Here is a 72,089-nt window from a genome sequence, read left to right on the forward strand (position 1 = left end):
ACTTTTTGAGTGGAAGTGCAAGGGAGGTACCATCTAAGCGCCGAAGTGTGTGCTTTTAAAAGAAAGTTATGAAACAAAATTGTACTATGTGCAGTCTGATATTACTAAAATCTACATTTTGAAAGCACTTTTTTATCTTAAAACTTTTTGCGCATTTTGTAGCAGTGTATCCTATACTGTGAGTAATGCAAGTTTAAATAAAAATAATGACATCCATGTTCACAGTGCTTCCTGTCACAGACTGGATCCTTGTAGCACTAAACATATATAAAATCACTATTCCTCACTGCACAATCCAGGATTCAATTCTCTGGCTCTCTGGTACAGCGCATTAACTAATAGATTTTCATAATCTCTGATAGCGCATTTCCTACTGAAAAACATAACTTGCATTTAAAAGCTGTATTGATTGTCAGAAAGTACCCTGACGGGGATGATGCAGTCACTAGACAATAGGTTACTAGGTTCCTCATTCTTGGTGACAACTTTCCGGCTATGTGTGGCATCTATCAATCCCAGAACGCACTAATCTGTTACCTTTCAAGATGCCAGCACCCTTCCTCAGATGTCCAGAGCTTGATAACCCCTCCTACATTTGTGGCTACCTGAGGGCGACACGCACATAGGAAAACCGGTTTGGACATTGGGTTTCCCTCTATGTTCCTGTCTCCGGCCTGTCTACCTAAACAAAGGGCAGTCTCTCAGGACTGCAAACTCCATCTCCCCACCAAAGGCGGCATCACCTTTGAAGCTTATCTTTTGAGCTAACACTCTATGTGGCTTCCCGCGAAGGGGAGGTAACACCTCGCCCTGTAGTAGGCTGCTATTGTTCCTAATCCTGAGAGTACTCCCCATGTGGGTAGAATTGCTGTCTGGAGGCCAGTGCCTTTGTGAGGCCACTGGACAACTGGGTCACCGAGTGGCAGCTTTCTAAAATTTGCATTTCTTTAATAGTGCCATTACATTTGACCTGGGAATCAGGTTTCGTTTAATATCACAATAATTTGATACTTTACAGTACCCAGCTAGGTAGCCTCATTCATTAGTTTGTCAGGATGAGGGGTCAGTCGGTAACCCTGTGTTAGCCGATGGGGATACTACCATAGAAAAACGACAATTTAGAAGCGTTGCTGTTAAGACATATATAAAAATACACGTCCTACCTAATAATATACAACTCCCTGCCTTAGAGCTCTATAGGCCTTCCTTAGGGGACACTTACATATATTGATAACACCTTAGCTGCGTGTAAACATCCCTCCCCAGTGCTGCGCTGTCCATTGGAACCAGTGCTGAATGGACGTCCAATGGTCGTGCGCAGCACTGGGGAGATAGCGCTGCTGACGACCGTTGGCCGTCAGCAGCACTTAAGGGGTTAAGGGAAGGGGGTAGGGTTTCCATTAGTTTATATGGCAAAGTCGAATTAGCTGTGGTACCACTGTCCTTCCAGTTTGCAGGGACAGGCTGGGAGCCATTTTTTACTTTGTCACACACAGGTTGGCACAACCAGTACTGTAGCCCTGGTGGATATTCTGCCTTACATGCTCTAAGCACCCTGGGCACCATACACTAGGAACTTATAAGTAAGACAGTCCTTGTCAATTGGGGATAGCCAATTCAAAATATACTTTGTAATGGGTTAGAACACTGGCCCTAATGTCTGATTAGCAGTCCTCAGTGCACTCTCAGAGTCGATAAACCAGCAGCATCAGTCCAAAAATGTGGGGGTGAACACGAAAAAAGAGGCATTTCCTTACAGACAAAGATGGTGGAATTCCATGTTTTCGTTCTGTCTCAGCACCACAATGTGGAAAGACAACAGCACTGTTAAAACATGCCAAACGGTACCTCGGGGTAAATAAGAGTAGGGGTGCAACACAAACCTCTGCAGTCCCTGCGACACAGGGGACAACATCCTTTCCGCTCCCGCAAACCCTTCAGGGGTCCCAATCCAAGCTAAGGTCAACGAATATTTGAGAAATAAGGTAGACTCTTGGTCTCTCACTACATTCTGCATGTAGGCCCCATCCTTTTGCTCTAAGTCACTGGATAAGAAGATCTCTTCAGTACAATGTGGGCTAGTTGTCTATACACACAATGGCTCACATGACCCTATACTGCTACACTTGAAATGCAGGAAAAAGGTCAGCCTTTTTTAAAGCAACTGAGGAGATGCCATACCCCAGCACTTTTTATTCAGTTTCCCACATGTACCGATTAGCCCACCTATAAGGTGAACACTGTGTTTAATTCAGATCTGGTTTACATTCCCTTTCTCTTTCCAGATGCCAGCAGATGATCAGATCATTGCCAACAAAATGTTCAAGAGTGAGAAGGCTCTTGTCATCAGAAGGTTCTCATTATTTCCTAAGCTGCTTATGGCAACTTACATTTGGTATGCAATGGTTGATCTTACGACACTGCAAAATATTTTGGTCCCAATTCACAAAGGTAAAAGTAGACATCTGGTCTAAACTTAGACCAAATGTCTAAGTTTACAGCTTTGGCAATTCACAAAGAACATTTACGAGTATTACCTTTATGTCCGCATTCTAGCCGGATCTCCACCCGAGTGTGGACGTAAAGAGAGTACTCGTAAATGCCCTATGTAAATTCCCAAAGTCGTAAACTTAGACGCTTGTCTAAGTTTAGACCAACCATCTGAGTTTATGTTTGTGAATCAGGCCCCTATAGTTTATCAGCATCGATTAGTGGCATCGAGCTTGCTTATACCAACTTTTAATTCTTGCACCTGTTATTTAATTTCTTTCTCCTGTATCTAAGGCAAGCATCATTAACCCAACTAAGTAAGAGCCAGTAAGATCAAAGTAATACAGATCACCATCACACTGCCAGGCTGAGTTAGCTCTCAGTCCAGATTTTATCCATGTAGCATCCATGTGCCAATACAGCCAAATAACCAATATGGTACAAGTCTCTGACTGACTCTTCTACGGGAGCCGATTAGAATGTTCCATCATGAGGAGTTGCTTGTATCAGGAATGTGCCTTTGACACATAAGCCTTTGTCAAATCGACGGTCAACTTTGAACTACTGCTGAACATCAGTAGGTATTCATCTTTACTTTGGCAATCAACATCAAGCTCACATGCATTCGCTTTATTTTTGCTCCTACTATTTCATTTTTTTATTGTCCGTATTTTGGGTGATCATATTTGACATACCTGAGCAGGACTCAGTGACCAAGAGGCAGAGTTCTCCCTTACCATCCAGGCTCATCCAAGGATAGACATCCGCCTAGAAAGGAACCATCGAATATTCATTGTCACCGGCCAGATAACAAAGATGGAGCTTCAAGACTCTCACTAACTCCTTAACAACTCAAATCAACAGGTTTAAAACACTTGAAACCCAGAAAAAGCTCCTCAGGAGAATCAAAGTTCTTATTACAGCCAGAGTCCCTCTCATAGGGCTGAACTCAATCACCAGTGCTTGAAAGACACTTGATATAGAATTTTTTATGCTTGCTTTGAACTAAGTGGAGTGCCTGAAGAACTAGATAAGGATCCCTTTGGGTTTGCCCACAGTCGAAAAGGAGGCGAAATGGAGTGGAAGAACTAAAGCATACACCAAATGTTCTGTGTGGCATAAAATATCCTGTACCAGAAACTTGAAAGATAACATATGTTCAGTGGTGAGACGGGAACTGAACCTCAGTTTTGGTGAGAAGTAAAACCTGCTGGAAATTACTCAACAAGAGGATCCTAAATAAGCTGGCAGTATATCTTCCTATGGCATGTAGTCAAATTTGACTATCATTTGGCAGCAGACTCCAGAGAGAACAAACTCCATGCCTGTTTTTTGGAATGAAGTTAACTTGTCTTAAGCCTTGAAAAAGGTGATGTAAATCAATATATCCATGAAACGTGCACTAGCTATGATCATGTTTTGTGTCCCCCAGCCGTGACGCAACAGCCACAGAAGAAAGAATAACTGTTTCTGGGTTGGATTCCAAAGGAATATATTTGGGGACTGAGTATGTGGCTCTTTAAGAGTGAATAAATGTGTGTGTGTTATTGTGGCAGGTGGACGAGGTTTAAGATGTAGAAATAATGTTTGAAAAGGTTTTTTTTGAATGCTGCAAAGAACATAGGCTGAACTCAGTGTTAGTATGCAACCATGTACTTTATATGTAGAATTTGATGATATTATGTGATGAGGTACTTGGCACTTGGCACTTTGTATTGGGATTTGCTAAAAAGATAAAATATTATATAAGCTGAATAAATATATTTAGAAAATGTTGGGTCAGTAATTACTTGTCTGATTGATTCAGGGTCTGAAGAAATACAGGTTGAGCGGGAATACTTTTGTGTTGACTGCTAAGGATCCATCACATCCAGTTAGACTTTATATTATTCTATCCTTGACTTAAGTATAAAGCTCCAGTTCTTTAAAGTTACTGCAAGGAGAAACTATGTTGCGTCACAAAACTCGTTAACTCAGACAAATCCACAAAGGTTGCCAGAATTCCCAATGATGTATCTAGCGAATCACTTTCCAAATGGACATAGTTACGCTGATGTTGAGATCTTACATAGCATGGATGATAGCCTCTCTCTTAATTTTTTTTATGTACTTGGCTATGATCACTTGACCAGATCTGGTGGAAACCCACTATTTCCAGATAAAGAACCTGCTGTATCAATTATTGTTTCTCCTTGCAGAGGCCTCTTACCTTGAATGCATTTTCATCGCCCACAAAAGCCAAGGAACCTTCTGTTGCATTCAATATTGATTGCCCATTAGCCAGATCTGCAGTGCACCTACATGGGCTACCCCACATGCATTCGGAAGGCCCTACTCTCGTCAACCTTCTTAATGTGGTAGCACACACTCTGGATACGAAAACTTAATACTTTTTTTATGTAAGTCCTTGGTTGTCTTCTGCTAGCTATTCCCCTCCTTGTATTATTCTTTCTTGCAGGTGAATCTACCCACTGCCTGGACCAAGAGAGAGCCAGGATGTAGGAGTTTAATAACAGCAGCCAGACACAGTGTTTGTTACAAAATAACCATGAACTCTTTCCTAATCCTATTACCCATGCATTCCTAACCTCTCTGCCATTGGCCAAACCAGCCTCACTAACAGGCTCCTTGTTCATGAAGAAATTGTCAAGGACACGCTCCTTTGTGGCAAAAAGGGCTGTTGCCATGTACTGGAAGACCATGCATGCATAGAACTGTCAGCCTATGGATTTGAAACAACAGCTTGGTAAAGCAGTGTTAGGAGTCAATTGGTGACATTGAAGCCAAGGATTTGATATGAGAGAATAACTACTGGTTAGGAAGAACAGTATAAAAAAGACAACTTTATTCTATTTACATCAAACAGGGTGTACATTTGTCGATATGTGTGTCCTTGAATCCTGTGGAAGAAGTTCTTGCATAAACTGGAGGCAATTTGGATTTTGAGGTGCTGGAGCCAAAAGTCAAAACATTTGCTAATTCTTTTTTTGTGCCTTATAATATTTTTGACACAAGGGCTCCTTTTTCAAATCAAACTATAGCTGTTTATCAGATTATGTTATCAAAATGCAAAAAAGACCACCTGTAAAAATCTATGGTTGGTTCCACTAGATGTAAACTTGCTACTTCATCCCTATTTAAGAGTGAGCCAGAGGAGGAAACTTCAGTTAGAAATGCAGTGAAGAAAGCCCTGATGAAGAATTACTGTTATACTTAAGAATGATTTCAGGTTCATTTGTCTCTGAATGGATGAACATTTACATATGACTCAGTGATACTGCTGTTCTTGTGTGTTCACATGCCAAAGCCCAATGGCCTCATTGTATATTAAAATACAGTTAGCAAAAATGTTGTCTGACATGAATACTGTGCCCTAAATACAGGAGCGGCCCGTGGAGGTAAGAGCGGTGAGGTGGGGAGTTGACAGACGACGACGAGGGAAAATAAAATAATATTTAATTTTCCCTCATCGTCGTCTGTCGACTCTCGCCCGCCCACCACTCTTACCTGCACAGGCCACTCCTGCCTAAATATCGTTTACAAGTATATCAACTCGTTGGGTGTACCCCAACAGCCCAATGTATATCCAAATACCGTCAGCAAAAATAGCATATGGTAGCAATATTGAGTCTTTACAAAAATATCATCTCATTGGGTGTAGATCTCCTCGTAATAATTTCAGTTGGGTAATATTATTGTAGGTGATACTTGGGACACAGTACTTCTGTCATGATATTTTAGTTATAATAGCCTGGTACCATACCCCAACAGCTGGAGTCTCCTCCTCCTTAGTTCCATCCTGTCCCTGGGAGTTTCCTGTCCTGTGCTACCAACTTCCTCCACTGTCTGCATTCCTGCCCTACAGTCGGCAGTACTCTTCCCTCTACTTGAGTTCCTGTAGCCATGACTCTCCACAAGTGGAAAGGAGATGCAGAAACAGGAGTTGGGGCTTGATCATGGGTCCTGATACACGCTTACAAGGTGAATCTGAAAGAAGACCTGGTGGACCCAATGTTACCAGAGCTAGCGGGCATTTCAGTACCCCCACAGGACAGGGCACAACCACAGTGTTCTGTAAACTGATCACTGAACGAAATCATTTATTATCTTTATTATTAGAACATTATTTTTTAGTTTTGTTTTATATAGTGCTAGCTAGATACGAAGGTATCAGAGAGCTTTAGATGTTATGTGATAACGTTTACAAGAAGTACATGAGGGGATTCATAAGAGTCATTGTTGTATGTGCTAGTTTACAGTCTATTATACCAATAAACCAAAATACAGCGTATTTATTTTATATTTAATAGTTTATACTCAACATTTATCAGAGAAAAGGGAAAATAACAGTCTGCAGCATAAGGAGAATGTACAGTTAGCATAACTATTTTGTTACTAAATGTAAAACATTACTAATTGGTTAAAATTATCAGCAGCATGAGAAAAGTGCAAAGAATATTCATACGTTTACAAACATAGCACATAGGAGAAGAGAGGTCATAGGAATACAGTAAGCACAATTGCCAGACGGAATAATGTAACTTTCTGATTACTGTTGTATTAGACGAATCCAGTCAAAGTCCCCCAAGGTTCAGTTACTCACGCACAAATAAATGAAACCGTCATTGGGAGGGAGGAGGAGGCAAGCCAGACTGACAACCGTTTTGTGTGTGTAAAAGGCCACTTTCTTGAAACTGGTGCACATCACACCTTTATTAGAAACTGGCACTTCGCCTTACAAAACTAAAACCTCTCTAAACATCGAGTTACCTGACCCCTTGCCTTTCCTCCCCACACCCCTACGATCCCCACATGATAAAACATCCCCCCACCCTGCACAATACAATACATAAAATTCAAATACATTAAATAATACACCATAATACACAATCTTATCCCATAACCTTTGAACTTCCTAACCACCAAACACCTAACCTACTATCTGTCTTCCTGCAACTGTAACTAACGAGCTCCAACGTAAAACCTCCAACCTGTTTAACCTTTCCCTGTTCTTGTACAGCAACTCCCCAACGTAACACTAAACTACCAAACTCCAGCCAAACTTGGCCAACTTCCAAAACAACAATGCCAGCACCTGTTCCAAGCTACAACATACAAAACTTAAAACCCCTGCGCACCTGTTCCAAACCGGGCCAAAAACTGAAAACCTAACCAAAAGCCTCCCCAAAACCACCAAGCCCAGGGAGGGTGGGCGGGGACCAAAAAAACCTAACTAACTGCGCTCCCAGCCACCAGGTCACCAAAACCTAAAATGGTGGCTGGGCAAGTGCAGGGCCCCTGAAGTAACCTTGGGCTGGCATTTGAAATTGGGCTGCCTTTGGGCTACTCCCAAGGCAGCTCAAACCTACAAAATGGCTGCGCCATCTCGCCCCCTCCCCCTCCCAATCTGCCCGGGGACAGACCTCGAGGTTCGGCTGCCTCCCAAACCCCCTTTGGAAGGGAGGAGGGGGCAAGCCAGACTGACAACCGTTTTGTGTGTGTAAAAGGCCGCTTTATTGAACAGGTCTACATCACAACTTTATTAAAAACTGGCACTTCACCTTACAAAACTAAAACCTCTCTAAACATCGCCTTTCCTCCCCCACCCCTACGATCCCCACATGACAAAACATCCCCCCACCCTGCAAAATACAATACATAAAATTCAAATACATTAAATAATACACCATAATACACAATCTTTTCCCATAACATTTGAATTTCCAAACCACCCAAAACCTAATCACCTATATTTCTTCCTGCAACTGTAACTAACAAGCTCCAATGTAAAACTTCCAACCTGTTTAACCTTTTCCCGTTCCTGTACACCAACTCCCCAACTTAACGCTAAACTACCAAACTCCAGCCAAACTTGGCCAACTTCCAAAACAACACCGCCACCCAGGAAAAGACGGGAGGATAGGTGATTACACCACCTCCCTCCTTTCCTGCCCCCCCCCCCATTGCCCCGTCAATCTTCCCAGGCACAACCACTCTCTAACGAACTCCCAACAACCGGGACAACACCTCCCACAATTCCAACAGGTTAAAGGTCCATGCAAAGGTGAGACAAATGAACCCCATCACCCCGAAACAGCTCCGGTGCATACATATGTCCTTATGCCAAATACTAGAAAAACCCAGGTGCCTGCAAAACATCATCATCTCCACATTAACCTTCCTCCGAGCCTTATAAATTGCCTGAGGATGCACTGTGCCCCTCCACACCCAGCGCGGCACAAACTCCGTCCAAACCACTACGCAACCAGCCCACTGCCTCTTGATCTCCCCCAAATCCCGCTTCATGGCCCTCATGCGCACCAAACCAGTCTCCGGCACCATGTCATTTTCCCCTAAATGCAGCACTAAAACGTCAGGACACCTGCCCACCTCAACCATGCCATTGAGTATTGACACCAATTCTCGCCACAACATGCCTCCCTTTCCCTTCCAACGAATATTAAACACATTATGGTTGAAACCCAGATTTTCACTAAAGTAGCTGGACCGTGCCTGCACCTGGGCCCTCCTAACAAACGAATGCCCCAGGATCCAAACTGCCATATCCCTGGCGAGGGCACGCGCCACTGAACCTAAAATGGGAAACAACAGTAAATACAGGAATAGCCTACCCACCGCGCTCGTTCATAGGCTCGACGCGCACTGCACGTAGCAGCGGTAGCATTCCGATGACCATCTACCCAACCACATGATGTCCCCCCGCACCCACCCTTGCCGGTGCGCCTCCGATGCCGCGCCAATCCTAAAAGAGTGGGTGCCAAAGCGCTTCCCGTCCAGGCCCAGCCTCTGCAAAGCCCTGCGTAAAACCGCCAGCAGTTGCGAACCCGACACCCGATGGCCATCCGCATGCTGAAAAACAGCCCCATTCATCCGTGCCGCAGCCCGTAGTCTCAACCCCCATCTCACGGGGCACCTCCCACCTGACGCAACCGCCTGCACAGAAACCCAGCGAAAATTACCCCCCTCTGATCAATCTTTGCTTTCCGCAGCCACAAGCACACTTCGGACTCCAGGAAAGAGACCTCAGAGCACAGTTCTACCGCTTCCCCCGTCACTCCCAGCAACTCAGATACCCGAAAGGCTCCCGCAAACATCCAAACCATCAGGGTGGAAAACAAACAGGCTTCCCCTTCATTAAAAACACACCCCCGGCAAAACATCCAGGACCTGACCCAGCAACTCCAGCGACAAAGGCTGTCGAGCCCTTCACCCCTTCCCGCACCCTCGTGCCCACCCCTCCAACATGCGAGAACCGAGCTCCCCTGCCGATGGCGCGTAACCCCACAGGAGTTTCCCCATAAACGCGATCCCGGCCAATTTGCCCGCTATCGTCATCCGCATAAGTCCCTTGTTGATTAAACCCAGAATGAACTGAATTACGTCCTCTTGTCTCTCCCCCCCCCCCCCCGGGGCCCGCCACCGCGCCCCAGAAGCCAAGAAGTCCTATCAAGCTGTCATGTACGTCACATTAGTCGACACCGCCAATGACCCTAGAACCAGCTTCAACATCCTGTGTTGCCTACGTACCACATCTGGGGTGGGATGCTGGTCAGGTCCCGATCCGCGTCCTTGGCCAAGCCCTGCAATCTCCCCCATTGTGAACGAGACAAAGCATCCGCTATTTTATTATCGACCCCAGGTACATGCACCGCGCGAAAGGCAATATCATAGCGCAAGCAGCCTAACACAAAAAATCGCAGCAGCTTCAGCACCTGCTCATCCCTGGCTGACTTTCGATTGACCACCTCCCCCACCGCCATGTTGTCCACATGAAACGTCACTCTCCCGTGTGCCAGAAGCTCCCCCTAGAGTGAGACTGCCACCACTAAAGGGAAAAGCTCGAGAAAAGCAATACTCCTGCCACCTCCCACCCATTCTGGGGGCCACTTCTTTGCACACCACTTTCACTGCCAGTACAACCCAAATCCGTCGCTCCCCGCCGCATCCGAGAAGATCTGAACATCCCAGACCAGGGCTTCCCCCGCTGCATGGGGATCCAGTTGAAATGCTGAAGGAAGAAACGCCACCTCCGCAAATCCTCCTTCACTTCCCCGGGCATCCATACGTGGTGATGCGGCGGTTGTCGCCCCGCCAAAGCCTCCTGCAAAAAGTCCTCCCCACACGCGCCACTCTGCAAGCAAAATTGATGTGGCTCAACAGTACCTGTATATCCAAGACTGTAACCTTGGGTCGTGCCAACATCACCTCCAGCAGCTCCAACAAATGCTGCTTTTTCTCCACTGGTAAACGGGCCTCCATAGCCACTGAGTCCAGTTCCATCCCCAAAAATGACAGTGCAGTGCCCGGTCCCACTGTCTTCTACGGTGCCAGTGACACCCACAACTCCCCCATGAGCTTCTGAAACCTGTCCAGTGCATCCTGGCAGTCTCCAGAGCTTGGGGAGCCGACCAAAAAGAAGTCATCCAGGTAGTGCTTGACACCTTGGTGACCCACCCGTTCCGTGAACAACCATTGCAGGAACGTACTAAAACACTCAAATAGTGCGCATGACATCGAGCAGCCCATCGGCAATGCCTTGTCCACGTACCAGCAGCCATCAAACTGAATCCCCAGTAGGCCCCAATCGACTGAATGGACGGGGAGCAGGCGGAAACCCGACTTGATGTCGCACTTTGCCATCCTTGCCGTTGCGCCAGCCGCCACTACCAAGGCCATGGCCGCATCAACGGAGGAATAAGACACAGTGGTGTCCCGTTCATCAATGAAATCATGTACGGCAGCCGCTTGATCTTCAGTTCCGTACTCTCCGGCTTCGCAACGTCCTCCCCTGACGCACCCATACCTGCCGGTCCCACCCTGCCTGCAGCCCCAGCCGCCACACTCCCCTTAGCACTGTCCAACGTCTGCCCTGGGGGCCCTTCCTTCCCCGCTACCCCCAGTTCCTTCCCCACCGGTTCCACCAATACCATGTCTGGCCCACCCCTTTGTCGGCCACATACTTTCCCTTCCACAGCCAATCCCCCCGTGCCCCCACCCCAATTGACACCAGGCGCGCCGCCGCGGCCGCTTCTCGTGCACCTGACATGAAGGAGTCCACACTCCGCTCTCCACTGCGCCAATCCAGAGACGCCGTCCTTGGCTCCCAACTAGATGAACAGGCCAGCACGGCCACCGCTACCCCCGCGGACCTGCTCCACACCGGGCGCGCCCCCCCTGGGGGCCCACAAGCAAGTCCATCCGTCCTGCCTCACTGAGCAGGCGGATGGCCTTCAACACCCGGACATCATCGGCCGCCATATTCACCACTGCAATAAACCACCGCAAATCTTCAGCAGCTGCCAGAAAAGTGCCAGACCAAAAAATCCTAACTAACTGCGCTCCCAGCCACCAGGTCACCAAAACCTAAAATGGTGGCTGGACAAGCGCAGGGCCCCTAAAGTAACCTTGGGCTGGCATTTGAAATTGGGCTGTCTTTGGGCGACTCCGAAGGCAGCCCAAACCTACAAAATGGCTGCCGCCATCTCGCCCCCCTCCCCATCCCTATCTGCCCGGGGGGCAGACCTCGAGGTTCGGCTGCCCCCCATACCCGCCTCTGGACACATGAATCAGTCAGATTTCTTCTACAACACAGACTTTTGAGATTTTGCTTTTATCAATACTTCAAATGCAAATACAGTTAAATAATCGATAATTTTGGCTCTCATATTCAGTTCTCTCCGATTCTCGTCAGTGCCCTGCACAAACTATTCTGCACAGTTACCTGCGTCTGTCTCCAAAGGCGTGAAAGTCAGCGGCCTCATCTGGTGTGGTGCGCCATCACACCATATGAGGCTGATCGGTCGCCTCTTTCGACTTCTCATTATGGACACCTTCGATTTTATGTACTTTCTTGCAAAAAATTGACTACTTCTGGATTTCAATCTGAACTGTGTGCAGGGTGTTTCTACGGTAAAGTCATGCCTGCTTTAATTGTTCATGATTTTTATTTTTATTTTGCTGCATTTTTCTGCCTTTCTTTTCGCCCATTATATTAGCATTTACTGCAGCCAGGAAGTGGACTTGTGCATTCTACCTCTGTGTTACACCCGGACTTATTTCTGCTTGCCTGAAACCGGTTGCACCAAAACTCAGCAATCAGTCAGGATTAAGATTCCTTGCAAGGCTGAAGATTTATTTGCAGACAGAGAGGAGTGGCCAATTGCTCTCCAAGTATTAGGACATCATTTTGAGGAAAGCGGCTGATGTCCTGTTCGACCTCCCCTCGGTTTACCAACCACATTTAGAGCGAAGCGGGAGATGGGTTTCCTGATGGGGAAGTCACTGCTAGTTCCGCCTTTGGGATCTCACTTAGGGCGTACTCACCATTCACACTGGTACTCTGTGACTGGGACCACCATGCAAACCATGGCAACGCTAGGCAAAAACAGCCATGGAAGGTCCCCCTTGAATTGGTAAAAAACTTCCAGCTCAAGGCGGACATTACTGCTTATTTTATTTTTGGAGATTGAAGTCTACCTAAAGAAAGAAGACACATGGCCACAGATCTGGGTAGCCATCATGGCATGGCAGACCGACTGTCGTCTTAACCCACCTCCACAGCAGCTCCAGCCAGGTATGTGAGAGCAGTTGCAGAGAAAATATCTGCAAGAAAAATGGGCAGCCTATATTTGGCAGTGCAACCATGCCTAATGTGGCAGAGGTGTGACACACATGCTGGACCTGGGCCAGACTGCCTAATGCTATTTCAGCACAGCATGACTTTCAGGAGACCATACCAGGTTTTTTTTTTGGTTTTGGTCACAGTCACTTTCAACACTGATGTAATTATGGTTCTACCACTATCTTTCAAAGAAAGCAGCACATATACTTCAGGATTGTTTCCTATTGGCCTGCATCCAACGCCCAATCGATGGACACAGAAATGTGTTGCTTGGCAGTTCAATGTAGAGTGTTCCTATTGGAGCAGGGTCAAGATTGATTTGCAGTTCCCCTCCTGGAGTGATGTACCAGGCAAAAAATAATGAACAGGAACATGGGCCATGAGGTTCCCGCTGGCTGAGACTTTGACAATCATTCATCCAGCACCGCTTGTTGTTTCACAGAATTTCAACATAATTACTACTACTCATTCCATAAACAAAGATACCACTTCTGGTCCTGCTGATGATAAATTCCAGTTTGTCTCTCCTTTCAAGCATTACACCAAACGTTCAGGGTTGAAATTGCCTATAGGGCAATCATGTAGTGCCTTAAAGTCTGATCTAACAAAACAGTTTCTGGGCCAGTTTTTGGCTGTTTGTGGGCCTGCTTTATGGTCTGGTATTACCACAAACATAGCAAACACAAGGATACAATGGACAGAGTGCTGAACCTTTCAGACATTCATCCCCAGTCACAGATCTGGGTTCAATCCATCATCATTCTTTAGCTCAATATGCCACCCCTGTTCGACCCAGCCATATGCAAATCAGTCTTGACCCTGTGCCTCATGGAAACAGTCCAGCCTGATATGCCAAGCAAAGTCTCCCCTGGGCCAGAAACAAGCATCCTGAGAGCACTTTCGGGCTGGACAAACATTGCCTGCAGCAAGCACAAATGCATGCAGTCGCCCCTATCTTGCCAAACACATGTGAAGCTTATCTTTATAAGTCCGAAACTGCCTAAATTTGCAATTGTGGGGCACTTTTTTAGCTACCTGATTCGCTAATAGGGGCCACTTTTATTTCGGTGCCCGGGGCCTATCTTCTGTCCCAGTCTGACCCTGCAAAAAGTTCATTCAAGGAGATTTAGAAGTGTAGACCAGTAGGCCGGTCGTTTCATTCCATATGTACCGCTCGTCAGAGGGTCGCGGAGCAGTGTAATGCCACGGTCACTCAGCGCGCGCCCACTCACGCAGCCTCTGCGCGCGCCTACTCACGCAGACTCTCTTATTGTTATTTGTACTGCGCAGTCCCTCCCCGCCGCCTCCTCAGGTCGCTTTACGGAGCTCATCTGCGGAAGGCGCTCCCTGACTGGGAACGGACAGCTGGTTGTGTTTAGGGAATGAAACGAGCCACGGTCCGTGTCCGGGGCAGGGCTGGTCTGCAAGGGAGAACGCAGGAGTGTGCACGTCTTTCTGCCAGAGGCTGCGCCTTTCTTTCAGACGTCAGCACCGCACCTTCAGGGTTATTTTATTTTTATTTATTTTATTTATGCAGTTTTATATAGCGCGGACTTTACCCGAAGGCGTCAGAGCGCTTTACAATAGGAACAGAAATGATACAAACTGAGAACATTACACGAACAGCAGATTGCAAAAGCATACGTTACGTTACATACGGTAAAGTGATCATTGTGAGCAAACAAAAATACATGAGGTAGTAAAAATTGTGAGCAACCAAAAATACATGAGGTAGACAAGGTAATAGTGACACTTCTGAGCAAACAAAATACATGAGGTAGTAAAAATGTGAGCTACCAAAAATACATGAGGTAGTAAAAAGTGCACAGGAGGAAAAAGTGACAAGTGTGCAGGCTACAAGAGAAAATAGAGTATAATTTGAGGTATAATACTGCAATATATGCTAGACACTCAAGCACAAGAACAAACGTTACGTAGGCGAAGGTGGCACTTGTGCAAGTATCCAAGGTAAAAAACGTGAGAGGAAGCAAACCGTGTGTTACAGGGGCAAAGTGGTGAGTGCAAGTTGCAAGAGGGTACCAAACACAAGTACATGGATAATACTGCAATAAAAGGCAAACACTCAAACCACAAGAATACACTGGGAAGGCACTTCCATGGACATGAAAAGTAGAAATTTTCCGTAGTGGGAGGTCTTCCTTTATATAAAAGAGAGGACGTGAATTACTTTTGGAGGTGTCTCTGGAGGAGGAGAACTTTGAGGTCCCTTTTAAAGGCCTGTGAGGAGGCGGTGGTCCGGAGCTGAGGCGGGAATGAGTTCCAGATTCTCACTGCATTGCCTGAAAAGGATTGGGCCATCGTTCTTTCCTTCTTGAAAGTGGGAGGTTCAAGCAGTAGATTCTCCGCATTGCGTGAAGGTCTAGAGCCTCCAGAGAGTTTCAGTTTATTCGCCAGGTAGCGAGGAGAAGAGGAGTGCAGGGCTTTGTGGGTGATACAAGCGGTCTTGTAGATAGCTCTAGCCTCAAAGGGAAGCCAGCGGAGGGTGGATAACATCGGTGTGATGTGATCGCTTCTTTTGGCCCCATAAATGAAACGAGCTGCTGAGTGGAAAACAGACTTAAGTGGGGACAAGTGGGATTTGGGGAGGCCAGTAAGAAGAGAATTGCAGTAGTCGAGTCTGGAGAGGACCAGTGATTGCACCAGGGTTATAAGGTCTCGCTCCGGGAAGAAGCGACGGATGCCCCAAAGAAGGCGCAGTTGGTATCGAGCAGATTTTGCAATGGAATTGATGTGGGGAATTAGATTGAGTTTTTTGTCTAGTATGATACCAAGGGATTTGGCGCTGTCGACAATGATGGGTTTATTGTTTAGTAGATTCATCTGATCCATCCATGATTGAACCGGGGGAGGAGAGAGTGAGGAGGAGAAGAGGAGGAATTCAGTTTTGGAGGGATTCAGAATCAGTTGATGGGTTGACATCCAGTTTTGAATGGAGTCGAGAGTGGAGCTTAGGATGGAGAGATCGTGAGTAGAGGCAATCTTGAGGTAGAGTTGAGTGTCGTCAGCATAGAGATGATAGTGAATCCCGGATTTACTTAGGAGATTTCCCAGTGGTTCTAGATAGAGATTGAACAGTGTGGGAGCAAGTATCGAGCCTTGGGGAACACCTTGACCTACCGCCACAGGAGGTGAAAGACTATTCGCTATTTTGATCATTTGGGATCTGCCAGAAAGGAAGGATGCAAACCATTAAGCACCGTGCCCTCCATGCCCATTCTCTGTTGAAGAATATTGAGGAGGGTGTTGTGATTGACAGTGTCAAAGGCTGCGGAGAGGTCAAGGAGAATTAGAAGACAGGACCCCCCTGAATCGAGTATCCTCAACGCGTCATCAACCACTTGCAGTAGAGCTGTTTCAGTGCTGCAGTTTTGGATGAAGCCGGACTGACAGTTGTCAAGAAGAATATTGTCCTTGATATGATGGGAGAGTTGTTTTGCTACACATCTTTCAGTGATCTTCGCCAGAAAGGGAAGGTTAGTGATGGGGCGGAAGTTGTTGAGGTCATTCGCATCAGCAGTGGATTTTTAAGAAGAGGGGTGACCTGCCCAGTTTTGAAGGAGGCAGGAAGGGAGCCTTGCCAGAGGGAGAGATTGATCAGAGTGGTCCAATAGGAGAGGGAGTGGGTATAGAAGTCAATGGCAATGGCACTGGGGATAGGGTCAAGAGAATGGTTGGATGGCTTTGTTTCTCGTATGCACTTGAGAAGGGCATCTTCAGATATGGGGTCAAAGCTCTGCCAAATGGCTAAGGATTTGCGCTCCTCTGGAGGGGTAGGATGAGCGACCTGATCCACAAGTGATTTCACTTTTTCATCGAAGAAAGTAGCAAAGTCCGCTGCTCTCTTTGTAGAATCATCCACCTTGGAGGTTGGGGGAGAGCAGTTAGGCATTTTGATGAGATCGAATAGTTTTTTGGGTCTATTTTTGGCGGAGTCAAGGAGGGTTTTGAAGTGTGTCGCTTTCCCAAGGAAGATGTGCTTGTGGTACTTGGATCTTGCTGAGCGAAGCATGGCCAAATTGTCGGAGGAGGGCACTTGCCTCCAATGTTTCTCCAGGCATCTTAGCTGCTTCCTTTCCTCATAAAGGGATTTGTTGAACCAAGGTGCTGAGGGAGTGGGCCTTAACCTTTTGCTTTTGAGTGGAGCGACGTTATTAATTTCAGCTGTTAGTGTAGAAACTCATAAAGAGTCCCGTTCGTCAGTTGTGCAGCAAGTGCCGTTGCACCAGAGCCCAGGGGGCCGCGTGGGGCTCATAGCGCCCCATTTATGGCTTTTTTGACTGCCCAATGTATGTCACGCCGGGGCCATTTTTGGTGCTTTCTGTAGAGCCCAGAGGGACTTTACTGTGCCCACTGTGCGTACATACACAGCCTCCATTGTACAGAGCAATGCAAACACCACTAAGCAAAATCCTTTGATTCTTACATTTCCAACAGTCACCTGGAAAGACATAGCAGATCTCTGATAGATTGCTTAAATCCTCCCCAATAGAAGTACGTGGCCTCTCGGACCTGTGGTAGGCCTCAATGACTTAATGCAGTAAAGGTAGGGTGACCAGGCGTCCCGGACTTGCCCGGACGGTCCCTGTTTTTCACCTGCCCTAGCAGATTTCAGGAAATGTGGCTTCTGTCCCGGTTTTTAGAGAGGGGCTACTGAAAATTGTAGGAGGTGCTTTTTTATGTTTTACAAAACAGCGATAGTTAGCAGTTGTTTCATGCAAGCAATTTAATTACATCCTGCAGCAGCGGGCATTCATGTACATTTTCTTCTTGCCTGCTTACAGCGCAGACTTTTATAGATTATTTCAGCGCGCAACAACTTGTACAGAACCGATACGTGAGAGCATGGCGAACACGTTTCTAGCTAGATACAGACCTGTTCCCCCGAGCATACAGTCAAGAGTTAGCATACGAGCTTTACAGGAAGAAAGGGCCAGGCGTGCAAGCTGCTAGAGCGACTAAGTGCGAGTGTGGGGTGCTTTGCGAGGGAAGTTAAGTGCGCAGTTTCAGTAGAGGACTGCGTGTTGTTTAGGCAGACTCTCAAACCACAAGAACACCGAGAGGACCCATCAGAGCCAAGGAGAATATAATTTTCTATCTTTCGAGGCTCCCCCCAGACTATAGCGAGGGCATGACAATTCAGGCGGAGGTGGTCATGGGAGGTGAAGTAACAAGTGCAGTTTTTCTGACTTACCATTTGGATAAGTAATATAGTCTCAACCCCCGTGAATGTATGGGGTCGACCTGCTTCTTGTTCAGTTATCAGGCCGGCCCTTGGTGTGTGCGGCAGTGAGGGCCTTGCCCCTTTACAGTGAATTCATATTGTTTTTGAGGGGACAGGGCTTTTTTTAGGGAGGTCTGTTCCATTTGCAGGAACTATCGGGAGTACCGCCCTACCCTCTTGGTGGGTCTCCTGAGTTGTCATCAGGTTAGGCACCATAGCAAACTGTCATTGGTGTGGGTCTATGGGCGCAGCAGGGCGGTGCGAAGTTAACTGAATGGGTGTTGCATGTTCCCCCTCAAGTCGCTATACAAGGGGCAGTTTCCTCGTATAGGCTCCTGCTTTTGCAGTGCGCAGAGAATTTTCATGCATAGTCAGTGCTTGGTCCATGTCATTACCTGACCATTCATACGTTCACCAGCACCCACTAGTTTCATGCATGCCCATTTCTCTTCAAGGGGCAGTTCCTTGCGCAGGGTCCTGCTTCATTCAGCGCGCAAATATTGGCATGCACAGTTCAGGGCTTGATCTATCCCTTAAAACGCCCTTTACATACGCTTTCCAGCTCCTATCAGTTCTAGCATGCTCATTTCTCCGCAACAGTGGAGGGCTAGTACCCCCGGGGGCGAACAAGCAAACTAGGTTAGGTGCCTTGTACCCCAAGGGCACCTTGGACAACAGGTAGGGCTACCCGGGATAGGACTTATGCCTTAGTGCGAGGGGACTCATTTGGGTCACCCAACTGGGACTCGGTTCATCGTCGATACAGGACGACTATTCCTTCTGGGTAGCAACACATGGGTCCTTGTTTTCTATATAAGTGCATGGGGGCAGGGCGGAGACCCATTCATTAGGTTCTCTGGCCTTTCAAGACCCAGAATTACATGTGTGGGTCTTGAAACATGCTGGTTTATTCTGCCTCCGAATAGCATATGTTCCATGGCTTGGGCCGGATGTCCTGGGAGCCGCTCAGCGTTGGCGGGATCCGAGCTGCTCGCATGACAGTATTGGTGGCATCCTCCTCTGTCACGCACTTGGGTAGGTATGTATACAAGCGGCTATTTACCACAAGCTCAGGTCCAGCGGGCGATGCTTTACTTCCTACAGATAGGGCCAGTAGGAGGCTGCACAGCATCTCGTGTGGCGAGTAGTTTGGGTAAATAAGCTATGGGATCGCTCCTATCAGCTATTATGTAACTCTTGAATGGCTGTGTGGAAATTCATCTTGGCACCTTAATATTATACATATTACAGATTTGCTGCTGGGCTTACTCCTGTGGCGCTCAATTGGGAGGGGCCCTCACTTCTTTCCCCGCTTAGTGCACGGGGGCTCACATGATCTATCTGGTATCCTAAACCACCTCTCGCTCGTTTTCACTTATATGGGTGGTGGCTTTGCTCGATGGGCTCCTATCAGGAATTGCACACACGGCTTCACGATCACGTTTACGTGTGGTTGGGCTCCGCTGGCTTGCGTTGGAACAGCCTCGTGAATGAACCAGAGTAATCCTATAGATTCCTTTGGAGCCCCCCCCCCGAGGTGAGTAGTTGGCCTGAGATATTGATGTCTCCAATTCTGGGGGCCCCTTGGATCAGTCTAAAAAATCTCTTATGGCGGGGGTTGTAAGTCAACCTTATAGACAAGCTATCCTTGAGGTAGCATCGACTAAGCAGCCTCCAGACTAAACTATGGGACATGTGATGCCGGCTGTTTTACCTTTGCAATCCTGTATTTCAAATGTAAGGCCACCACACAAGTTATATACTATAAATGTATGTATTTCGCACTAGAATATCCCCCTGTACTCTCCTTGAGCATAGATGCACAAGCGTTGAAACAAAGCACAGTTTACAGTTGAATTTTGGAGAACTGCGTTTCGGCAGAAGTTGTAAATTAACTGGGTGTAGTCTGCTGATGCTTTGTGTGAAGGTGTGTGGTGGGTCTCAGTGGCATGCGCTGGATCTCCTATGGTATAGATTATAGGAAGCGATATCAGCAGGGGAGGCCCCCTCACCACATGGTCTTTTACCTAGGGGTATGACCTCACGAACCTGGGATGGTTACACTAATGTTGTAAAGGATAAGGACCCGGGGGTATCTGCAGATTTGTGCCAGAGGGGCCTTTGTTTCATCAGGCATGTAATGTTCATGTAAGGTCACTTTGAGGTGGAAAGGGTCCACCTCTCACCTGTCGTTTTGGTCTTGTTCCTATTGGACTGACGAGAAGCTCTGCAGAGCAATGGTTGCAGGTTCCCTAAGAAGCGAAGTGGTGGAGGGCCCGGACGGCGACGGTGGCCGCCGGCCGGGCTGTGGCGGAGTTACAGGGCGATCCGGAAGCAGAGAGTTGCAACACTGTACCTCAGCGGGCACATAGGGGTGCCAGAGACTAACCTAGAACCTCATGGGAGTTCCAGGAACCCTTGTCGGCGCCCCAGTAGTCCTTCGGGCGGTTGTGGGCCTGTGCAACCGTGGGTTTGCCTAGATACGCCCCTCAAGGGGCGTGAGTAGTGTGATTACCATAATGGTGCAGCAGTTGGGTGGTTCGCCACTGTGCTGATTGTCTCATCAGGCGGGCAGGTGGCGAGAATGCGGCCTGCCCTTGGATCGCCCGTAAGATAACCCACCGTGATTACATAATGTTGTATGTAGTAATAAACCTGCAGCAACTTTTCCCAATCTTAAAACTTGTGTCTGTGTGTTATTTGCGGGATGTTGGATATGTTGGGGCGGGGGGTTCCTGTTGCCCTTATGTGACTATGTGGCTGCCCGAGTCCACCCGGTGGCCATCAGGATGGCGGGCCCTTAGTCTAACAGGGCTGCCCCCGCCCCTTGCTGTGGTCAGCCACTCCTCCCCAGGGCAGGCGTTGCCCGGCTGGAGGTGGGCGGGACGGTGACGCATGTCCGGGGCGGCAGGCAGGGAGAGGGAGGGGGTATATCTCTCCCCCTCGCCATTGTTTAGGCACCTTTGCTGCTCCGGACGTCGCACGTTCTCCTTCGGGACACTCTTTTCCCTCCCTACCTCTAACCCAGAGTGTCAGCTAGGAGGGGGGGCTCCTGCGGGAGCTTTAATGTGTTCCTTTTTTCGTTGCAGGCGGAGTTACAGGGCGATCGGGAAGCAGAAAGGTGCAACACTGTTCTTCAGCGGGCACATAGGGGTGCCGGAGCCTAACCTAGAACCTCATGGGAGGTCCAGGAACCCGTGTCGGTGCCCCAGTAGCCCTTCGGGCGGTTGTGGGCCTGTGCAACCGGGTGTTTGCCTTGATACGCCCCGCAAGGGGCGTGAGTAGTGTGATTACCATAATGGTGCAGCAGTTGGGTGGTCGCCACTGTGCTGATTGGCTCATCAGGTGGGCAGGTGGTATCTTACGGGCCTGCCCTTGGATGGCCCGTAAGATAACCCACCGTGATTACATATTGTTGTATGTAGTAATAAACCTGCAGCAACTTTTCCCAATCTTAACACTTGTGTCTGTGTGTTATTTGCGGGATGCTGGATATGTTGGGGCAGGGGGTTCCTGTTGCCCTGATGTGACTATGGCTTCTGTCCCGGTTTTTAGAGAGGGGCTACTGAAAATTGTGGGAGGTGCTTTTTTATGTTTTACAAAACAGCGATAGTTAGCAGTTGTTTCATGAAAGCAATTTAATTAACAGGCAAGTTACTGGGTTTAAAAATTGCATTTTATGTATGTTCTTACTGCCTGTTCTGTAGTTCTCTGCTGAGGAGCGATGTCATTCTGTGGCTCGCTTGTAGTAAAACTGTAGTCCTTCTTCTATTCTTGTGAAATGTCCCTGTTTTTGGCTTTAAAATTCTGGTCACCCTAAGTAAAGGAGGAAGCAATTGTGTGCCTATTCATCTTTCAATCAGATGCAACGGAAACATTTAAGCATTTCAGACATTAGACCACGTTTGATACGTAACCTCATCTGAGGTGCAGCGCTCAGTTGGATCCACTCCCTCCTCTCCTGCTGCCCCGTTAATGGCTCCTCGTACCTCTCCCCAGGTGTTGTGGGGATGTCTGGAATGATGTAAACATGTGTAAGTGTGAATGTTCTATCGCTGTCGCAGTATAATGTGTTAGTGATGCTCCCCCCCCCAGCCTGCGGCTGAAGCTGACATCGCCAGCAACTCTCCAATCTTACATGCCGCCAAGCGGGCGAGCCGTGGTCTAGCTTCACCACTGAGCATGACTGGCCTGGATGGATTCCTCACCGTTTTTTTTCCAGTAACTGATTTGAGGCCCTCCTCTCCCAGCTTGTAAATTCTTCGGGGGAGATTTACTAAGATTTTACGCCATATTTGAGTTGCAAAAGTGACACAAATTGGCGCGTAGGGGCAGATCTACAAGAAAGTGACTCAGTGCATTCCGCAAGCCATTTGGCTGTGCTGCACTAAGGCACTTTCAAAGCACAGAGATGCATCATATTTACAACAATATGTTGCATCCCTGTGCTTTCCCCGCACTGGCGCACAAAAAGCTGCCATGCGCCGGCGCAGGCATCCAATGCATGGGGAGATTGTTTTTGTTCAGGAAGGGTTCCCTTCCTGCACAAAAATAATCTGGAAAATGCTGTTTTTCAACTTCTATGTGTACTGCATTAGCACATGACGGAGATTAAAAACGTCATTGTTTCAATAATTGTTTACGTGCAGGAAGGGAACCCTTCTTGAACAGAAACAATCATTAGAGGTGATTTCCACATTCTATGTGTGCTGCAGAATGCAGCACGCATAGGAAGAGGAACAGAAAATGAGGAGAAATGAATACATTTCTCCTCGTTGGGAGGCATAGTATTCACTCATATTTTCCAGATTTATGATTCCTGCAGCAACACCCATGGAACGCCCCTTTCACGCAAAGTGCTGCGTGTAAAGGGGGCAAATTTACAAGGACAGGAAAAGCCACTCATGTTGGTTTTTCCTGTCCTTGTAAATATGGAGCAGTAAAAGCGTACGACACAAAAAGTGATGTACTGGTGGCGCGGGGAGTTTGTAAATCTGCCCCAAAATCATTTTTCCCCAATTTACTTTCCAGCGCTAAACTTGTTTACCGCTGGAAATAACGGAAAAGTAATGCGAAACAGCGCATGGTGCTGCTTCACATTACTTTGCTCGACGGGGCCGTACCAAGGGTGGTGCATGGGCATTCCCATGCAACCACCCAAGGCTTCTCACGCTAAACCCAATTTACTAACTAATAGTGGATTGGGTTTAGCCTCAGAAATCTGCGCCCTTTGCAAGTAGGCGTAAAGAAGGAGCAATGCTTTCATTTCTCCTTCCTTTTCTGACTTTGCTTGTGTGCTGCACTTTACAGCACACATACAAAGTAGGATAAGGCTTCAAGTGAGTCTGTGCATAGTATTTTGTACTGGAAGGGTTCTTTCCAGTACAAAAGCTATGCTAGACTCTTGGAGACACCCTTGCACCATGGCACAAAGGTGTCTCCGTGGTGCACAGCAGCTGATTTCAGCACCGGCGCTTGTGAGAGTGGAGTAGAGTGCCTCACACTAGTAAATAGGGTGCTCTCCTCCTCTCTCCTTTACACATAGCGCAGCGCAGATTTTGCGGCTGCTGCAGTGCGCTATGCGAAACAATAGTAAATCTGCCCCTTCATGTTGTATTCTTATGGGGCACAGAAGTTATGCATATGAGTACTCCACATGTATGTAAAAACACCAGCACCACTGTCAGTGGATGTTCCTAAAAGTTCACGCCCCTTCACTTCTATTTCCTCGCCACCTCACTTAGCAATGTTACCTTCTCATATGGCTTCTACTGTTACCTATTACCTGGGGGCATTCAAAAGTTTTACTCCTTTTCCATCCTCTTTGACCTCCAAACCATGGTCCATGACCACCTCATAGTCTTGAGATAGTAAAGGACCGTTACTTCTGATCCTCACCTCTGTTAAAACAGAATTATTCTGCTTCCTGACAGCCTCTGCCCCGCATCCCTGTTTACCCAGATTACTTTGACTACCAACAAATTATCATTCTCTCCCTCTGCAGGAAATCTGGGCTTCCATTTTGAAAAAAGTGCGCCTCAGGTACCAAATGGTTTCCTTCATCACATCCACGGCTGATGCATCGAGGTTCCAGCCATTGAATATGCAACGGAATTGGCCACAGGCCTCTAATATTCTATGAAATCCAATATTATCACCATGTTGAAAGGAAAATCAATGGCTGCTCAGTCTTCTGCAGTAGCTGTTTGCTTCACTCCGCTTGCTTAAATCATCATCAAACTTGACGTACTCGCCCTGAACACAAACACCTACCGACTGCCAAGGATGGTTGCAAATCTCCTAAATTCCTTTTCAAAATTGTAATGCTTGCTTCCTGAAAGTAGACACAACTTCAAGTCTCTACATTTTCCAGAACATTTTACGTAACCAATCAGCACCTTTCTGTGCCTTAGCTACACTGTGCTCCATCTGTAGACCACTTGCACCCATCCAATAGAATGCCCTTCTTGGTGAACTTAGAGTCATAGCCTCCATTCCTGCATTCAAATCCAGCCTTGAAAACATGCACATCAAAACCATTCTAAATCCGAGTACAAGCTATAATGCCTCATACCTGACTTGAATTCCTGAAACCATTCTAAATCTGAGTACCGGCACTGACAGCTCAGATCTATCCCCAACTCCTGGCTCCTTTCCTGCCTTCTAGTCAACTACATAATATTTTATATTAATGTACTTTGTAATAATTACTGTTCTATATCACATGCCATCCTTCATGTTCACCATTAATATATACAAATATTATGTACCATTTTAATGCTGGTAGAAACGATGGATGGATGGTCTGCCATGTGATGACAGAGCTGACTTATCGGAAACAAAGTGGTACCACAACCTATTAATGAGTCAGTAGAAAAATTGGTGGATGGACAGGGCATCTGCCAATTTTTGAAAGATGCCCCCTCATCAGCAACCTTTTAATGCTCTCTTAGGGCCCAATCACGAATTTTAGCGGTTCAAGAGCGGGTGGTACGCCACTGCCATGCCACCTCACCGCCAAGACTCGCCGCCGCTTGCACGCCAGATTATGACTCAAAAGTGGTCTGGTGGGCGGACGGCTTGGCAGTCCAGCAGTGGTGCTTCCTTCAAAGGCGGCAGTGCCTTTGAAAAGGGCATTGCATTGGGACGCACAGCAAGGTTCCTGCATGGCATGGACTCGAAAGTCAATGCTGTGCAGGAACTGATGTGCATGCACACAGTGGGATACATGTTATGCCCCCTGTGTGCATCCACATGCAGAGGAGACACAAGGGGCTCTATAGGGGCCCCTCTGTTCCTTCCCTGCATCGTGTTTAAGGAGGAGGAACCTTCATGACACCGCCACAGAGAGGAAACTCGTAATATGCTTGATGGGACCACAGTGGTCCTGCCAAGCATATTGCGGTCTCTGACCACCGCAAAACTGTTGGGGAACAGCGGTTCCCTGGCAGTGGTGGTCCCAGGGCAGTCCCACTGCCCAACTCAAAATGGGGCGGTCGAACCGCTGGTGCATCGGTGGCTGGAACGCCACCGCCTTGCCCCGCAAGTCTGGCAGTACTCGAACTGCCAGACCCGTAATCAGGCCTTTAGTGTTCTGGACATTGCCATTGAGCATAGGAGGGTAACATAATTTACAGAAAAGATAGTGCATAGGTTTACCGTTCTGCTTAAAAAGCTCAGCCAAAGTTTTATTTTTTGAGTAAAAGTCTGTAATCCTTCACAAAGGAATACAAATATCTAAATGAAAGCTAGTCATTAGACATGCAGCTGCCCGTTTAGTCCTTGGCTGGCCGAGCAAGTCGTCCGCCTCGGCTGCGCTTAACGCCCTTCATTGGTTGCCAATACACAAGCGCATCCTGTTTAAAATATTGGTCATCACATTCAGGGCCTTCCATCTGCGAGGACCCAAATACCTTTCGAATGGTTTCAGACGGTATCTGCCATCACGGAATCTTAGGTCCTCAAATATGAATCTATTGGCGATCCCTAAATATAAGCTTGTCACCAAGGGAGGGAAATCCCTTGCAGTGATTGGATCTAGGGCGTGGAACCAGCTCCCATTTCATCTCCGGCAAATCCCAGCGGAGAGCCAGTTTAGGAAATCTCTGAAAACTTGGATTTACAATCTTACGGACACCGCCTATAAAGCTTTAGTGTAAGTGTGCAGGCCTTCTGATTTTTGAGCATTCTGCCGGCCAAGTCCATCTGGCTACGGTCCACAGCGCCAAGATGCTCCTTGGAGTGATAGCCGCGCTATAGAAATGTGCCCTTACATTACATTAGGGGCTAGACCAGTATTTTTGCGATCAGAGTAGTAGTTTGCGAACCGACCTATAAACTAATAGGTAAGTTAGCAAATTAACAATTCCTAGTGGGCCACAATTTGACCTACTTCTTGAATATTCATGTGATAGGTCACACATTGTGACCCACTAGGAATCACAGCTATCACAAGGACAATGGCCTGCTGGGTTCAGAAGACCACCATGTCTGTGATGACATTTAAATCATGCTTATTTTGTTAATATGCAATCCATTTTCCCTAAAGGAAAATGGGATACATAAAAAACAAGCATTTGCAATGCAATAGGTCTCGCATTGTGAAAGTTTGAGCTATTGGTCTTGTAAAAGACAATTTTTTTAATGTATGTGTTGGTTTTGAAAATAGCTAAATTAATAGCTTTGTCATTTAAATGCCAATAGTTAAAACCTTCGCAAATGTGACACCCATAGCATTTGTAATGCAACATGTTTTGTATTTACGCGACTTAGATGTATTGATATTACAAATAACAATGGCTTTTAATTTTTTTAAATAATTAATACTTAAATAAAAGTGATTGTAATTTATAATGGCAATAGCCTTAACTTTTGTAAATAACTTTTGTGAAGATTATGTTCAGTGTATTTTATTGTGACGAAAATCCAAGAACAGAAGTGAAATATTAACATCTTTTTTGTGGCATTTGTAATAAGGCTTGAAACATTGAGAGAACATATTTGAACCAGTTGTTGTTGAATGGTTGCACAGATTGATGATGTGATGGCGCGGAGTGATGTTGTGGTGGCAACGAGTGATGCTGTGGCGTTCAGTGATGCTGTGATAGCGCATAGTGATGTTGTGGTGCCCCTGAGTGATGCTGTGGTGGCCCGGGGTGATGCTGTGGAAGCCGTGAGTGATGCTGTGGAGGCCATGAGTGATGCTGTGGAGGCCGTGAGTAATGCTGTGGAGGCCGTGAGTGATGCTGTGGAGGCCCTGAGTGATGCTATGGTGGTGCTGAGTGATGCTATGGTGGTGCTGAGTGATGCTGGGGTGGCACTGAGTGGTGCTATGGTGGTGCTGAGTGATGCTATGGTGGTGCTGACTGGTGCTGTGGTGGTTCTGAGTGATGCTGTGATGGTGCTGAGTGGTGCTGTGGTGGTGCTGAATGATGCTGTGGTGGTGCTGAGTGGTGCTGTGGTGGTGCTGAGTGATAATGTTGTGGTGCTGAGTGATAATGTGGTGGTGCTGAGTGATGCTGGGGTAGTGCTGAGTGATGCTGGGGTAGCGCTGAATGATGATGTGGTGATGCTGAGTGATGCTGTGGTGGTGCTGAGTGATGCTGGGGTGGCGCTGAGTGATGCTGTGGTGGTGCTGAGTGCTGCTGTGGTGGTGCTGAGTGGTGCTGTGGTGGTGCTGAGTGATGCTGGGGTGGCGCTGACTGATGCTGTGGTGGTGCTGCGTGGTGCTGTGGTGGTGCTTAGTGATGCTGTGGTGCTGCTGGGTGATGCAGGGTGGTGCTGAGTGAGGCTGTGGTGGTGCTGAGTGATAATGTGGTGATGCTGAGTGATGCTGTGGTGGTGCTGAGTGATGCTGGGGTGGCGCTGAGTGATGCTGGGGTGGCGCTGAGGTGGCGCTGAGTGATGCTGGGGTGGCGCTGAGTGATGATGTGGTGGCGCTGAGTGATGCTGTGGTGGTGCTGAGTGATGCTGGGGTGGCACTGAGTGATGCTGTGGTGTTGATGATGGGTGCTGTGGTGGTGCTGAGTGGTGCTGTGGTGGTGCTGAGTGATAATGTGGTGGTGCTGAGTGATAATGTGGTGTTGCTGAGTGGTGCTGTGGTGGTGCTGAGTGGTGCTGTGGTGGTGCTGAGTGATGCTGTGGTGGTGCTGAGTGGTGCTGTGGTGGTGCTGAGTGATAATGTGGTGATGCTGGGTGATGCTGGGGTAGCGCTGAGTGAGGCTGGGGTAGCGCTGAGTGATGATGTGGTGATGCTGAGTGATGCTGTGGTGGTGCTGAGTGATGCTGGGGTGGTGCTGAGTGATGCTGTGGTGGTGCTGAGTGGTGCTGTGGTGGTGCTGAGTGGTGCTTAGGTGGTGCTGAGTGATGCTGGGGTGGCGCTGACTGATGCTGTGGTGATGCTGAGTGGTGCTTTGGTGGTGCTGAGTGATGCTGTGGTGGTGCTGAGTGATGCTGTGGTGGTGCTGAGTGGTGCTGTGGTGGTGCTGAGTGATAATGTGGTGGTGCTGAGTGATAATGGGGTGGTGCTGAGTGATGCTGGGGTGGCACTGAGTGATGCTGTGGTGGTGCTGAGTGATGCTGTGGTGGTGCTGAGTGGTGCTGTGGTGGTGCTGAGTGGTGCTTAGGTGGTGCTGAGTGATGCTGGGGTGGCGCTGACTGATGCTGTGGTGATGCTGAGTGGTGCTTTGGTGGTGCTGAGTGATGCTGTGGTGGTGCTGAGTGATGCTGTGGTGGTGCTGAGTGGTGCTGTGGTGGTGCTGAGTGATAATGTGGTGGTGCTGAGTGATAATGGGGTGGTGCTGAGTGATGCTGGGGTGGCACTGAGTGATGCTGTGGTGGTGATGAGTGATGCTGTGGTAGCGCTGAGTGATGCTGGGGTGGCACTGAGTGATGCTGTGGTGGTGCTGAGTGGTGCTGTAGTGGCACTGAGTGATGCTGGGGTGGCGCTGAGTGATGATGTGGTGGCGCTGAGTGATGCTGAGGTGGTGCTAAGTGATTCTGGGGTGGTGTTGAGTGATGCTGTGGTGGTGCTGAGTGATGATGTGGTGATGGCGAGTAATGCTGTGGTGGCGCTGAGTGATGCTGGGGTGGCGCTGAGTGATGCTGTGGTGGTGCTGAGTGGTGCTGTGGTGGCGCTGAGTGATGATGGGGTGGCGCAGAGTGATGATGTTGTGATGCTGAATGATGCTGTGGTAGCGCTGAGTGATGCTGGGGTGGCGCTGAGTGATGCTGTGGTGGTGCTGAGTGGTGCTGTAGTGGCGCTGAGTGATGCTGGGGTGGTGCTGAGTGATGATGTTGTGGCACTGAGTGATGCTGTGGTGGTGCTGAGTGATGCTGGGGTGTAAGCATGGGCGGAAAATCCGTTACGCTCGCGGATTTTGCGGATTTTCGGTAAATTCGCAATCCGCGAGATTCGCGAATTCCCTGCAAAATCCGCAAATCCGCGAGCAGCGGATTTTATGGCTTGCTCGCACTGTTCGCGTGAGTTCGCGGCTTCCCAGTTCAACTTCGCGCCCCGCGAATAAGCGCTAAATTGCAGAAATACAATCTTAGCAAAACTGAAACTACTTACCAGGTTCAAAAGTTCAAGCTCATCATTAGTAGCCATTTCCTTTAGTGCTTCCTGAGAGGCCCCTCCAGAGTTCAGTTGCCTACTTGCAACTATTATGTGACCCTGCTCTAACCCTCAGAATAGTTACACAAAGGTCCTGAATTACAGCTAAGGCAGACAAGCAGGAGCCAGGCTGGAAGTTCAAATCCAGTGACACATTAATCAGCCCCTAATTCATTATTGTCAGTTGGGGCAGGGCAGGTGTTGTAACTAATTTTGCAACAATGAAAGCACTTAGCAAATGCAAAAGATCACTAATCAGGAAGCACTAAGGAAGCAGGTGCCAGCTAAAAAAATATTCTGTGACACATTAATCAGCCCCAAATTAATTCAGGTCACTTGAGGCAGGGAAGGTGTGCTTTGCTTTGCCACAATAATGTACACTGGACAACCAGAGGGTGCTGTGATGAAACAGAGGGTGGCATGGGTGGGCCAGAGGGTGGCATGAGTAGTCAGAGAGTGGCAGTGGTGACAGAGAGTGGCAGTGATGAAGAAGAGTGTCCCAAACAGGCTGGACACATAGAAACAACAAGTTCGCAAAACTTGCGACCCGACAGGTAAGTTCGCGTTTGCAAAATTGTACAAAACCCTCGCGAACTGGCAGAAACCCGCGCGAACACAAAAAAAAAATCCGCAAATTCGCGAGAATTCGCGGATTTTGCGGATTGCAAGTTCGCAAATCCGCAAAATTCGCGAACGCGAGATTCGCAAAATTTGCCCATGCTTACTGGGGTGGCGTTGAGTGATGCTGTGGTGGTGCTGAGTGATGATGTAGTGATGGCGAGTAATGCTTTGGTGGCGCTGAGTGATGCTGGATTGGCGCTGAGTGATGATGGGGTGGTGCTGAGTGGTGCTGTGGTGGCCCTGAGTGATGATGGGGTGGTGCTGAGTGATGCTGAGGTGGTGCTGAGTGATGCTGGGGTGGCGCTCAGTGATGCTGGGGTGGTGCTGAGTGATGCTCTGGTGGTGCTGAGTGGTGCTGTGGTGGTGCTGAGTGATGCTGCAGTGGTGCTGAGTTGTGCTGTGGTGGTGCTGAGTGATAATGTGGTGGTGCTGAGTGATAATGTGATGGTGCAAAATGTTTCTCCCCTGGCTGAACTACTGTCACTGGGATTAGAAGCTCTTTTAGTATAAGGTGGGTGGGTGCTCAACTTTGCCCAATGCGGGTACGCCAACTGAGGTTTCGTTATCGTCCTCCATTGCAGAACAGATCTTCCTGCTATTAAACTATATTAAGGACGGTACTGTACTTTTCGAAAAAGCCTAAACTGGTTTGATGGCTTTTAAGTCAAACTACTGAATTATGGAAAAACAATTGCTTTAAAAGTATCAGGTTTCAAGGATGACATGACAGAAAAATATGATGACGTGTGCCATCTTTTTTTTAACTTTAGTAGCAAATGAGTGGATACAATGGGGGTTACTGCAACACTGGCCTACTGTTGTGGGCACAGCAGAGAAACAAACAAAGCCCGGACGTAAATTGTGCTCTTATTTAACAGAAAAAGTGCATCATCGTTGAGCGCTGAGTGATGATGTGGTGATGCTGAGTGATGCTGTGGTGGTGCTGAGTGATGCTGGGGTGGCGCTGAGTGATGCTGTGGTGGTGCTGAGTGCTGCTGTGGTGGTGCTGAGTGGTGCTGTGGTGGTGCTGAGTGATGCTGGGGTGGCGCTGACTGATGCTGTGGTGGTGCTGCGTGGTGCTGTGGTGGTGCTGAGTGAGGCTGTGGTGCTGCTGGGTGATGCTGGGTGGTGCTGAGTGAGGCTGTGGTGGTGCTGAGTGATAATGTGGTGATGCTGAGTGATGCTGTGGTGGTGCTGAGTGATGCTGGGGTGGCACTGAGTGATGCTGGGGTGGCGCTGAGGTGGCGCTGAGTGATGCTGGGGTGGCGCTGAGTAATGATGTGGTGGCGCTGAGTGATGCTGTGGTGGTGCTGAGTGATGCTGGGGTGGCACTGAGTGATGCTGTGGTGTTGATGATGGATGCTGTGGTGGTGCCGAGTGGTGCTGTGGTGGTGCTGAGTGATAATGTGGTGGTGCTGAGTGATAATGTGGTGTTGCTGAGTGGTGCTGTGGTGGTGCTGAGTGGTTCTGTGGTGGTGCTGAGTGATGCTGTGGTGGTGCTGAGTGGTGCTGTGGTGGTGCTGGGTGATAATGTGGTCGTGCTGAGTGATGCTGGGGTAGCGCTGAGTGAGGCTGGGGTAGCGCTGAGTGATGATGTGGTGATGCTGAGTGATGCTGTGGTGGTGCTGAGTGATGCTGGGTGGTGCTGAGTGATGCTGTGGTGGTGCTGAGTGGTGCTGTGGTGGTGCTGAGTGGTGCTTAGGTGGTGCTGAGTGATGCTGGGGTGGCGCTGACTGATGCTGTGGTGATGCTGAGTGGTGCTTTGGTGGTGCTGAGTGATGCTGTGGTGGTGCTGAGTGATGCAGTGGTGGTGCTGAGTGGTGCTGTGGTGGTGCTGAGTGATAATGTGGTGGTGCTGAGTGATAATGTGGTGGTGCTGAGTGATAATGGGGTGGTGCTGAGTGATGCTGGGGTGGCACTGAGTGATGCTGTGGTGGTGATGAGTGATGCTGTGGTAGCGCTGAGTGATGCTGGAGTGGCGCTGAGTGATGCTGTGGTGGTGCTGAGTGGTGCTGTAGTGGCACTGAGTGATGCTGGGGTGGCGCTGAGTGATGATGTGGTGGCTCTGAGTGATGCTGTGGTGGTGCTAAGTGATTCTGGGGTGGCGTTGAGTGATGCTGTGGTGGTGCTGAGTGATGATGTGGTGATGGCGAGTAATGCTGTGGTGGCGCTGAGTGATGCTGGGGTGGCGCTGAGTGATGCTGTGGTGGTGCTGAGTGGTGCTGTGGTGGAGCTGAGTGATGATGGGGTGGCGCTGAGTGATGATGTTGTGATGCTGAATGATGCTGTGGTAGCGCTGAGTGATGCTGGGGTGGTGCTGAGTGATGCTGTGGTGGTGCTGAGTGGTGCTGTAGTGGCGCTGAGTGATGCTGGGGTGGCGCTGAGTGATGATGTGGTGGCGCTGAGTGATGCTGTGGTGGTGCTGAGTGATGCTGGGGTGGCGTTGAGTGATGCTGTGGTGGTGCTGAGTGATGATGTAGTGATGGCGAGTAATGCTGTGGTGGCGCTGAGTGATGCTGGAGTGGCGCTGAGTGATGCTGTGGTGGTGCTGAGTGGTGCTATGGTGGCGCTGAGTGATGATGGGGTGGTGCTGAGTGATGCTGAGGTGGTGCTGAGTGATGCTGGGGTGGCGCTGAGTGATGCTGGGGTGGTGCTGACTGATGCTCTGGTGGTGCTGAGTGGTGCTGTGGTGGTGCTGAGTGATGCTGCAGTGGTGCTGAGTTGTGCTGTGGTGGTGCTGAGTGATAATGTGGTGGCGCTGAGTGATAATGTGATGGTGCAAAATGTTTCTCCCCTGGCTGAACTACTGTCAGTGGGATTAGAAGCTCTTTTATTATAAGGTGGGTGGGTGCTCAACTTTGCCTAATGCGGATACGCCAACTGAGGTTTCGTTATCGTCCTCCATTGCAGAACAGATCTTCCTGCTATTAAACTATATTAAGGACGGTACTGTACTTTTCGGAAAAGCCTAAACTGGTTTGATGGCTTTTAAGTCAAACTACTGAATTATGGAAAAACAATTGCTTTAAAAGTATCAGGTTTCAAGGATGACATGACAGAAAAATATGATGACCTGTGCCATCTTTTTTTTAACTTTAGTAGCAAATGAGTGGATACAATGGGGGTTACTGCAACACTGGCCTACTGTTGTGGGCACAGCAGAGAAACAAACAAAGCCCGGACGTAAATTGTGCTCTCATTTAACAGAAAAAGTGCATCATTGTTCAGGTTCATTAGAGTACACATCTAGTCATCACACTTAGAACATGGAAAGAGAGTATAAACTAAACAGCAGAAATGAAGTGATGAGTGATACAGTGCAGCACTAAGAAGGATGGAAACACTTATACAGCCTTTCTGGGAGAACTAGCAAATGAGACACTTGCATCTGAAGTGTCTGTACGGTTGGGCAGGGAAGTGTTGTGACGTTCGCAGCATTATTTTTGAGCCTCTAGAGACCAAACAGACTGCTCTAAAAGTGATGTGGGCATCAAACCACTAAAACTCTCAGATAGCAAGCCCAGTACTGATGCTGCGCCAAGCCTGACTCACTATTGTGAGTGGTGGAACAGTAATTTTATTTCCTGCGCAAACCACAATGGATCTTTTGGTGAAGTGTGTGTTCTATGTTAAGTGCAAGCCAATCACAATGTTAATTCAAGGGTGCATAACTCTATACAGAAATATTTGCTATATTACGAATTTAGAAATATGTAAGGATTCAGCAAATGCAAGGAAGATTCTTCAACTTTCTGTCCGAAGGACAGCAGTAGTGTTATGGTCTCATAACCCCCTGGGGGTGATATGTGCGCTATACAAATACAAAATTATTATTATTATTAATGTATGTATTACCCATAGATTGCGCAAAGGTATTCTAAGCAGCACAAGGAGACCTTACAGAGCAGATGTCTTCACAAGTAACACTTAACAAGCAAAAATACTCTACACATGGAATAATGCTGTAGGGGTAACAGCGTTTACAACGCAACTTTAACCACGCACTACCTTTACCACGTAACTTTTACAATGCAAGTCGTTACAACGCTTGCGCTGGGGGGCGCTGTAGGATAGGGAATGGTTTAATTTACTATCCAAAACCTTCCCTACTATCCACGGGGACTGGAGTTGGAATAGTAAATTAAACTATTCACTATCCAGTGCCCCCCAACGCAAGTCGTTGTAACGACTTGCGTTGTAAAAGTTGAGTGGTAAAGGCATGCGTTGTAAAAGCATGCGTAGTAACGACATACATCCATGCTGTAGAATATGGGGGAATAAAAGACGGGTTCCTGTACTAAAAACACAATTCACTTGAAGATTACAAATAATGTTGTATTGGCTGGTAACTCTAACCACCTGTGTTATCGTGCTAGCTATGAATGGAATGCAGAAGTGCAGAGTAAAATGTGGTGTGCTGTACTACGATGAATGCTGGAAAGAAACTGCTGGGAAGCTAAATGAAACAAGCGCAAAAGACACGCAGGATACTTAAAAGCGGCCGCAAAATGAAATTAAAAGCGGCCGCGAAATGAAATTAAAAGCGGCCGGGAAACGCTCTCGGCATTACGGGGGCGGGGGCGCATTCCTTTGAAGTGTGAAGCAGGGGGCGGGGGAATGGATCCCTTTGAAGTGAAGTTCTCGCCATTGCTGTGGCAGGTCTGTTTCAATTATGCGAGGCAGGCGGCTGGGGAGCAAATAGCAAGCGCGTGCACAGGCACATGCACTCAGCACAATCCGCCTGGTTTAGCTTTTGTGGATCCAACTCTATAAGTTTCGACATCTGCAATGCGCAAGCGCATTGGCAGAGGTCGAGACCTAAAAAGTGTAAATTAGATTTTTTAAGGGTAGGCAGTGGGCCATACCGTGCTTAATTGAGCTGGCCCACTGGCACTTATTTGTGGGGACCAGCACTTTCACTCATCAGATTTTCATCTAGAGCATGAGAGAAAAAACACAAATGGAGGATAGGTGGTGGTAGAGAAAGACAGAAAAACGATGACAAAGGGCAAAATTAAGGATGAAAAAGAACCTCTAAGAGTTAAGGGAGATTCAGATGAACGTGGAAGTAAAAGCCATGTGATGGAATCCAGACTATGCAATGTTAGTATTCAGCAATCCCAACATTTGTAAGAGTCATCTGTGGGCTCCTAGAAAAACTTTGTGAACTATTTTACAATTTAAGTACTGGGTCAATAGGATGACTGCATACTCTTAAATGTTTTTTGACAACGTTCCCAAAAGGGAAGAGTCCCTCCCCATTTGCGAATGGCTTTCTATCACCTTTGAGAAGGTTGTTAAAGATTGTTTTGCAACAAGAATTCGGTTGTAAAACTGAAAGAAGCCATCTACAAGCGTGGTTCTGCTCATGCTGAAGTGCTGATAAGTTAAAATAACCCCAAAAGGCTGCCACATTCAATGGAGACGGAACACACAGAGATTTATGGATAGTATGCAACGGCAGCATAGTTGAGCGACCTTGAGGGTGTGGTAGATTTCAAATGGCTCCGTTGGATTTCGAGAAGTTAAGACCAGTGTTTCCAATCTGGGTAGGCCAAGTACACATGGAGTTAAAGGAAACTTCTAGGTAAGTGAAGGCGTTGACTATGGACAAGATGTTACTGACAATGGTTAAAATACGGATGTTGGTTTTATCCAGACCGATTTTATGACTTGCTAAAATTGGTTGCTAAATGCAATTTACCCAGAAAAGATATGAGGGAACCCACTGGTTTGCAGAAAGCATTGGGTGTATGGGGCATGAGTACCAGATTATTGGCAAAGGGAAACAGCCATTACAACGTGGCGGTTACAACGCATTCTTTTACCACGCATATGTTACAACACATGCGCTTTTACCATACTGAGGGGTCAATTAGGATGGCGGGCAGACCTGAGTCCACCGACATCCCCGAGGTTTTGGGACCTGCCGTCAGACATACGGTGGTCCCGCACCGTGAATCAGGATGCGACCACCACCCTGGCGGTCGCATTCCGCAGTTTAACATTGCGGGGGAGCTGCTTACAGCAGCACCTGCCGCAATGCCAAATTGCATGTTGTGCATTTCCATGCACAACGTGGCAGGCACCACGCGGTGCCTGCCACCTTGTGCATGGAAATGGAGGGGGTACCATGGGTACCCCCCAAGTACATCCCCCACTTCCCAGGGGGTCCTAAACAGGCCCCCAAAGCAAATCCCCACCAGCCTTTCCATGGCGGCATTGCCACCATGGGAAAGGCCTTACACCGCACACATCCTAATATGAGAAGGCGGTGCCTGCTAGGCACTGCCACCATATTGCGGCCCAAGTCCGCCCGGCCAGTGCCAACCAGCGGAAAAGCAGTGGACGCACTTTGCATCTGCCGCGATACCCCGCCATTATAATATGGCAGGAGTATTACTCGTTATGCCATCATAATGAGCCCCTTAGCCTTTAACACGCATTATTTCGAAGCATTGGTTTACTTCGGAGTTGAGGGACCTCAAACACTCCTGTAAGGTTTTGGAAAGAGCATGGAGGGCCAGGGGATATTGTCCTGTGGTCAAACTGGCACTTAGAGCCAAACAGAAATTGTATTATCTTGCCATCTCCTCGGCTAAAAGCTCGCATTATTCCGCTCGTATTGATAGGGCAAATATTAATGTGAAGGAAATCTTTGCCATTGTGCAGAGTTTTGTGGCGCCCAGAACGCAGGCGGTAGTTGGTACCCCCTCAGCCATTTGGGCAAACACGCTGTCTAATCATTTTAGGGAGAAGATCAGGGATATTCAAGTTTCCTTCCCAACAAATCCGATGCCGTCCTCGTCCATGCGAGGGTCTGGGCTAGTGAAGGACTCGGATCACTCCTTCTTGGCCTTTAGCCCTATCGATCTTATGACCTCCAGCAGAATCCTTGGGGCACTGAAACCTGGTTCCCCCAATGACCCCTGCGCGGCCTGCATGCTGACTGAATTAGCCAACACGGTCAATTCGGAGGTTAATCTTTTGATTAACCAGTCGCTTCGCGAGGCGTATGTTCCGCATGCTTGGAAGCAGGCTCTCCTACTCCCCTTGCTCAAGAAGCCCAACCTGGATCCATCGCTCCCCGCCAATTACAGACCCATTTCTTTGTTGCCTAGTTTGGCCAAGGTCTGCGAAAAGGCAGTCACCTCACCGCTTACGAACTTTGTGGCGAAGGCGGGCGTGCTGCATCCTGCGCAATCTGGGTTCAGAGCCGCCCATAGCACGGAGTTGGCACTGTTGGAGGTGGTGGAGGCTATCAGGGACTGTTTGGATGCCGGCGGGAGAGCAGCTTTAGTGATGCTGGATCTCTCGGCAGCATTCGATACGGTTCCTCACGCTCTCCTCCTTGAGTGGTTGGATGCCATCAGATTTGCGGGCTCAGCCTGGAGTTGGTTTCGATCCTTTCTGAAGGATAGATCTCAGCAGGTCTGGTTGCCGCCATTTGCCTCGTCTCCTTCCCCTCTCTCCACTGGCGTCGAGCAGGGCTCTTCGCTTAGCCCCCTTTTGTTTAACATCTACGTGACTCCCCTGGTTTACCTGGCGGTACCTCTACCTACAGATCCAGCAGAAGCAACCACAGCTTGGTACAGTTGACACAATCAAAAGCTGTGGACAGGGCAATTAAGGCTACTTATAGTGGGCAGTGCATAGCAATGTTGTACTTGCCCAGGATAGGGTGCAGGTTGAAATACTGCTCCACTGCACCCAGCCCCCACCTGAAATCATTGTGCCAGGAGTTTAAGATGATATTTTGTTTGTACCAAAATTTCAGGTAAGAAAAACCCCTGCCTATGGTCTCCACAGATCTGACAATTAAAGAATTGGGTCTGTAGCACCTGAGGGTGTTTGGGTCTCCCTTCTTAAAAAAATTGGGACGATCACTGATAATGCCCAAGAGCTCTGTAACTTGTTGCTCAGGAAAATGTTGGACACATCGGTAAGCAAGGGCCCCCAGATCTCAGGTTTAGTCATATAAAACTTTATTTGGTTATTACAACCATCAAAGTTTCAGCCAACAGCCCAAAAATCTCAGGTTTACAGTTGATCACCTCAATGAGCCTCCATTAGGCCCTAGGGCCTTATCCCTGGGCTTAGTTCATTAGACAAGGTGACTTCAGCTAATGTGAAGGACAGAAACAAGGCTCCCATCAGCTTACTCTTTAGCAAGTGTAAGTAAGTAAGTAATATTTTATTAGCATCGTTAATTAAAACCAATGCAATGAAAAAGCAAGGTAAAAGAAATATTTAAAATGGCATATGTTAAAACCAGCAATAGCATAGACATAATTTTTCAGTTCATCCTAAACTAAAAATTGCTTCATGTTAAATTTTAGGATTAAAGTTGCTACAGTAATATAATAAAATGTATTGTCCCTTAGCATTTTTCACTCTAAAAGTGCATTGACAGTAGACACAGTTTTGTTTCGGAGACAGTTTAGTCATTAGTTTTAGGCATTTTTTTCTCCACTGCCTTCATAAATTTCACAAAGCTGCAGCTCAGCTGGGGGTCCTGAGATGAAAAACAGGTGAGAATTGCATGCCTTCATGTGTGTATCCCGCAGCGGATAAAGTGGTGCTTCAGCAGGTGTTTCCGCTCGTTGAGCAGTTTCTCACAGGAGCATAACAAGTGCAGCATGTCCTCTTGCGTAGCACCGCAAAGCCGACAGAGCGGACCTGCTTTCTCTTTTAACCAATATGGAAGGTGCTGAGTGCATGGTAGCAGTCCTAAACTGTATTTTAGAAAGTGCATTTTGGTGGTCTTGGCATAGCCCAGGCCAAAATAGCTCTGAGGAGCTTTTGCCAAATACGAATTCAGGGTCATCCAGCCGTGCGTTCTTTTTGAGAGGGTTGCTTTATCTTGAACCCACGATAGTTGGTTAATTGATTTCTTAACCTCATTTTTGAGCGTTGTATGACTTATGGAGGAGTCCCAGAGCTGCTCTGAACCAGTGTTTGCAAGACTATTTGCCAGATACTTGGCTGCTGGTGAGGTTGGATGCTGCTCTAGCTCCCTCCATAGATAGTCATTCAGTGTTTCTTGTATGGATTTCCTTACTTTATCCCAGGCACAAATGTAGGCCCCCTGTCTTGCCAGGAGCTGTTGTTAAATGCCAAACTCTAGCCTGATCTGTGATGGAGAGGTTCGCTTGAGAAGACTGAAGATAGTTCTATATGCAGCTATGATCGTAGTGTCAAGAATTCTTGCGTCTGCCTCGCTGCACCTCACTCCCGTAGGTAATTGTTGGCAGCAGTTTGGCACGGATTACTTGTACCAAGGGTGTAAGAGAAGGATCAGAAAGTTTGTTGTTCAATGTTTTTAAAGAGATTGCCACCGCGAGTCCTTTTCCTCTGATACTTGATCTTTGCACACTGAATTGGCCACCGTTGTCAATCTTTACGCCTAGATATTGTATGTCGATGTATCTTCAATGCGAGAGTTATTCCAAAACCACAAAAAAGATTTCCTTTTGCTGTTGCTGATCGTCATCGTCTGGGTTTTCTCAAGGTTTGTTGTTAGGTCGTTTGACTTCGAGTAGCTCTGTGTTGTGTTTACAAGATGTTGAAGCCCTACCTTAGTGTGGCTTATTAGGACTATATCATCTGCATATAAGAGACACAGTAGTTGAAGCCCTCCTAGTTTGGGAGCATGAGAGTTACACGTGATCAAGATTGGTACCAGATCACCTAAGAACAGGTTGAACAGAGTGGGGGCCAGGACGCAGCCCTGCTTGAGACCCTTGTTGGTCTGTATGTGCCTTGACAGAAGTGAGCCGCCCCCCCCCCCTTTATCTGAACCCAGGTCTCCGTATGCAGGTTTATCAACAAGTCCAATAGTGGTCTTGAAATCCCCCAGCCATTCAGTTTCGACCATAAGATGTTCCGATTAATGTGATCAAAAGCCACTTTGTAGTCTATGAAGAAGAAATGAATGGGCATTTTCTTTAATTCTGCCTTGTCTATTAGCATGCCCATAGTTAAGATGGTAGTCATTGTTCCGACTGATTTGACAAAGCCTGTCTGGTTGACCTGTATTAGGGATTTATTTGTGGCCCATGCCAGTAGTTCCTCCAGCAGTATGCCTGCGAAGTACTTTGCCTCGTTGTCAATTAAAGCCACTAGTCGGTAATTTTGTGGGAGCGCCCTGTCGCCTGCCTTGTATATTGGGGAGATGATAGAGCCCTTCCAGGAGGCTGGCAAGATATTGAAATATCTGATCTCCAAAAAAAGAGGTTCAAGGGCTGCTGCCCAGCCATTTACGATTCAGAAAAGGGGGTGGTGATGGACAGAGTATCTGAATTAAACAGAACACTCATACCCAGTCAACAGATCAGGGCTTGATCCATCACTGTTTTTTAGCTCACTGCACCATCCCAGCTCAGAACCTGGCTACATGCAAATTAGTCTGTCCCTGGCCCAGTGCATCATGGGAACAGGGCAGACCAAACTACCAAGCCAATTCTCATACTGGGAAGGAAACAAGCTTCCGGGGACCGGTTTCTGGCATTACAGCCGTCTTCGGCCCAGCTTGCTTGAATCCTGATGGTGCAATGAGCAAGGGACTCACATCTGAGAATACCCTTCCATGCTTATGGTGGACAAAAGGAATCAGAAAAGGGGTGGTGATGGACAGAGTATCTGAATTAAACAGAACACTCATACCCAGTCAACAGATCAGGGCTTGATCCATCACCATTTTTTAGCTCACTGCACCATCCCAGCTCAGAACCTGGCTACATGCAAATTAGTCTGTCCCTGTCCCAGTGCATCATGGGAACAGGGCAGACCAAACTACCAAGCCAATTCTTATACTGGGAAGGAAACAAGCTTCCGGGGACCGGTTTCTGGCACTGCAGCCGTCTTCGGCCCGGCTTGCTTGAATCCTGATGGTGCAATGAGCAAGGGACTCACATCTGAGAATACCCTTCCACGCTTATGGTGGACAAAACGATTCAGAAAAGGGGGTGGTGATGGACAGAGTATCTGAATTAAACAGAACACTCATACCCAGTCAACAGATCAGGGCTTGATCCATCACCGTTTTTTAGCTCACTGCACCATCCCAGCTCAGAACCTGGCTACATGCAAATTAGTCTGTCCCTGGCCCAGTGCATCATGGGAACAGGGCAGACCAAACTACCAAGCTAATTCTCATACTGGGAAGGAAACAAGCTTCCGGGGACCGGTTTCTGGCATTACAGCCGTCTTCGGCCCGGCTTGCTTGAATCCTGATGGTGCAATGAGCAAGGGACTCACATCTGAGAATACCCTTCCATGCTTATGGTGGACAAAAGGAATCAGAAAAGGGGTGGTGATGGACAGAGTATCTGAATTAAACAGAACACTCATACCCAGTCAAAAGATCAGGGCTTGATCCATCACCATTTTTTAGCTCACTGCACCATCCCAGCTCAGAACCTGGCTACATGCAAATTAGTCTGTCCCTGTCCCAGTGCATCATGGGAACAGGGCAGACCAAACTACCAAGCCAATTCTTATACTGGGAAGGAAACAAGCTTCCGGGGACCGGTTTCTGGCACTGCAGCCGTCTTCGGCCCGGCTTGCTTGAATCCTGATGGTGCAATGAGCAAGGGACTCACATCTGAGAATACCCTTCCACGCTTATGGTGGACAAAACGATTCAGAAAAGGGGGTGGTGATGGACAGAGTATCTGAATTAAACAGAACACTCATACCCAGTCAACAGATCAGGACTTGATCCATCACCGTTTTTTAGCTCACTGCACCATCCCAGCTCAGAACCTGGCTACATGCAAATGAGTCTGTCCCTGGCCCAGTGCATCATGGGAACAGGGCAGACCAAACTACCAAGCCAATTCTTATACTGGGAAGGAAACAAGCTTCCGGGGACCGGTTTCTGGCATTACAGCCATCTTCGGGCGGGCTTGCTTGAATCCTGATGGTGCAATGAGCAAGGGACTCACATCTGAGTATACCCTTCCACGCTTATGGTGGACAAAACGATTAAGAAAAGGGGGTGGTGATGGACAGAGTATCTGAATTAAACAGAACACTCATACCCAGTCAACAGATCAGGGCTTGATCCATCACCGTTTTTTAGCTCACTGCACCATCCCAGCTCAGAACCTGGCTACATGCAAATTAGTCTGTCCCTGGCCCAGTGCATCATGGGAACAGGGCAGACCAAACTACCAAGCCAATTCTTATACTGGGAAGGAAACAAGCTTCCGGGGACCGGTTTCTGGCATTACAGCCGTCTTCGGCCCGGCTTGCTTGAATCCTGATGGTGCAATGAGCAAGGGACTCACATCTGAGTATACCCTTCCACGCTTATGGTGGACATATGGATTCAGAAAAGGGGGTGGTGATGGACAGAGTATCTGAATTAAACAGAACACTCATACCCAGTCAACAGATCAGGGCTTGATCCATCACCGTTTGCCTCGTTGTCAATTAAAGCCACTAGTCGGTAATTTTGTGGGAGCTCCCTGTCGCCTGCCTTGTATATTGGGGAGATGATAGAGCCCTTGCAGGAGGCTGGCAAGATATTGAAATATCTGATCTCCAAAAAAAGAGGTTCAAGGGCTGCTGCCCAGCCATTTACATCTTGTTTATAGAGAATTGGCGGGATACCATTTGGTCCCGGGGCTCCTTCCCTTCTGCCTTTTTTGATTTGGCGTTTGATGTTGTCTTGCAGTTTTGGAATTTCAATTGATTCCGGACTGTCCTTAGTATTTTTGTGTAGTTGCATTAATTGTACATTGTCATCTTTGTGATCAATTGTAATGTCGGTCATTGCTAGATCCTGGTTATTGGGCATTGCTTGATTAAAGTGATTTCCAAGATAATTTGCCCATGTTTCCTCTGTGATGTTAGATGAAACCCCAGTATGTGTTGGCCTGATAAGGGAGTTTATGGTTTTCTAAAACCTTTCCCCGTCATTCTGTTTGATATCTGAATTAAGTCTTGCCCACAAGTTGTCCTCCAATGTTTTATTGGCTTCCCATTTTAGCTTTTTTAATGATGTTCTCAGTGTGCGTAGGTCGTTATGCTTGGCAATATCCCTGGATTCCTGCTGCAGTTCTCTCATCAGACGATAAATCGATGTTTTTTTTCCTCTGATTTCTTCCTTGTTCTCTCGAGAGAGATTATCCGTGTTGCCGAGCTTTGCATGTACATTGGGGCTCGAAGCATATGTAGACAAGGTTTTTGTAAAATGTTCACATTTCGCAACTTCACTAGATCCGATGCGTGCCACAAAGTGCTGTTTTGCCCTTTCTGTTAGAGTTTTGCCAATAACTGCCGAGTATTTAATTTTTTTGAAATTGACAGTATGGACCGTCTCTTTTGGTGCGTTTGATCGCTCAAATATGGGTTTCGCGATATCCAGAGCAATTTCTTGAGGACAGTGGTCGCTGTCTGTTTTTTTACCTATCCGAAACAAAGTTGTGTATTCAAAGAGAGATAGTGAGATAAAGGTGTAGTCTAGTATACTACTTGCTCTTGTTGAGTGAAAAGTTGGAGCCGGCGGGCTGTCTCCAGCAAATCTGCCATTTAGAGCTCTGATAATGAAATGTTCCAGTTTTTATAGTAACTGGGATCCTAATTTTGTTCGCTTAGATGTTTGCAGCTTCCCTTGTGATGGTATATCCCAGGCTGAATTTTGAGCTATGGTTACGTCTTCTTGTGAGGTGCCCATGAGGTTGAGGTTAAAATCCCCAGTGAGTTAGGCACCCTTCCTCAACAGACTGACAGATGGACTGGAAATGTCTGACCCACTTACTACCAATGATACTACAGGTCAACGTATTTAGCAGGGCAGCCCTCTGTCGAAATCTATTGACTGTGTCTCAGAAGATTTTACTATTCTTATCAACCGCAGCATCCTCCAGTTATTTCCAGCCTGCCCTGGACAAATCATTTCTCCTGTTTTTTAGAATACATTTATAATGTTTGCAGGTTTTTATTACATTGGCCTGGGTTCTTGGCTTGGCCGCCATGACCTTCCTAAGGGGATGATTAGCTATAGAACATTTGGTGTTGAACCATTTGGACGCTGAGGAGTAACCTTCATGGACTTCATTAGGCTCTCTTTGATGCAAATACTGAAATTCCTGAAGTGGACCACAATTGTTTCCCCTCCAGTAAAACCTGACAAGCAGATGAGAAAAATATCCAAGTATTTAGCAAGGAGGGGTGGAAGAGAGAGCTCCGGTTCACCCAGGACCCAACTTAGCTTAAGTCAATTGTTAGAAGGAGATGGAGCATTTAGTTGCTTTCCAAGGGCTGCCACTTTTTGTATTGGGAAAAGTCCTAATGCCACGAGGGTGTTGTTGTTGCCCCAATGAGTTTCTAATGTGTAGCCCTCAGTAAAAATTGAGGACAGATTGCACGTTGAAAATATATAAGGCCTGATTAGGATGACGGTCAGAGCACCCGACCACCACTGCAGCGGGTTGCAAACCGACCAACTTGTAGTCAGCGGTTCCACCTGCCATAATATGATAGGGCTGCCATTCAGGTGGTTGGAAACCTCCTCTTTTCCATTGCGCTTGTGCTGGGGCCTGGAAAAGGGCCACAGCACAAGTCACAGTGGAAAAGGTGATGTTTTGAAATATCCCTTCACCGTGTGCCAGGCACCATGGGGTGCCTGCCACACAGCGTACGGATGTTTGTGGCGGTGCCACAGGCGCCACATGTCCTCATTGCAGAGGCCCATGGGGGCCCTGCTAGGGGCCGCCCAAGTTCCTTTCCGACAGCATTTTCATGGCAGTCGGACTGCCATGGAAAGGTTGCCGAAAAGGGACATCATAATCCCTACGACGGTGCTTGCGCAGGCACCGCTCCTATTGTAGGGATTGAGCAACAGCCAGATTGCTCCTTACGCCAGTAAGACGCGTTGGTCGGTCTCTCTGACTGCCATCCTCATCAGGCCCATAATCTATAGTGGAAGGACGACCCCTTCCTCTAAAAGTTGGCACAGGAGGGTCCCCTTTATCAAAGCACTGGATGATATTAACAAGGTTTCAACCACTATGCATGATCCCGGCTCGGAACCTCTGTGATCCATGTCCTCAACATAGTCAACTACAGGCTCCTCCCAGTTCTTAGCATTAATTCTTAGCTTTGCATTAAAATAGCCACAAATAATACAGTTTGGTTGAGCCGCCCCACTAAAACAAAGGGACTTTAAGTTCCCCTAAAAAAGAAAATAATTTGGCAACATTGCTGTAAACTGCATTAGAGAAATCATTTTTATAAAAAAGGATCAAATATAAATAAAGAAAACTAGTGGCGTCCTTGATTAACAAAGCCTGGAAGGCGGAACGAGTATCCAATTCAACCACTGAGCAATTGAAATTAATCCAAATCAAGAGACCGCCTTTGGCTACGGCATGAAGTGTAGTGGTGACTCTTGAAAAAGATTAATATCAAAGTGACTTAAAAAAGCAAACTAGTCGTGCTCATTTTGCTGCCCGGGTGCAATAACGCACAGCAAAACACTACATGCTTTTTTCCCATTTTCTTCATTTCCCTTAAGCATTTGTCATACAACAAGATCCTCAATTCATTTCATACCTCACTGCGTTCTTCCTCAGGAGGAATATCAAACCTCCCCTTACTTTATTTTCATAATTCCCTCCATGTCATTCTTTGTCTTTTTCGCATTCGCTTCGTTTGAGTTCATTTGTATTCTGAATATCTTACTGTAGTAAAAGATAATTCATTAAGCAGCCATATAGGTATTTCTTTTAAGATGCATGTTCATCTTCCCATAATACACTGTTGGTAGTCGATATCTGTGTGGATTTCCAGCCTTATCAGAATGAAGATGTTGTTCAGAAAAGTCTCTGTTTATTCATTAATGGAAGCTGCTTTTTCATAGACATTTTGTATTATTAATTTCCCTCTTTTTTCAGTGCTGCGTGCCACTGAAGCAGTGTGGACGAGAAATACTAAACATGACAACATTACTGTATTTTAAGGGTATACGTGAAATAAAACGAAAGGATAATCTTTGAAAAGTTGAAAATATATGAAGTAGGTCTAAAAGCTTGAAAAAATATATCAACATTTCAGAAATAAAACAAAGATGTGCTTTGTGCCAGGAATAATGGCATCCAAGCGGCAAGACAAGCGAGAGAGAAGTTAATCTACAGCGGTACTTGCGACCAGAGGGACTGCGTCACGCCATGCCAAGAGAGAAATAAATTAACATCAAGTGGTTTGCAAAGACAGACTATAATGAGGTATGCATTAATGAGAAGCAGCTATTTTGCATGATGTAATTGAAGACGTTTCTCCTTCACTGTTTGTGCATTGGCTATTAGAAAAGCGCACAGCTGTGGAAAACATCCATCTTTCCCATTCCAAATGGATTTTGTGAGGAGCACTTTGTTGAGTGGAATGCAAGGTGACCAAGACAAAAGCTAAAGTACTTGAGAGTTATGCTTACTACAGATATTAGGAATTTAACTAATTCGAAACATACTGTTGAGTATGTGAAGCTCGTGTTTCCGAGGTTTAAAGCGTTTAAACACATTACTTTGGGGGAAGGAAACAAAATACAAACGTGAAATCCTTTTAAAATATTATATCCTGAATGAATTACCATTGTGTCTGAGAAAAGCAGCTGTAAGAATCATAACTCATGGTTACCTACGCAGGGCCGGACTGGCCATAGCGGGCCCTGGGCGGGGGCCTGTTTTAGACCCCTTGGGGGCCTTTTTTGTTACCGGGCAGTCCGATTTGAGGCATAGATGCAATATCGGCCCCCTGCAACAAAAGCAAAATGCAGCACAAAGATTTCCACTAGTATCCCCCGAGCCCCCACCCCCCTGGGGTGGGCCGAGCTCTTTGCCAGGGCCGGTTTCGGTTACCAGTCAAGCCCTGGACCTAAGTACCGGGTACTTGCATTGCCCGATCTAACTTATATCCTAATGCTTTTGCCAAAAAGTTCCATATATTACTAGTTCTAAGCTAATAGTGAATGAGCAGCATTGTAATGCAAACTATAGCCTGCTTTACCTGAAACCTATTTATTCTGGCTGACAGCTTGTCCATGCCGAAGAAAACTATGGGCCTGATGGTTTGGTGGACGATGTATGGAGGAGTACTTCACTCCTGCCATGACAAGGGTGCTACACCCACCAAATTTAGAGATGTCTACTGGCCTAGCAGACATCTCATGCATTTTTAGGAACCACCGTTATATGGAGGTTCCTTTAAATGCATTGAAAGTTTGACCGACAGGTCTGTCAACTTGATGAAGCCATACAATAAACTTTTAATTTTTTGTTTGTTTTAAAAAAACAAAATCCCCCAAATACCAAAAAAAAAAAAAAAAAAGCAATGACCCCCTTCACACTGGAGTATTCACCCTTTGGCATGACGGTCATGTTGCAGTTTTCACTTCCTCCTATTGCCAGCTGAAAATATGTCATTTGTCAGTCCACTCCAATTAGGGTGGGCAAACAAATGACAAAATCTCAGACAGCTCTTATTCTGCGGGGCCGTTGGAGGTGTACGTTGGCGGTGAAAACCGAGTAGTCTTCACCTTCAACATACTGAAGATCCGCCTGACTCTTAGGGGCGATCCACCCTACATTTCCCTCAGCCCGCCACCCCTTTCCCCCCGCCATATTAGTATGACAGGGGGGCCCTAGCGGACGGAAAGACCATCCGCCGGCTTTTCCGCCGTCGACCGGGCGGAAAAGGGGCTATATATGGTGGCCATCCATATTTAGCATGGGTGTCATGGACAAGGTGGCAGGCACCGCTGGTGCCTGTCATCTTGTCGATGACAATATACACAGTGCATTCCCAGTATTGTGGCGGGCGGTGCTGGGAATAGAGGATGCCACCACCACGGCATCCTAATTGCAGGTACGAGACCACCGCACCACTGGCAGCCGGTCCCAGCACCGCTAGAGTGGCGGGCGGATGTAAGTCCGCCCGCCATCCTATTCGGCCCCTAAATGAGGTAGGCGGATCTTCCTTTTCAAGGAGAGGGCACTCTGTTGCCTTTGTGGCGGAGTACCATCTATGTTCAAATCTAAATCGGGACCTTTTTCGGATTAAAAATACTCTGGTTATAACACGTTGTGAGAAGTTGGCCTGATAGGTGATGTTTCCAATTCTGGAACCACCTTGTATCAGTCCAAACAATCCCTTATGGTGTCTGGTTGTAAGTCAACCTTATAGACAAGCTATCTTAATGGTAGCATAGACTAAGCAGCCTTAAAGGCTAAACTCAAGAGGTCGTGTTAAGCGAGCTGTTTTACCAATCACAATACTTCAATACCAAATGAAGGGACACCACACAAGTATATATTATAAAAATATATGTATTTATTACTAAAATAATCCCCAGTACTCTTTATGAGCAAAGGGGCACAAGCGTTAAACAAAAGCACAGTTAAACATAAAAAAGTTGCACAATTATGGATGAGGGCGGGATGCCACTCAAACCATATATTAAGAAAGTGGTATAAGAGATACCAATCGAACAGTGGTTAGGCCTAGGGCCTAAGGAAATCGCTGGGAGCAGTCGGGACTAGCAATGCTGAAGTCGGGAAAAGCCCGCGGGATTCGGGTGCAGCGCTTAAAGCACACGCTTGCACCAATGCAAAGTCAATGGTGCATAAAAGTTATAAAGTTACTGTTTAAGGAGACTTCCGCTTAACCTAGAAGGACAAAATTCAAGACACATACGCTAGAGGTGTGTACCAGTGTTGGAACACCAGCGTTGTTGAGTTACCTCACCCACAGGAAGCGGGTGCATAGGGTCGAAGTTGAGTCGGGTTTCGTCACGCAGGTTGTTGGTGCTTGAAGCTGAAGATGCTGCAGGCGATGTGAAGGAGAAGTGTCCGGTGTGATCCAAGGGTGGATCAGAGTTGTAGAGTACCTGAAAGCAGAGGAGACAGAGTCTGGGACACTCAGCAGTGGCCATGGTGGAACCAGGACGGAACCAGGCAATGTCGGGCGCAATCAGGTGGTTGTCGAGGAGCTTCTCTCCGCTGCCACGTGGGCTCTAGGGCATCTGCGATGTCCAGGAGCGGGTCACAAGCTGTCCCACAAAGGCTCTCACCGTCGGCGCTGTCGGCTTCAAGATCGGAGCAAACAACACTTGGCAATAGCAATCTTGCAGGACTGGGAGATTGCTTCTCACTCGGACCAGGAGGGTCAGCGCGGGTGCTCCTTTTCAGAGGAGCGTGTGCAAGTCTGGAGCAACCAGAATCACAAGTCGGTTTTCAAGTTTCGTTGGCACAGGGGCCACAAGCCAGCGGGCAAGTGACCTGGCCAACGCGTTGAGCCAAAAGAAGCAGAAGGGCCCCACGCAGCACTCGGTGGGTTTAGAGGGGTGAGCTTCGGTGCAAAAGTGGCTCAGGGCTGGGGCTTCTCAAACCCTGGTGTACAGCTTCGAGGGTCACTCATTTGCTGCACGGTCAGCGCCTCGTGGTCTTATCAAGATGGCGTGCCCCACGCTTCCGGTCGCCTCCACGGGTCTCAGCTCTGTAGGGACTGTGGATCGGGCTGGTAGAGGCAGGCAAGCTTGATCTCGTTGATCTCTGTCACTCGAGTTCCGGCGGGAACTGCAACAAAGCAGACATCGAGGTGCTGGATGGTGCCTGTTTGCACAGGGTGGTCACTCCTTGACCACAAGGGAGATTCTTCAGTCTTCTACGTCGAGTAGGATGTCGAAGGGTCCAGAGTTTCGTTTCAAATGTTTCATCAGGATAATCTGAGTGCGTTGGCACTGCTCCCATTCTTATACCAATCTAGGGGGCTGGATTACCTGCTAGGTCCCTTCCTATGGGTGGGACCCAGGAAGGGGGTGGATACACCCCTTTCCCTTTGTCCAGGCCGCGCTGGGACTGGGGCTGGTGTGCCCCAGAACTGGTTTGACCGGATTATGCAAGGGGAAGCCTTGTGCTCCCCAGGCAGTGTCTGGTTTCTTTCAAACCTCCCTGCTACAATCCACTATCTCCTGTCTGGGGTGGTGTAACACCTCCCTGTGACAGGAAAGCCTTTGTCCAGGCCTCCTTGGCTGAGTTTCGGTCAGCTGCAGGAGGTCAGACTCGTGTCTGTGGCAGAAGCATCCATTTTGTGGATCTGAGGCTCTTTTAAAATCAACTGCGTTTTAGCAAAGTAACATGTCGTCTCCCTCTAGAGGGGTGGAATGCTACCCCCGTTGCCAGGACTGGCGAGGGGGTAGTATTCCAAATCGTATGACACCTTACACAACATGTTTTGATAAAGCCAAACCAAAGTTGACATATAACCGCAAGGATTATAATGCACTTAAGAGTATATGGTATGGCATTATCCTGGAACAGCTTAGGGAATTGGTCCCGACAGCTGCAGACAGGCTCAGCTCATGCTAGAGCACCATCTCACATAAAACCAAGCACTCTGCCTCCAGGATTGTCAAGGCCTGCCATAGGAGTGACTGATAGGTATATATGTGTCCAGATAGGTTTAGATATAGGCATACTATATCTAAGCAAGGGGTGATTACACCACCTTGCCCCAGCTGAGTGATCAGCCAGTTGTGTCAATTTTAGATAGCCAGCCAGGGGTGGCAAAAGATATGCTGCAGCCCCTGGTAGGCCTTGGATGCACCTATGCCCTGGGCACCTATAGTTCTCTGTACAGGGGCTGCTAAGGTGACCCAAGCCAATCTAGGTATGCACCTAGGGTCCATGGAATCCATTTTACAGAGAGAGCAGATAGCCTGGGGCCCTGATTAGCAGGGAACCAGGCCAACTAAGTCGAAAACCAGCTAAACACAAGACAAAAAATCTGGGGTAACCAAAGACAGGTAGCCACCTTCCTACACAACCCCCCCCCCCCCCAAACGAAAGGAGATAAGGCTATCCTTGGCCAGGTAAGCCTATATTGCCTGAGTGGCCATATAAGGAAGTACCTTCACTAGCATGGGTACCCCCTGTCTCATGGTCCACTAAGCTTCACCCTTGGGGTATTAGAGGGTCTCCACCATAGGGAATCACTACCTTGGGTGTGTTTATGCAAGGAAAAAGGCTGGTTTTGATATGGAGTATTGAAGTGAGGCTCCACTAATTTAGGGCTCAGCTTCCTCCAATGATCTTCCACCATGTGTGCCTTTCTTTCTTCAACTGAGTTGCACTGTGCTCTCAGTGTCAACCTCTGACTACCTAAAGCTGGAGGCTGGGTCTCTTGTTTTGGCTTACTGGAGGAACAGTTCAGGTTTGGGCCCTTTGGGTCCCAGGTTTGGCTGTGCCCAACAGAATCCACCTCTGGGAGGTCCCTAACTACTTTTAAGGGGGCTCCCTCAGGAGTTTTTAAAGTTTTCACCTTACCAGGGCTACTAGTTTCAGTGTCCCTAATCTGCTGATGGGGGTGCTTTATTGGACAGGGGCCCTGTGGGGTCTCACTGTCCTTCTTGTCCTCTGCAGCACTGGGCTGACTAAGGCAAGGTAGAGAGGGGCAGGTTACCTGCTCCAGACTGGGTCTCACCTGAGAAGGGTCCACTGCCATCAGAGGCTCTGTCAGGCCAGGCCTAACAACCTCTGGGGCAGTTCCTTCATCAGGGGTAAGATCAGTTCCCTGAGGAGGCTGATCCTATCCTAATGTCTGGTGAGGGGGAGATTTCTCTTCCTCCTCCATGCTCTCAGTTTGGGTGGAGTGACCCATCATTTCAGGCTTCACAACACACATATCTGTTTGAGTTTGGGCTGTGCCATCACAGCCCCACCAAACTTTTCAGGAGGGGACTCAGTTTGGGTGTGCGCTGTAGTCATAACAGGTCTGCTATTCTTTTCAGGAAGGGAGTTAGTTAAAGATGGGGCAGAGAGTTGCTCCGCCCTACCAACCGTTTCAGGGAGGACATCTTGGGTTGGGGCTGTAGCAATTACAGCCCCACTAACCTTTCCATTGGCATTTACCATTCTAGAATGGATTTTCTGTTCAACCTCAGCCCAGGCTGAGATTTCAAAATCATTACCTAGTAGACAGTCTACAGGCAAGTTTGGTGACACTGCCACTCTCTTTGGGCCAGTGACACCTCCCCAGCTGAGACTTACTACTGCCATGCGATGATTGGTTTGTATTCCATCAATGTTTGTCACTTGGTATGTGGCACCAGGTAAACGTTGCTTAGAGGGGACTATGCAGTCAGCCACCATGGTGATGCTAGCCCCTGTGTCTCTAAAGGCCTCAACTTTCAAACCATTGATGATGGGTTCCTGTCTATATTTGCTCAAGGTATTTGGGCAATCAGAGAAGTTGGCAAACCCCATGCCAGTCTCATAGACAAGATCATTTGATGAGGGGGACCTGGATAGGCCAGGATCCACCTGTGCTCCAAAAGTAAACCCACCCAGATTCCTGGGGGTGCTCCCACTTCCTGGGGGATTACTGTTGACAGTAACAGGAGGTGTTGGAGCTGGATTTGGAGGTATATTTTCTTTATTGCCATTCTTTGGACAACAGCTGTCTGATTTCCAGTGGCCAGTCTGTTTACAGACATGACAGTATGGCTTTTTCTGGGTAGATGAAGTGCCTTGGGACCCACCCCCCTCCTTGGAGTTTTGGGGCCCTGGGGAAGTATTTTCTTTACTTTTATCCCCACCCTTATCTTGAGGCTTGGTAGACTCCTTCTACTGGTTATTGTCCTGATTCTTAGGCCTAATCCTGGTTCTGACCCATTTATCTGCCCTCTTTCCCAATTCTTGGGGAGAGGTCAAATCTGAGTCCACCAGGTGCTGGTGTAAGAGCTGGTTCTGACAATTACTTAGGATCTGCTCCCTCATAATCAAATTATACAATCCTGTGAAGTCATGAACTTTGCTGCCATGTAGCCAACCCTCCAGAGCCTTAGTAGCACAATCTACAAAATCAGTCCAATCCTGTGTCTGTGCCTTCTGGGTGTCTCTGAACTTCAACCTGTACTGTTCAGTGGCTAAGCCAAACCCATCTATTAGAGCGCTCTTCAGGACTTTATAGTTTTTAGCATCCTCATGTCTGACAGTGAGGAGCTTATCTCTCCCTTTCTCAAAAAAGGAGTACCATAAGATTGCTGCCCACTGTTCCTCAGGAACCTGCTGTACCATGCAGGCTCTCTCAAGAGCAGTTATCCACTTGTGGATGTCATCCCCTTCTGTATAGGGGGGCACAATCTTTGTCAGGTTTCTAGTATTATAGGACCTGTCTTTTTCTCTAGGAATATTGTTGCTGCCACCAGTGGCATCTAAGCCAGCCAAACATTTTCTGTTCCCTTGCTAAAGCAAGTTTAGCTTGGGCCAGGGCTAACTCTTCCCTCTCTATCTGGAGTTCTACAGCTCTCATCCTGGCCTTATGTTCTCTTCTCTGGGGGGAAGTCATTCCCCTTTGAGAGTTTCTTGAGACACTAGAAATGTAAGAATCCACTGAGGGAGATCTCACCCTTCTATTGCCTGGAACAGTTCTGCTTTGTACTCTGGGGAGGTGCTGGCCCTCTCCATTTCCAAGTAGGCCAACTAAGTCAAAAACCAGCTAAACACAAGGCATAAAATCTGGGGTAACCATAGTCAGGTTGCCACCTTCCTACACACGTACTATTAGTCTTCGGAGGAAAATTATGCGAGTGTGCTCTGGTGATACTTGTATTCACACAAAGACAGCTTTGTGGAGTAATCAGGTTTTCAGATCAGGTAGCAAAAAATCTTTTAGAAATCCTGCATTTCAGTAGACGTATTTAGAATTGCGTATTTGTGGGTAAACAATTCTCTGATTATGACTCTCTTCTTTGTCCTTTCTCAACTTTTGAGATTTAGTTGCCAGCTAAGGAAAATTGAACAAGGAAGATTAGGAGTTTTCCTCAAGTATTTGTTGCTTACTTGATGAGAAGACAGACCTGGCAGTGATATGTGTTGTTAAACACTACAAATACCTACATGGGCTGCTTTCATTTCACGCTTGTGAAGTACACAAGGTAGGTTTGTGGCAGGAGGTGACAGTTTCTGTCAGTGATTTGGTGGATGAGGCTGCAGGCACACATCTCGGGGGATGTAAGGAAGAAATGGAAGGATGCGAGGAGGCAGGATTCAGTTGGCTAAAGCTCATCCTGGAGGCACACCCGAACCCCATGTACTTTGAGGAAGCTTTCCTTTCTGAAACACACTTTCTACGACTACCTAGTCTGACAACTGGGGCAGATTCACGTAGACCAGCAACAAATGCTCCCTCAGGATGTGCCTGCTTGCCACCACAGAAACACAGTATCAAAGTTTCATACATGCGAGGGGTAAAAAGAAAAATGTATTCCTAATAAAGGTATTGTCCAAGTGCAAATCGGCCAACACATGCTTCACAATAAAATCGCTTGTTCAGGAACTCTTGAACAGTTCTGGTAGTCCAATAAATCACTAAAAAACTACATTTAAAAAAACTTATTGCCAATCGAACATTTACAAAATCCAATAAATTAATGTACAGTCATAAAAACGAAGAGACCAAAACAGTTTTCACTTCCACAAGTATCTGTAAATATAACTACAAAGCAGCATCTAAAACTAAAACTGTGCAACATATACAGACACAGCACAAAAGAGCTGATCAATTCAACAAGACTGCTAAAAAGACTAGACACATAGGGTTCTATTACGATGGTGGGCAGACTTTCGCACCGTGAAGTGGGACCGCCCGCTTTGTGTGCGGCAGTCTGCATACACAATTGGAATGCGCCCGCCACACTGGCGGACGCATCCTGCATTTTTTGCAATGTGGAGGGCGGTGCTGTCAGCAGCACCCACTGCAATGCAAAATAGGCATTTGTGCATTTGCATGCAAAATGTGGTAGGCACCGTGCGGTGCCTGCCATGTCGTGCATGCAAATGCAGGAGGGTACCATAGGTACTCCCCATGTGCCACCCCCACCCCCCCAACATCCTGGGGGCCCGCAATGGGCCACCAACTGACAAAACCGCATGCCTTTCCGTGGCGGCGAAAGGTTGCTTCCCGTATATATTATATTATGGATGGCGGTGTCTAGCAGACACCGCCACCATATTCAACCCTTTTCCGCCCGGTCGACTCGTCGACCGGGAGGAAAAGCAGCGGATGGTCATCCTGTCCGCTGCGGTACCCACCCATCATAAAAAGGTGGAGAGAAATGGGAGACTGGTGGGAGATAATGTTGGGCGGATCGCCACCGCCATGCGGGCGGTGGCGATCCGCCCAACATTGAAATAGACCCCTAAGTTGGAAAAACAAATGTGTCTCTCTGTTGGACCCGGCCTCGTGGCGTGGTCCTCGCTGATCTCCGCAGCTCCAGAACTACGGGTGGAACTGATTCCCGTCCACCCAGAACTGTACATGACACTCCTACCCCGGACCTGAGACGATCCCCAGACCGCGTGCCTGCACCCGTGCACGTGACCATCAGACTCCATGTTCGGCCACCCCGGCCGGCCGGCCGCCTTCTTTCCTTTCGGCAGTCCCTGGCCACTCCTGGCTACAGCTAAGCGTATGCGTCCGGCGCGCCCAGATCTGCCCGGGGGTGAACGACTCACCAAGTACCCGAAACCAAGACTTCCATCACACCTCCGGCCCCCTTCTGAGGAACTGGTTCCCCTCACACCTCGAAACGCAAGAACTGAACCATCCAGGGCCCTGCTGACTCTGTCCCGGCTCCACCTGCCTACGAGTACGACGGAGTACTCCTGACCAAGCCCTGCTGACCTCGTCGCGGCTTGACAAACTCTCTGGTCCAGCTGGACCATCGACGCTACCCTCATGATCATCTTGAACCAGAAGTGAGTAGGACAGCAAGTCCCATTGCCAGCCCCCGTACCCCCCAGTTCGAGGATTGAGAACTGTGTGCAGGGTGCATGGCGTGCCAGCTGGCATCCTACAACTGTCCCGCTTCCCCAATCCCTCGTTACGAGACTTTCGCGATCCCTCGATTGCTGTGTATTGCTTCCTACTTTTATTCTTGATAAAGTCTTTCTTGACAAAGAATCACGGTGTGGTGTCCGTTCATAAGTGTGGTGTGTCGACAGTGTGCACGATCAGTCCTCCCCGGCGGGGACTCCCCCTCGATAAGACTCGGCAGTAATTGTGGGAGAGGAGGTTCCAGGTGGTTAGGAGAGTCATCTTGACCCCTGGGGTCACCGCCTTCCAACATTGGTGGCAGCGACGCGATACGAACCTACGTCTGAAGATCGTACCACTGACACACTACCTGAACCCACACGCAGCAAACGCACAAGAAAAGAAGAGCAACAATGACGACTACAGAATCTGGTGTAAAGACAACCTTCGACAAGGACCTCCTGGAAGACTACACACATAGAGAGCTGAAGCAGTTCTGCAGAGAACTGAGTATACCGAGTACCGGACTAAGTACTAAGGAAGATTTCCAGAAAGCGCTAACCGCTTGGGTAGAGTCCGGAGCACCTCTTCCCCCGATCGAAGACGAGGGAGGGAGGCCACAGACCGAACCCGGTACACCGTCCGTTGAGAGAATCCAGCAATCGACCCGGAGCCCAGCAACCGGGAGAGATCGGTCATCGGAGGAGATGGCCGACCGAGAACGTGACCGAAGCCATGAGCTCGAACTGACGCGCCTCAAATTGGAGGGCGAACTCAAACTCGCAGAAAAAAAGTTGGCGGTGGAGCAGTTGCGGCTCCAGGGAGAGCTAGAGGAGAAGAAGCTCCAGAGGGAGCATGAAGGTCGGAAACTTCAGCTCGAACACGAGCGCAGCCTCAAAGAACTCGAATTGAAAGCCAGAAAAGAAGCAACCGGATCACGGGGACTTGGGGAGCAGGTGGTCCCCAAAGAAACGAGAGGTGCATATCCCCAAGGACGTTGTAAAGGAATTTTACAAAGGGGACGACATCCATCAGTGGTTCAAAGCATATGAGGTGGCCATGTCCGCTCACCGGGTCCCCGAGAAGGACTGGGGGGCCGGCCTGTGGAGCCGCTTCCTCAGCGAGGGGAGAGACACCCTGCTTGACCTACTGTCCGCACACATGAACGCCTACCCCCACATGAAAGACGCTCTCCTATTTCGCTACGGCCTCACGCCGGAAATGTATCGCCAGCGGTTTAGGGAGTGCAGAAAGATTCCTGGCACCACCTGGGTAGACTATGTGAACTACTACACCCGGGCCCTAGATGGGTGAATCAAGGGCAGCAATATGACCACCTTCGAAGGCCTAGTCGACCTAGTCGCTTACGAGCACCTGTCCGCCAATTGCTTTGTGGAACTAAGACAGCATCTCCTGGACAGCAAGCTCGCCAACCCACGGAAACTGGCTGTGGAAGCTGATCGCTGGGTGGCCACCAGAGTCCAGAAGGGGCCCGGGGGAGACCCCCCACGGAACGACCAAGGATCTTCCCGCCAGCGAGGTGGGGGAGGTCGGGGCAAGCAGCAAGGTTCCCAGTCAGGGCCCCAGCGTAGTCCCCCCAGAAACCAGACCCCACGCTCTCCTCCCGCGACGAGAGCCGCCCCGAGTGCAGGACCCCCGGGGCTCCGCCCCAGCTCCACGTGCTTCAAGTGTCAGCAACCCGGGCACTATGCCGGTGACCCCCGATGTCCCATGACACCGAAATCCACTCCCACTGGCCCCTCCACTAGACAGATATCCTCAGTGGCCTTAGGAGAGGAAGAGATAGAAGAACAGGGGGAGTGGGAGCCCGCAGCCATGGTCTTAGCCTCCCTGGGGAATAGCGAGATGATCCCAGGAGATTACCTGCCCGACAACACAGAAAAATACCGCTAAACAGTGAAGGTTAATGGGCGCAGCATAGGAGCCCTTCGAGACACAGGAGCCAGCATCAAGTCTGTTAGGTACACGCTAGTTCCTGAGTCCATGATCAACCCCTCACACCTCCTGTAGGGTGATAGCAGACGATAATTCCGTCCGCACCTGCAGGATAGCACAGGTCCCGTTTGAGTGGGAGGGAGTTTCGGGCGATCTGCGGGTAGCGGTCCGCACGGACATGCCTGTAGACTGCCTCCTGGGGAATGACTTAGAGAGTTCCCAGTGAAAAGAGAGAAGGACCCATTTAGCAATGCTAGGACTGCCCCAATGGGCCTGTGTGAGCACCCGAGCCATGACCGCCATAATGTCCAACCCCGGGAATGAAGAGCCTGAGTTCCCCAGTTCAGCCCCTGATGTCCCCGAGGGTGGCGTGCACCCCACGGTCCTCGACCGGCCCTCCATCGAAGAGAACACCTCCAACGAAGGTCCCCTCGGACCCGCTGTCGAACCAGTCCCGACCCTAGCAGATCTCCCCAAGTTGGCCCAGTGGCGCCAAGAGGGAGGACCGTCCCGAGAAGAGTTCTGCCAAGAGCAGACCTCCTGCCCTGCCCTAGAGGGGCTCGGGCGACAGGCCGCAGCCCAGGCCGCTGGAGACCAGTCGGGCTCCCATTACCTTTACTGGGAAAACGGCCTACTGTACAGTGAACAGAAGACCGCTGAACTAGGGTCAGCCAGCGTGCTGGTGGTACTCCTACATTTCCGCGGACTACTCCTCAACGTGGCCCACGATGTGCCCCTGGCGGGACATCTGGGCCAAGATAAGACCTTCCAACGACTAGTGACCCATTTCTACTGGCCCCACATGCGGGCTGATGTGGAACACCACTGTAAGTCCTGCCCCACGTGTCAGGCTAGCGGCAAAAGCGGAGGCAAGCGTAAGGCTCCCCTCCAGCCCTTTCCCATTGTCTGTACCCCCTTTGAGAGGGTGGGGATCGACATCGTCGGACATCTGGACCCCCGGACCTCCTTAGGTCACCGGTTCATTCTGGTTCTGGTCGATCACGCCACCCGATACCCCAAAGCCATCCCCCTCCGGACCGTGACGGCCCCGGTCGTGGGCCGGGCCCTCATGGGGATCTTCTCCCGGGTGGGTTTCCCCCGGGAAGTGGTGAGCGACCAAGGCACAAACTTTATCTCTCGGTACATGAAGTCCCTCTGGCAACAGTGTGGGGTGTCATACCGGTTCACCACCCCCTACCATCCCCAGAGTAACTGCCTGGTTGAGCGGTTCAACCGCACCCTGAAAGGGATGATCATGGGTCTCGAGGAGCCCTTGCGACGCAAGTGGGACGTCCTCCTACCCTGCCTCCTGTTCGCCTACCGAGAGGTACCCCAGAAATCCTTGGGGTTCAGCCCTTTCAAGCTGCTCTAGGGGCACCCCGTCCGGGGTACCCTCAGCCTGGTAAAGGAAGGCTGGGAGACAGCCCCCCCCGAGCACACCCCCGACGTGTTCTCCTACGTCCTGGCCCTCCGAAACCAGACGCGGAAGTTTTGCGAACTGGTCGAGGCCAACCTGGAGGCCAGCCAAGAGGAGATGAAACGCTGGTACGACCAGAATGCCACTCTGGTCGAGTTTCAACCAGGCCAACAGGTTTGGGTCATGTCCCCAGTGAAACCTTGTGCCTTGCAGGACAAGTGGACTGGACCCTTTAAGGTGATAGAGCGCAAGAGCCAGGTCACCTACCTCGTAGATACGAAATCAGCCAGGAACGCCCTGAAAGTGTTACACGTGAACCGGCTCAAACCCCATTTTGTGCGGTCTGAGTTGGGGTTACTCCTTGCCACCGACGACGGAGAGGAAAAGGAAACGGACCCTCTACCCGATCTCCTGTGTGCAAAGGATCAAGATGGCTCCGTAGAGGGAGTGAGTCTCTCCTCCTCCCTCACCCCCTTGCAGCGTGAAGAATGTCGCCACTTGCTGGGACAATTCTCAGACCTCTTCTCCCTCACCCCCGGCATCACCAGCTGGTGCGTCCATGACGTGGACACCGGGGACAGCCCTCCGGTATGGCACAGAGCCTACCGAGTCCCGGGCCGAGTCCGAGCCTGCATCAAGGCTGAGGTCGACAAAATGTTGGACCTAGGAGTGGTGGAAGCCTCCGACAGCCCATGGGCTAGCCCCGTGGTCCTGGTTCCGAAGGCGGCCGGCCGCCCCCGGCACCGTTCCTGAGCTGAGGTTCTGCCTAGACTACCGCGGACTCAACGCAGTCACCCGAACCGACGCACACCCCATCCCCCGAGCCGACGAACTGATTGACCGCCTAGGATCGGCTCAGTACCTCAGTACCTTCGATCTCACCAGTGGCTACTGGCAGATCGGCCTCACGGGGAGGGCCCAAGAAAGGTCTGCTTTCTCCACTCCGGATGGCCATTTCCACTTCCGAGTCATGCCCTTCGGCATGAAAAACGCCCCCGCCACCTTCCAGCGACTGGTCAATCAGGTCCTGGCCGGGTTGGAAAGTTTCAGCGCAGCGTATCTCGATGACATTGCGGTGTTCAGTGCTCACTGGCACGAGCACCTGCACCACCTCTGGGAAGTGTTGGACGCCCTGCGTCGAGCCGGGCTCACCATTAAAGCTAGTAGGTGCCAAATCGGACAAAGCTCCGTGGTATACCTAGGGCACCAGGTCGGAAGCGGCCTCGTAGCCCCCCTCCAACCCAAGCTAGAAGCTATCACTGCTTGGGAGACCCCCACGACCCAGATCGAGGTGCGGCCCTTCCTAGGACTCACAGGGTACTACCGTAGATACATCAAGGGGTACGGAAGTATTGTAGGCCCCCTCACAGAGTTGACAGCCAAGGCCAACCCCAAGAAGGTTAGTTGGACCCCCGCCTGTCAGAAGGCCTTTGAGGAATTGAAACAGGCCATGTGCACTGCTCCAGTACTACAGGCCCCTGACTACTCCAGAGAGTTCGTGGTCCAGACCGACGCCTCCGAACATGGCATCGGAGCCGTGCTCTCCCAAGTGGACGACCAGGGGATTGATCATCCGGTAGCCTTTATCAGCCGGAGGCTACTACCCCGGGAGCAGAGATGGAGCACCATCGAGCGAGAGGCCTTCGCAGTAGTCTGGGCCTTGAAGAAACTGAGGCCCTACCTGCTCGGGACCCACTTCCGGGTCCAGACCGACCACCGTCCTCTCCGGTGGCTCATGCAGATGAGAGGAGAGAACCGTAAACTGTTACGCTGGTCCATCTCCTTCCAAGGGATGGATTTTACTGTGGAACACAGGCCTGGTGCCGACCACGCCAACGCTGACGGCCTGTCCCGCTTCTTCCGCCTCAGCGAAGAGAACCCCCAAGAGGATGGGTAGTTCTCCTCGTCTTTCAGCTGGAGGGGACGCATGTTGGACCCGGCCTCGTGGCCTGGTCCTCACTGATCTCCGCAACTCCAGAACTACGGGTGGAACTGATTCCCGTCCACCCAGAACTGTACATAACACTCCTACCCCGGACCTGAGACGATCCCCAGACCGCGTGCCTGCACCCGTGCACGTGACCATCAGACTCCATGTTTGGGCACCCCGGCCGGCCGCCTTCTTTCCTTTCGGCAGCCCCTGGCCACTCCTGGCTACAGCTAAGCGTGCGCGTCCGGCACGCCCAGATCCGCCCGGGGGGTGAAAGACTCACCAAGTACCCGAAACCAAGACTTCCATCACACCTCCGGCCCCCTTCTGAGGAACTGGTTCCCCTCACACCTCTGAACTATCCCTGGGGGCTGGTTTCGATTGCACCTTGGGCCTCCTAGTGAGCTGGCTCCAGGTCTTGATGGGCATCTGGGATTCCCTAGACGCATGGTCCAAAGCATCAAAGAACCAACCGCCCAGACAATCAGGCGCCTGGCCCTCGGACCTCCGGCCTCCTGCCTCTGAGGGTCCGGACATCAAAGAGCTCCGGTACTATAAGACAGCCTGCCTTCCATCTAGTTGGCAGTTGTATCTTGGACAAGAAAGCCCTGCTGATCTGTTCGCAGCTGACCTTGAGGAGAACTGACTCTGACCCACTGAGCCCTGCTGACGTCGTCGCGGCTCATCCTCGAATCTACGGAACGGAACCATCGGAGCCCTGCTGACGCTGTCGCAGCTCCCTCTCGAAGCGCGAGACCTGAACCATCGGAGCCCTGCCGACGCTGTCGCGGCTCCCTCTCGAAGCGCAAGACCTGAACCATCGGAGCCCTGCTGACGCTCTCGCGGCTCACTCTCGAACCGCAAGAACTGAACCATTCAGGGCCCTGCTGACGCTGTCGCGGCTCCACCTGCCTACGAGTACAACAGAGTACTCCTGACCAAGCCCTGCTGACCTCGTCACGGCTTGACAAACTCTCTGGTCCGGCTGGACCATCGACGCTACCCTCATGATCATCTTGAACCAGAAGTGAGTAGGACAGCAAGTCCCATCGCCAGCCCCTGTACCCCCCAGTTCGAGGATTGAGAACTGTGCGCAGGGTGCGTGGCGTGCCAGCTGGCATCCTAAGACTGTCCCGCTTCCCCGATCCCTCGTTACGAGACTTTCGCGATCCCTAGATCGCTGTGTATTACTCCCTACTTTTAATCTTGATAAAGTCTGTCTTGATAAAGAATCACGGTGTGGTGTCCGTTCATAAGTGTGGTGTGTCGACAGTGTGTACGATCAGTCCTCCCCGGCGGGGACTCCCCCTCTATAAGACTCGGCAGTAATTGTGGGAGAGGGGGTTCCAGGTAGTTAGGAGAGTCATCTTGACCCCTGGGGTCACCGCCTTCCAACACTCTCCTATCTAAATAAATATATGGCATTCAGATAAAAATACACAGAACAAAAATTTCACACATCTCAATAATGTTTCTTTTAAGATTGATCTTTCCTTTAATTACATTTTTTCCTATCAGGTATCACAGGAAAAGTTTTTTTCAAAGCATTCCTTTAGTAAATTACATTTATATCTATCAAATATCAAAGAATAAGTCACAGTCAAAGATAAGGTAACAAAAACACATCAATTTATACCTATTACAACAATATACTTCCTTCAAAGACAAATGCTACACACATGCCATAATTAAAAATCATATTACATCAAATATTATATTCTGCATTCCATCAAATATCACTCAAACTCACCACAATGTATTTTACAATAATTTCCTCGTTTCTCTTATAGCAGGGAGAAATATCTCATGTCTAAAGGGGGGATCTTTACATCTGGCCTTTATTGACCTGTGAAGTGCTTGCGATCTAGTGAACTGCTCAGCGCTATGGGACCTGATGGACAGGATGGGTGTTGAGAAAGAGCTCCTCGTCACCATAAGGCGTCTGCATCAGGACCTCACGGTGATGGTACGTTATGGTTCCTAGGATGAATGTTCCCCCCCATATCATCTCGACTTGGGGCGTCAGACAAGGGTGCATTATGGTTTCTTTTTTTCCTACTTTACATTAATGGGATTAATAAATATTTAGTGTATAATGGAAAGATATATTATAATCAAAAGAGAGTGAGCCACACCGATTTCTATGTCAGAATTGTTATCCCAGAAAACCTCAACCTTAAATGCCTCCAGCAGTGTATATTATCTCCACTGGGGTGGCTTAAGTGGGTGGCATCATCATCAGGTTGCACACCTGAATACTCGCTCCCCCAGGTGAAAAACGCCTCAAACTGGAGGGAGAATGTCTGGTGAATGACATTGGTGGGATTTATGTAATTTCTAAAATGACCTCCTATGCTTGAAAAGAGCCTTTTAATATGAAGATGAAGGAATAGGGGTAAGGTTAAAAACAGAGTGTGATGTCATTCAGATGCATTACCTATCCTTGATATCACATCAACAGAGGTGGTCAACATGTTTCAGCCATGAGTGCCGCCAAGGGTCAGTGGCCTTCATCAGGACCTTTTGTGATCAGATCCCTTTTATTCTCTTAGTGTTGAGGTAAGTATAATAACCTATGTTCCTTCGTTATTTATTCTTTAATAGATCATTGTTGCAGGTACGTTGGCCTGCAAGTTGGGGAGAGAAACACAAAATAGGAGGAGATAAAATACAGTGAAACATGTACATACTTTCCTCATTTTTGTGAATATTTATTGGAAACAGCACGAGCATGGGCTATCTGTTGAGCAATTAAACATTTTAGTAGATCTGCTTTTACTATTACGAAGTATTATAAAGTTTAAAAACCTGCGACATATATGTTTTGTGATTGGCCTATGAAGACCCTACTTTTTACTGTAGGATATTATGTTTTGTTGACATGTTGATTTCCTTTTATTTGATCAATTAGGTTTTGCCTTTATGGCAGGGTGGCGGTCACATCCTAATTAGCACGGAGTGACCTCCGCTGCCCCTGCGGACGGTCTCTCCTCCTCTGGGGTGGCGGACGGACGCAGGTCCGTCCTCCATCCTAATAGGCCCCTAAGTAATTAAAAAAAATGAACAGCCAATTATTAATGAATTAATAATAAATTAATGCCCTCAAATAACAATATAAAATCTAAATTAAATAAATACTAATAATTACAAATTAATATTAAATTTATTATAATTAAATTACTTCCCACCCTGGTCCCCTGCAAACCCACAACCCGCTACGGAAGTAAAACACAAAATTTAATTAAAATAACATTAATAGCTACTAAAAATTTACACATATATTAAAAAACAAAAGCAATACTTAGACAAAAAACTGAGCACATACATTTAAAACACATACTAAAATACATAACACTAACTAAAAAAACGATATTTTTAACGACAATATTTTTGCTAACGACTTCTATATTTTAAAAAACAATATTTCTTACCTTAAAGTCGATTTTCTGGGCCACGATATTCTTGCTGTGGATATTTCTCTTCCTCCATATTTTAAAGTCAATATTAGTGCAAGTCAACATTTCTAGCTCGATATTCTGACTCTACACCTCTCCCAATATGACAAAAGGCTGGGCCCTACCCCATGGCCGAAATCAGCCTGGGGATGGGGGCTGTGCAGCCTCCCTCCCCTTGCAAATATCAGCGGTGACCTGAGAGAGGTGGTCCCTGGTGCCATAAGCAGCCCGGTGAGGAGACCGTGTGCATCTGTTGCCCAATTAAAATAATAAGCAATTCCCCCCAGGCTAATAACAACCACTGCGAGAAACCACACTTTAAAAAAAAATATTTTGCGGATTCACAAATCCTTTGTGAATTAGGGGGAACATTTGAAAATAATAGTTTTTAGTTTCTGGCGGGATCCCTGTGGGACCCCACCACCAGGCCTAGGGTGTTGGGATATTGCTACCCTGCCACCTTTTGTTTTTTAAACATATTTTTCCTTGGGACTCGCCAAGTCCGAGTCCTAAGATGGCTGCCACCACTTCCTGGTTGAAGTAGTGGCAGCCAATCATAGCATTCCTAATGGCACATGCATTCGCGAATCCGTTGTGGTGGATCTGCGATGGATAAGTGTCCCTAAATATGTTTAAATCTATATTCTTAAATAACTCCAAAACTGCTAAACTGATTTACACCAAATCGCAAAAAGAAATCTTTCTTGACCAAGATCTAGCTTTCTGCCAAATTTGGTGTATTTCCGTCCAGCAGTTCGATCTCTAGTCGTGTCTAAAATCCCTATGGGAAATTGCACAGGGAAAACGCGTTTTACGGGCCTCCTTTTTTCTCGGCCCCTGCTTGACGAATCATCCTAAAACATTCAAGACAGCAGCTGAAGTGAGTGCAAATTCGTTTAAAAAAGTTTGTGAAGATTCGTTCGATTGCAACAAAGTTGTTATTAAAACAAAAAATGCTTTGTCTATGGAAAATAGGTCCTAACTATAACTACCTACTGGCAATATATATCTCTGAGGCACATATAGTTAGAGTTTGGTTAAGAAAATCTATAGTTATGTGGCTTTTGATATTTTGTCCTCAATATTTGGATACCTCAAGATTCCAGATTCAATATTCAGGATACACAGCGCTAAAATAGGTTTTTCATACATTAAAAGGAGTTCGGCTATTGTAGAAAATAAAAACAGAGGTTATCTAACAACCATCCATAAGTAGGGCGAGTGGTGTGAGGCAAGGATGCATGCTTGCTTCATTGCTGATTGACATGTTTATTGTTAAGTTCAAACAAAGGTTGAAGAGCATACAGCTCCAAGTCTCAGTAAGAAATGGTTGGCAGCATTTTATTATGGAGATAACACTATGCTGGTGATCCTCTCCAATATCTGGGTTAAACATTCTAGACTTGCTATCTTTGAGTGAACATTTACTGTTGCAAAGCACTCTGATGCCTTCGGGTCTAGTTAGCGCTATATAAAACTCTCAAATAAATAAATAAATAAACATTCACTCACAGCTTCAGGTTATTGTTCAAAGCTTTGCCAATTAGCCAATTACACTTACGTTATGTTTAGCATCACTTTGAGGACTCTTGGAGCTAGAAAAATAGGAAGACAACGAAGTGCCAAAAGAACTATTATATAAATAGAAAAATTCAAAGATTTTTCTTGAAGTAGAGTAGGTGGGGATTGTGTGCAGGTCACTGAACAGGTTGTTACATGTTTGTGCAGTGGACACGAAGAAGAAATTGACTCAAGCAGACTGCTTGTTAGAAGACAGAATAATCAAGGGGGTTCCAGGTGAGGACTGAAGTCAACGAGTAGACATATACTAAATAAACTTGGTTCTAAGGAACACAGGATCATCTCTATTAAAGCTTTTGTAAACAATGCAAATAGATTTAAATGTAATTCTTTTGGCAATTGGAAGCCTATGACGTGACTACATTAGAGTATTGGCAGAGAATACTAAGAGGCAAAAACAATATGTCTGACTGGCGGATTTTGGTTGGTTTGTAGCCCTGATGGCTGTATATCCCAAAATGTAGTTGTTAGGTTGAAATATGAGGAGTTGTAGTTGACAAGTAGTTGAAAAGAAAATTTAAAATAAAGAAAAATGGTTTTTGATCAGACAGATTTTTGGGGAAAGTTTTGGCTGAATTGTATAGACCTTGCCCAGGTGTTCGAATACTATTCTCTTAGAATCCTATTGGAAGATAACCTGACTTGGTCCCCTTACTGTAGGTGGACGAAGTCGGGTTAGACTGAAAAAGTGGGCTTTATTTTGCTTCAATTGGAAATTAAGGGACTGGACTATGCCATCCATAGTTATTCCTTAGAACATTGTCATAATCACCCAGTTGACTTATAGGGCCGCCATTTGGTAGGTTCAGAAAAAGAATGGCTGACATGAAAGGGTCAGTAGTGATGGAGGTTCATTCAAAACCCTATATCCCAACTGGTTTTTGATTCTGCAAAAAAGTGTGCATTCTGTCAGACTTGCAATTGCTATAGGATGTGCTCAGCGCTATGTAGACGGCTTCCCATCTCTCATTCAAAGGACAGGATAGGTCACCTATTTTATGAGTAAAGTTTTTATGATGGTTTAATCTTTAGGTCAGGCTAATCCAAAGACAACAAGGACTGTGAAGTGAATTTAACCAGACAGTCAGGAGGGCACCGATGACAAAACGCTAAGCAGAAAATTTGAATCATTTAAGATCTAGGGCATCTTATGCTCTATATATAGAACTGGGGTACTCCAAGGCAGGGAATGTGAAACTGTACGGTAGACTTGAGCTGATGATTGTGGTGGCAATTAAATATTGGACCAATGGGGGGGGGCGTGGCCGACTGGGCATGCGGAATGGCCGCTTTCTAAGCGCGCTCCGCCGGCTGGGATTAAATCCTTAATAAATAAATAAATCCTACATCTCGGGTGGGTGCTGACCTGCCAAAGCCCACTGCATGAATGGCGGAACACGCTGGGGCTCTGTTGTAAACAGCCCAACGATCCGCCTGGATGCTGAATCCGTGTCGGAAGGGGTGAGGTCTGGAGACCGACACATCCTGTTTCCCTGTGGAGCGATTGGCGGGGTACGTCAAAATCTAGTCCGCTGCGACAGCGGAAGTAAAGGCCCAGCGCTGACACGAGGAGCTCCGGTGGACCCCCAGCGCCTGTGAAGGTGATCTCGGCGAGACATATTGGCATCAGAACGCGGGGACTTGCTTGCGGCCCATGTGCCCAAGAGACTAAGAGGGAGCTGAGCGGGATGCGGCGGCCCAGGACGTCTGCTGCAAAGGCCCGGGCGGGTCTTGAAATCGAGCCCGCGGCTGTCGGCGGGCCTTGGGTGGCTGGCGGCTGCTGCGCTGCTGAGGGCGGCGCAGGTGTGGACACGTGGCCCGGAGAGATACCTACCATGGACATGGCTGGGGAAGACAGACGCTGCCCTCGCACCCCCGCAATGTAAGTGGAGGCTGTGTGACAGGCTGCAGCCCTGCAATTGGATCTCTGGCCGCCATTCTAGAGGCGAGCATGTGTACTATATCCTAGCAACACCCGGCCTGATGAACTGCTGTGTGTGTTTCCCAGAATGATGAAGTAGTGAGATAAGGCGACTGGGGGTTGGCAATTGCTAAGACCACAGAGGCCCCCGGGTGAGGCGATTGATGTGACCCGGACTGTGTGGGATCAAAATTCCACATCAGGCGGGGGTTCCCTTACTCACTCTCATCCATCGAAACTCCTGTATGGCATTACGCCTGTGCTGTTCGACGGTGTGCACCCCGGTGTGAGCGGCGGCTATAGGCCCGGGCCGCGTGGCTGCCCTGAGCGGATTGGAGGTGGAATTGGCCCTGCTGTGTATAGTGGGTGGTGATGCAAGAACTGAGCTGCATGCCTGGGTGACAGTGGCGTAGTTCGCTCGGACAAGAGCCTTGCTAACCAGGCCCGGGAGGTGTAGTGTACTGGCGAAGTTCAAAGGGAGTGCTGGAACACGGGCGGTCGCTGTGTGGCATTGGGAAAGAATCATGCACTGGAGACACGGAGGTTGAATGGCAGTGCTCTCCTGATATATGGTCGTGTGTGTCCCATTTTGAAGTCTGCTGTTGCTCTACAGTGCCTGCACCGCAATGGGCAAGCAGGATGCTAAACAACCAAAACTAAACATCGAAAATGAATGCTCCACCCAACAGGCTGAGTCAGAGCAGGGTCCACAGGTGGAGGGTCAGCAAGATTCACAGGCGGATGACCAAGGGGAGGATTTAGAATCGCTTATGCTAGAAATGCGTTCTAGCCTCGGGAATATAGACACTAAACTTAACACCTTAATGGGGCAGTTGGATTCAGTAAGGTCGCAGGTGTCGACGCATGAGACACGTCTTGATGTCTTGGAAAAACGCCACACAGAGTATCACAAATTCCAGGTGGAGACAAAGGAGCAGCTACTCCATATGGACAAACTGCTGGGAGTCATCAGAGCTAAAAACGATGATTTAGAAGCGAGGTCTAGAAGTAATAATCTCTGCATCACTGGAATTCCTGGGATGACCGCATATCTGAAATGGAGACTTATGTTGCGAAGTTGTTGCATGCTCTGTTTGACCCCCCACTTGTCCACGGTTTTTGTGGTGGAGAGAGCCCACAGGCTGCTGGGATAGAAGCCCCCTGTCGGTGCACCACCCCAACCTATCATAGCAAAACTATTAAATTATCAGGATATGGACATTGTCCTCAGAAAGGCTAAAGAGAAAGGAACAATCGCGCATAAAGGAAACACTGTCTTGTTCTATCCCGACTTTACCCCGGCGGTGCAGGCGGCGAGACAAGAATTTCTCCAGGCCAAACGCATCCTCCTACAGGCGCAGATCCCATACTCACTGTTGTACCCAGCCAAGCTAAAGGTGACATTTGATGTAACTTCCCACTTTTTCACAGGCGCGAAATCTGCACTGAAATTTGCTAAGCACGTAGGAGGGAAGAAGGCTAAGGGAACTCAGGAGGCTGCTGGGCCATTAGAAGACCGCCTGAGTGACAATGACTAACTTGGGTAACGGATGCCTTACCTGCTTGCGCTACTACGATGTGGTTCCGGGCATGGTCGACTGGGTCTACACCAGATGTTCTGTTGTTCTATTTTAAATTGCTGTTTACAGATTTGTCAGAAAGTGGGTATGGGCGGGTAGCACCACCTGCAGAACTCCCGGCCACCATGTACAAAGCAAGGTAGTTGGCCAGTGCCGCTGCACCCCTTGGGAAGAATCCCGGTTTTGATGTATCTATATGTGTGTTTACCTTTTCGTAGGGTGGGTATACTACAACCTGATTGTGGGGTTGGAGTGGGTGGTGGGGGTAGGGGTTGTTTCATTGTTTACTGCCAGTATAGAGTGCAATTTGGTGGCAAAACTCTGTCATGCATGGTTTGAGTGCCAACATCGTGGCTGCACACACAGTAGCTGTGAGTCAGTGCCTTAGAATACTACGGTTGCTCTATACCTCTCCAAGTGCCTGGATTACAGTGAACAGCCTACTCTCAGATCCCTTCCCCATATCACGAGGCACGAGGCAGGGCTGCCCCCTTTCCCCACTGTTGTTCACAGTAGAGATGGAACCGCTGGCTGCCCGAGTCAGGCAACATCACACTGCACAGGGCATAGGTTTCAGCTCCAGGAGCCTCCTTATATCTTTATATGCTGATGATGTGACCCTGTGCCTCATTAACCCGGAAAATAATATGGTCTCAATATTGCAGGAATTCATTAGCTTTGGGGGACTGGCTGGGATCTCCGTGAACTGGTCAAAATCGGTGATATTCCCCTTGACTAAGAGTACGCCGTGGGTTGATTCCGAGCACTCCCTGAAGTCGGAAGTGGAAGCAGTCAAATACCTGGGCATATGGATAAGCCGCGATGTACAGGAAATTTGGAATCTAAGTTATGGGAAGACTGTTACGTGGCTGGAGGAAAAGATCAAGATATGGGTAAGATTGCCGCTCTCACTCACTGGTAATTAGTTATAATGGGGTGGCCCAGTGACCCTCAGAACCTGGGTTCCAAGATTGTACATACAACAGTGGTTCTGTTGGGAGTAAAGGCAATTGCTTTGTAGACCTAAATGGTAAGCAAACCTAACAATCTATTTCACGAATTATTTAGAAATACAAGTTCACCCTAAAACAGAATTATTTGTTACAGGGGACAAAGAGTCGAAGGAAGAAACACACACCTTTTTGGGTATAATCCCAAATGTTCATTATTTTAGAAAGTCTGTCATATATATGGCATTAATGTACATAAAAATGGGTTGTCCAAAACAAAGTTAACAAAAGCATACAAATAACAGATACGTGCTTAGGTGAATAATAGTGACAGGTGATGTTGACTGTGTGTCAATATAAACATACATAAAAACAAATGGAGATCTGTCCAGGATACAAAATAAATTAGTTTCTACCAATATTTCATTTATCTCTTATTGCGGTTGAAACTTGGTATGGACTGATAGGTAATACAACGTTGATGTTTCGACCCTATAAAATGGTGCTAACTTTGTAGCAACCTGATCGGGTCTTCATCAGGACTAAAAGGCAGGTGGACAACCTGTAGAACTCAATGACCTGCGTCTATTTCTTAGTACGAAGGCGGGGGGATGTGTCAGCCGACAGCATCCACTAACGGAAGTTCATTCACGGAATCTTATGCAATAATTACGAGGAATTACTCCACCAGCCGGTGGAGAAATAGGGAATTAGTTGTAAAGTGCCGCTGTGCGATCACTTATGGGCAGAACGAGGGACGTCTCTCTCCTTCGCGATCAGGCTGTCAATGCCTGGTAGGCTAGCTTTAGCCAAAATGATCGTTCTGCCCAAATTTCTGTAACTATTTGCAAATATCCCGATTCCTCTCA

Source organism: Lissotriton vulgaris, chromosome 9 (genome assembly GCF_964263255.1).
Source record: "Lissotriton vulgaris chromosome 9, aLisVul1.2, whole genome shotgun sequence".
NCBI lineage: Eukaryota > Metazoa > Chordata > Amphibia > Caudata > Salamandridae > Lissotriton > Lissotriton vulgaris.